At 44.6% G+C, this 72,089-nt stretch overlaps 2 protein-coding genes across 3 annotated transcripts in view; both read right to left on the reverse strand.

Annotated features, from left to right (window-relative positions):
• The window catches only part of RBBP7 (RB binding protein 7, chromatin remodeling factor), a 16,456-nt gene extending 168 nt beyond the window's left edge, over positions 1–16,288 (reverse strand). The window contains exons 1-12 of one of the 2 annotated variants that reach the window (XM_056556811.1): positions 16,073–16,288; positions 14,400–14,544; positions 7,142–7,287; positions 6,532–6,705; positions 3,872–3,987; positions 3,278–3,438; positions 2,119–2,245; positions 1,806–1,883; positions 1,612–1,688; positions 476–533; positions 245–355; positions 1–118 (exon numbers count right to left, since the gene is read on the reverse strand). The exon at positions 1–118 is cut by the window's left edge and continues 168 nt beyond it. In XM_056556811.1, coding sequence (XP_056412786.1) covers positions 50–118; positions 245–355; positions 476–533; positions 1,612–1,688; positions 1,806–1,883; positions 2,119–2,245; positions 3,278–3,438; positions 3,872–3,987; positions 6,532–6,705; positions 7,142–7,287; positions 14,400–14,544; positions 16,073–16,088 — 1,278 coding nt within the window. In that variant the 5' untranslated portion in view covers positions 16,089–16,288 and the 3' untranslated portion in view covers positions 1–49. The remainder of the gene's footprint in view (positions 119–244; positions 356–475; positions 534–1,611; positions 1,689–1,805; positions 1,884–2,118; positions 2,246–3,277; positions 3,439–3,871; positions 3,988–6,531; positions 6,706–7,141; positions 7,288–14,399; positions 14,545–16,072) is intronic. The other variant, XM_056556812.1, reaches the window with a different exon arrangement.
• A 19,174-nt stretch (positions 16,289–35,462) lies between these two features.
• On the reverse strand, positions 35,463–38,725 carry LOC130357825 (protein spinster homolog 1-like). The gene is made up of 2 exons (XM_056560558.1): positions 38,594–38,725; positions 35,463–37,040 (listed from the first exon to the last, which is right to left on the reverse strand). Exon 2 carries the CDS (start codon positions 37,013–37,015, stop codon positions 35,501–35,503), a length of 1,515 nt encoding a protein of 504 aa, XP_056416533.1. The 5' UTR covers positions 37,016–37,040; positions 38,594–38,725; the 3' UTR covers positions 35,463–35,500.
• Positions 38,726–72,089: the final 33,364 nt, after the last annotated feature.

The raw sequence follows: 72,089 nt of genomic DNA on the forward strand, positions 1-72,089 counted from the left end.
GCAATGGTAAACAAAAGAAAAAAATAAAAATAAATGGAAAAACACCCAACTAAGATCCCTGTGCTTCCAATTCAGAAGGTTGTATGTCTGGCTCTTCATCATTATAAATATTCTCAGCCTGAAAAACACAGCACAGAAACAAAAAAAAAAATCCAGTCAGTACTGCAGCATTGTTTTAGTTTGCTTGTGGTGAAATATAATGAATTTTGTAACTTGTAGTGCCATGAGCACCTCATGAACTTACCATCTGCCAAACCTGCATAATGTTGTCTTCAGACACTGAACAGATGACCCAGGGCTCATTTGGGTTCCAGCTAAAATCTGATATCTTTGCCGTGTGTCCTCCATGGATGAACTATTGGGGACAACATTTTGGGCTCATTTATTAGGAAATTATAGTGGTATAAAATAACCTCACAGCATTTTCATTCTCAAGCCTATATATTCAAATAAATGTTAAACATTAAAGCCATACCAATAGTTCTGGGGGTCCGTCCTCAGCATCTTCAGCAGACTGCTCCTCACCAATTTTACTAGATTGGAAAAATAAAATACAATAAATTTATAAAATGCTTCCGTATTTTAATACTTAAAAAAAAACTAAAGTTGTTTTGGATCACTATTTATAGACTTCTAGCTATTCAGCTCACCATGTTAAAAAAAAAAAAAAAAAAAAAAAAAACTCAAAGCTCTAAAGTTTTTGTTGGTAGCATTTTGTAGAAGTGATTTTCTCATTACCTTTTAATCCATTGTTTTGGTTATAAAAATACCCACCCACTAAAAACAGCACCAATTACAATGGTCTCTTTATGATGCACCGTTCGCAAATTATGGCCCAAAATGATATATTAAATTAAAGTTAGCTCCTATGGTACACTGTAGGGGGGCTATGAGTCCCTAGCCCTGAGGTGCACGGGTAAATATTTATAAAGTCTACCTAAAAGCACATAAGCCCCCTACATGCTGCGTGGTCCTGAGCCTAATTTAAAGCCATGTGCTTATGGGCAAGACCGATTATTAATGGGGGGGGGGGGGGGGGGAAGAGATATCCAAGGATGAGTGGGGCTCAATGGAGTGGTGGTTTACACCTTTTATTGTGTGGGTATAATATTATTTAATATATATATATATATATATATATATATATATATATATATATATATATATATATATATATATATATATATATACACACATATACATACTTTTTCTTTTTACTGGTTTGGACAATTCTGCACAGAGCCCAAATGTTTACTGTTTACATTAGAAAAATGTGCATAGTGGCACAGTGAAACTAGGATGCATCAATAACCTATACAAACCAACACACTGGCCCAGATTTAACTTCGGAAAACTAGAGATTTTGCCCACAGCAACCAATCTCACCTTAGCTTTCACTTTACCAGAGCTGGTTAACATAGGAAAGCTAAGCTGTGATTGGTCACTGTGGGCAAAGTCTACAGTTATGCCTCAGTTTGATAAATATTGGCCACTCTCTTCTAGGGTGGTACTGGTTTGTTACCTTTATAACACATACATTTATAACCTTATTTAACTGAATTGTACATATAGCAACTCACTTTCTCTCCTCCATCAATACTTTACACATACCTCAAATCCCAAACATTTAGTCTGCGATCAGTTCCACTTGAAGCTAGGATGGTTTCATTATGGGGTGACCAGTGAACCTAGTGTAATAACAGTAAGTAAATCCACAGAGATGATCAGATTTAAATCAAGTAACCAGATGTCATACATGTCAACATGGACAACTTTCACAGCACAAACTGATTCTGTACACTTACCTGAAATATCTCATCCTTATGGGATTCAAAGGAATGAAGTTTAAGCTTTAGGTTTCGGAGATCCCACAGTGCAACAGTCTATAAAATAAAAAGATGCATGAGCACAGACCTACAGTAAGTGTGTAACAGATGTACATTATGAGCTGTGGACAGCTGTAATGTTTTGCAATGTAAAGTGGGGGGTGTATAGTGTTTTTTTTTATTTTTTTTTTTTTTTAAGAGGGACACTTTGTTCCAGCCATGTTGTCACTCATCTCAGCTATGCATTAGGTGGCCGGTTTAGACCAAGCCTATATAAAAAGCCAATATAAACCTTGTCAGCAGATCCAGTAGCCAGGATAAATTCGCTATATGGATTAAAGGACAAACAGTTGACTTCAGCAGTGTGTGCATCCACAGAATGACTTGGTTTAGATGTTGTATTTGACCGGGTGTCCCATCTGTTAGATAAAATGACAAGAAAATAAGTATCCAAAACTATATGAAGAAAATTACCTTGTGAAAGATTAGTATAAATAAATATCTATCTACAGCCAGTTCTACAATCATAACCACCTTTGGTACTATTTCAAAGAGGTGACGACACTCATGCCCAGTTATGGGTTAACAGATGACAACGTAACTTTGTGCTAAATTTCCTAAAACAGGTTTAAAATCTGACAATATGCCAGTCTTGAAAATACCCCCTTAGGCTATGTTCACATGGCAAAATAATGCTGCTGGAAATATCACTGCATTGGCCCTCATTTACTATTGCAAACCCGACATGTTTTGTCGGGTTGTGTGCCAGATTCTGTCGCATTGCAACAGAAATTCTGTTTGCACCAGATTTTGCGCCAGAATTGAAAAAACACTGACTAAGTCCATTTTGCTAAGAAACCCCCCCAAAAAGGGGAGTGGCTGCTGGGAAGAGGGGGTGTGGTCTCCAAAAAGGGGCATGTTCCCAACATTTTCACAAAAACAAACTACATATTTACTGAAGTTTCCACAGAAAATGTGGTGGATTTGAGCAGAGGAAAACCAGACAGATCAGAACATGTGTAAAAAAAAAAAGCAAAGTTTAGCGAAAGTGGAAAATGTAGGGAAACCTTAGTAAATACCATGAAATACAAATTGTAGGGAATTAAAGGTATTCCTGGCCAAAACTTTTTTTTATATATCAACTGGCTCCGGAAAGTTAAACAGATTTGTAAATTACTTTGATTAAAAAATCTTAATCCTTCCAATAGTTATTAGCTTCTGAAGTTGAGTTGTTGTTTTCTGTCTAACTGCTTTCTGATGACTCACGTCCCAGGAGCTGTGCAGTTCCTATACATTGCGGGTCTTTGGGAGGAGGAAGACTTAAGCCAAAAATTTAAATTGGGTGGCTTTAGAAAGGGGATTAATGAGTGAGCAACACATTTTAATACAGTTGAAGGGAACAATGTTTAAATACTGACTAAAAATATTGCTAAATCGAGCTACCCACTTACATCATAAGCTTTTGATCATCAGCAACAGAGCCAAACAAAGACTCATGTAATAGATGCCATGCTACATCCTCCACCACTGCTGAATGGCCAGTAAAGATTGCTTTAGCATCAACTACTTTTCCTTCTTTGGGTCCAGCACTTATATCCCACAAACAAACAGTCTGCAAGGAAAAATATATATACGTGTTATGAAGTTTTTTGTTTTTTTTTAACTAATTATGTCTAAGGCCCCTTTCACACTACCGACATGGCCCATGAATAACGGCCGTCTACTTTCTTTTTTTGAGTTTGACAAGTCATAACGGGCAACAACAAGGGTCTGTCGGGTGCCACCATTTTCATAGAGAATAGGAGAAAAAAAAAATGTAAAAATAACGACTGCGCAAGCACTATATTTTCTCCCACCATCTTCGCGATCTTAAGATAACGGATTCATACTGCCGGTGACTAACAGCAGTGTGAAAGTAGCCTTACAGAAGTACTAGAAAAATGTATGTCAATCAGCTCTTGTAGACTACATAGCGCCAAACTATTTGTTGCACTACTAGATCCTATATGACTGTAGCGTATACCGATACAAGATATCTGGCTTACATGATCATCAGATGCACTCAGCAGGTGTCCACTCAGGTTAGAATTCCAAGACAGGCCATAGCCCTCTTTTTGATGACCTCTCAATCTAAGATCAGGATTACATTCTCCACTGGGGTCTAAGAAAAAAATTAAAATAAAGTCAATGAAGCTTTCATATACAAATCAACTCTGCAAGGGCCTTGGCGGTTTAAGCGGTTTCATAGTCTGCAAAGTGAACTTGTAAGGTGATGTATGCTACTGTAACAGGAGCCATAATAAAGGGATAGATGATTATTAGTATTATAATATTGGAAGAATTTGAGTAAAATGCAGAGTAAATCCTGGAAGGACTTGTAGGAGAGACACTGGGGGAGATTTATCAAAACCTGTGTAGAGGAAGAGTGGTGCAGTTGCCCATAGCAACCTGATTGCTTTTAAATTTTTAAAGAGACCTGTGAAATGAAAGCAGCAATCTCATTGGTTGCAATAGGCAATTGCACCACTTCCTCTGCATAGTTTGATAAACCACCCCTGTTGACACCCAATTGACAGGCTTCTCTTCTCTATACACATTCTAATAAAGTGATGGCTTTAATCAGGAGTCTGTCTCTCCAAAGAAAATGAAACAAGCTAAGGAACATTTCTAAAATAACTGGCGATAAACCGTCAACATTTAACCCCATTTCTTAAATACATAATGAGTTTCAGAATCATGCCTCTCAGGGGGTCATGGTAGGGGGTTGTTTCTACTCTGAGTGAATTCTTCTGATAGCTGAGAAGTAATTGCTGTACTTGGTGACGAATAGAAACCAAAGAATGCACCAGGCCATGTGATCATAAAACATGTTCTATCAGCTGCAGTGTTGTGTGAACAATGGGGGAGATCAAAAGATGTGCAGAGGAAAAGTTGACCAGTTGCCCATAGTAACCAAGTTTTTTTTATTTTCAGAAGCCTTTTTAAAAATAAACCTCATTTGTCACTGTAGGCAACTGGACAACTTGTCCTCTGCACAGATTTTAAGCAGAGTTCTCCCCCCCCCCCCAGTCAGTCAGACTTCCTGTGAACTACAGGATAATATTACCACATACCAGAACCCCTACTAGCTCACAGATCCCTCCACATCCAGATTGGTATACGTCTATCTTTATGGGACCATGGCAGGACTGTAGCTTAGGGGGTGCATTAGAATTAAGGTTTAAATCCTACCAAGGACAACATCTGCAAAGTAGCTGGTTTAAGGTCTCCCACACTCCAAAAACATACTGATAAGTGAATTTACCCAAAGGAGACAAGAACTGAGTTGGGTGATTTAAAACCACTGTGGATCATGTTGGAGCTATATAGATGTTATTCACCTCTCCTGAAGTGGTGTTCAAACATAACTTTTTTCTGTGTTTGCTGTGATTTCCAACATTGTGGCAAAATTTGTGATACTGTACTGCAAATTACTGTAAAATGAGATTTACACACATTTTACTGCACTTCGGCTGTGTTGGAGCTTTTTTTTTTCCAAAAACAGCCAGAATATAGTAATATATTAAAAAAATATAGTAAAAATTCAGTGTCTTGACAGCCTAAAGACTTTAAACTAGGGATCGACCGATATCGGTTTTTTAGAGCCGATACCGATAATCGGTGGAGGTTAGGGTCGATAACTTATACCGATATTCCGGTATAAGTTAGCGGCTATTTATCCCCCCTCAACACCGCTGCAGAGCATTGATTTAAAGCGGGCGCTTTAAATCAATGCACTGCGGTGGCTTTTGCAGTGCCATAGGCTGCCACCACCACCACCCGCTTCTCTCCCCCTACCTGTCAGGGTGGTCCAGGCCATCCATCCTCCTTTCCTGTAGTGTCCGGCGGCATTCCGGGTGGACGGTGCACCGGTCCGGCCTGTCCTTCTCCGGCGGTCATCTTCTCCACTCCGGGCAGGCTCTGGCCTAGTAACACTGCATAGACGCCGCGACGCACCTGTCACGGCGTAGCAGCGTCTATGCAGCGTACTAGGCCGGAGCGGAGAAGAGGACCCCCGGAGAAGAAGGACAGCCCAGACCGGTGCACCCTCCACCCGGAATGCCGCCGGACACTACAGGATGGATGGCCCCGACCACCCCCATTACGGGTAAGTTTAATTTTTTATTAATTGACTGAGGGTGGGGGAGGGGCCCGACCGGTATAGCGGTATGGGCAAAAATCCATACCGGTATACCGCCCAGCACTACAGGGGGCGGTCGCGGTGCGGGGCATTATCGGCAAGATAATTGCCGATACCGATAATGCCCAAAATCGTGAATATCGGCCATACCGATGATCGGTCGATCCCTACTTTAAACCTTCATAAAACCACAAAATTGTGATTACACATCAAAGCACTTTCTACTCATGACAATAAGGAGTCAAACCTACTTTGAATAAGAAAATACATTACTGCATGTAGTGTGAACTGATAACTTATGGATTCACCTAGGCGATCTTTAGCACCAGCAGCCCAAAGAAATAACAGGTGCAATGATAATCCTCTTACTTTGGGTGGGGAGGTTTAACGGGAAGTACTGGCTGCATTATACAACCAGTTCATTTTGGAAGTAAATCCTTCAGTGGAGTATACTCCATGCATATGCTGCACAATATAAGCAAATAAAAAATAAATAAGCTTTTTACCAGGCAATATTAGACTTACCAGGCTTAGATGGGTGCTTAGTATAATCAAATACCAGCACATCAGATGATGGTGTTTTGGTAGCAATAATACATGGATTCTGAGGCATGTATCTGGCCCGATTCACTTCACCTTCATGGTTGATTTTAATTTCAGTTTCAATCTTTCCACTTACAGAACCAAACCCACCAAATTCTGAAAAACACAAACAATTTGAAATAATGAGGAACAAAACACTAAGATCCCGTGCTAAGGTCAGGTATGCCCTGGAAATAGAGGGCAAGTCATGTATTCAGAACACACACATTCAGCTGTAAATAGGACCTGTTATACTGTTCATAAATTTACTAAAAGTCTACTCAGATGTTTAACCTCGCTATGAAGCCTGTTCATAAACACAGTTAATTTGGCTTATTACTGATAAAAGTACAGCTTAATTTTAAGCATATTTATAAACACTGCATTTTATGTTCCAAGTGTAACAGATTTTCAATTTGTAAAGCTACTCCACTCTGAATTTAACATTTTACCAAAAAAGTCCCCCCAAAAACGCAAGAAATTTTAAATCTCTAGTCAGTGTTATTTAGCTACTGTCATTCATACATGTGTCAATTGTAAAAGGATGTCTTACCACCTTTCTCACTGTCATAGTGTGAAGCGTCAAATTGTGCATCGTCATTTGGAATCTGGACTCTAGCCACCACAAGGTGATTCTGTTCATCTGAAGTGTGGGTCCCCAGCACCAACCAATGCAAGGCGTAATCTTTACCTTCTGGTCTAAGGAAGAGACAGAATGAAGAAACATTCAGGCTTTTTGTATTGACAAGATTGCAAGTTCTAGGACACAGTGGTGCACATTTTGGCAATTTGCTACGGTAAATCCATGTTGCCATTACAACTGCCATTGCTTTTCCATGGCTGCCATTTTTACTTATCCTATGAAACAAAATAGCCCTCCTGCATATAGAGCATGCAGAATGTTAGCAATGTCTTATATTCACGCCTTACACCAAAGCCTGCTAAAGGAACAGGAATTTCTTGGGCCAGCAATGTAAAATAATATTTTCTGTACAACAAGGGCTTAGCAACAAAAAGGAACGTTTTTATTACCCGTCTACAGTATGCTGCCTTGTGCTGATCAGTTCAAAGACAAGATGCAGCCACACCTAGGAAAGAAGAAGGATGATGTGTTGTCTTGGGAGATAGGGAGGAGCTGCAGACAACACCACACAGAAAATTAAGGACTACACAACTTCCTGTCAGGGAAGAAAAATGCAAGAGCATGCTGAAGTCAAAACAATCTGTAAGAACACTAAGTTAACAAGTAATATATCTTGGGGTTATAGTCTTAACCATGGACGTGTATATACGTCCATGTGCCGTTAAGAAGGTATGGCATGGGCTCCCGACTAGAGCCCGCACCATGCCGGCCCCCAGCTGATTCTTGTAGCCGAGGGCCAGCGTTAATAGTCTACATGCAGCGATCGCCGCGGGTGGCTATTAACCCTTTAAATTACCGCTGTCAAAGCTGACAGTGGCGTCTAAAGGTACCTTTAACTGCTTCCTGGTGGTCTAGTGGGGTGGATCACGCGCCCCCCCCCCCCCGGCAGGTCCTTGGCTGCTATTAAGCAACAGGGGCCTGCCGCGCATGATCCGGGCATCGCTCCGATGCTCGCGGTTATGTATAGGACGTAAATGTACATCCTGGTGTGTTAAGTACCAGGACATACATTTACGTCCGGCGTCGTTAAGGGGTTAAAAGTTCAAATCACCCCCTTTTCTCAAATTACATATAAAAAAAGTATATAAATATAAAAACAAACATATGCGGTATTGCCGAGTGTAAATGTCCGAACTATAAATATATAATTAAACCGCAAGGTCAATGGCATTCACGTAAAAAAGCATTCAAAAGTTGAAAATTGTATATTTTTGGTCACTTTGTACACCCAAAAGAGAAATAAAATAAAAAGTGATCAAGAAGTCCGATCAAAACAATCAAGGTACCGATAAAAACTTCAGGAATAAAAATCACTTTACACAATATTTTTTTAATTTTCTTGTAGAAAACTGAAGGATCAAAGCCACATTGTGCTGATGAAACTGAAGTCAAAGGCAGGGCCTTAAAACCAAGTGTCAAATACTTTTCAATGGGCGCATCGTCTAATTTCTTGGCCATCACAAGTAACTACAGGTGTGGTCTCCCGAGGTGTAAATGCTGTCCCCATATTACACCTAAATGTAAGGACTTCAGTTCACATTTCACCAAAACACCGTTCCCCATCAAGACAAACCTGGATTGTGGATCCCAATATGTCATCTATTTACTCTAGTGTCCATGTGGCCTACAGTATGTGGGGAGGATGATCCGGTGTTTCCGTGAAAAACTTAACCCCTTAAGGACACAGGACATCCGGGGGACGTCCCCGCACCCTGGGCTTTAAGGACCAAGGACGTCCTGGTGTTTCTCCGGTCTCTGCCGCACGCCAGGCAGAGATCGGAACGGCATCCCTGCTGAAATCCTTCAGCAGGCATGCCGTGCAAATGCTGAGGGGGGTCCTGGGACCCCCGCATGTCGGCACGCAAGCGATCTTTGGTGATTTGGGTCACTTGTGACCCGATGACCTGGAAATAAATGGTGATCGGCGGTGTACAGTACACCGCCAATCACCTGCCATTGCTGGGGAGCGGTGACAATACTGTCACCGCCCCATCAATGATGCTATTGGCCAGCGATCGTCCGGCCAATAGTAGCGAGGCAGAGAAGGGGTTAACGGTCCCTTCCCGCTGCTGCACCCGCTCTCTTCGTTCAGTCAGCGGGTTCAGCAGTGAGAAGAAGCTGTGGATCCTCGCAGGAAACTCGTTTGGGACCTTGTGCACCCATTGCTGGATAAGGATTTCCACGTGTACGTGGATAACTTTTACACCAGCATCCCTCTCTTAACATCCCTTTCTGCCAGATCCACGTCCGTTTGTGGGACCGTGCGGAAGAACCAGAGAGGCCTCCCTCTAAATTTTGTCAAGACGCTTATCCCCAAGGGCGAGTCCCGTGCCCTGACCCATGATAACCTGTTGAAGTATAAGGATAAGAGGGATGTCCTTTTGCTCACCACTATTCATGGGAACGGCAGCTCACCTGTCCCTGTGCGAGGTACCACAACACCGGTCCTCAAGCCCTCTGGGGGTGTTTTTAAAAAAATGGGTCATAGGTCACCGAGTCACTATCAACAAGGACTTTTTTAGGTTACCTCAAATGCGCAGCTCTCTCTCCACCTGAGCGGGTGCGCATTTGAGGCAACAGGTTAGGGACGGCCACACACATCACATTCCCAGAATGATGATTCAGAGCATAGGGTTTGGGGAGGGCATTTTATTTTTATTTTTTTTAGTTTTGGCTATGCTCTGAGTCATCATTCTGGGAACATATCCCGTTTTATTATTTTATGATTTATAGTTTTCTTGCCCACTGTACCCCATATTACGGGCCTCTGTACTAGGGATCGACCGATATCAGTTTTTTAGGGCCGATACAGATAATCGTTGGAGGTTAGGGCTGATGGCCGATAACTTATACCGATATTCCGGTATAAGTTATCGGCTATTTATCCCCCCGTGACACCGCTGCAGATCACATTTAAAGCGGGCGCTTTAAATCAATGCACTGCAATGGCTTTTGCGGTGCCATAGGCGGCCGCCGCCACCCGCTTCTCTCCTCCTGCCTGTCCGGGGGTCCTGAGCTTACGGTCACGGTGCGGGGCATTATCGGCAAGGTAATTGCAGATACTGATAATGCCCAAAATCGTGATTATCGGCTGATATCGGCCAAACCAATAATCGGTCGATCCCTACCCTGTACCCCACCTGTCTACCCCAGTTACGGCCCGTTGTCCCCCCATAGTGTTCCCCTATTTTAGGGCTCAGTGCTCCCCATTAACGCTCCTTGAGGAAAGGGGGGGCCCACATCCTGGCTGCTATAATAAGCTCAAGGCCCCTGACTGACCTCCCACTGGTGTCCCACTGACCTGGTGTGCACCCGCAGAGCGAAAATCATCAAAAATTAAGGTATGTCCTTATTCCAAAGAAATTTATTTACAAAATTTTTTTTTTCTGCTATTAACCCTTGTAAATTTGTAAAATTTTGGCGAAAACCCACATTTTTGTGAAGAATATTTTTTTTTTTTACATATGCAAAAGTCGTGAAACCCCTGTGGGGTATTAAGGCTCACTTTATTCCTTGTTACGTTCCTCAAGGGGTCCAGTTTCCAAAATAGTATGCCATGTGTTTTAGGGGCTTCCTAAATGCGACATGCCCCCCTAGCAAAATTTGCTCTCAAAAAGCCAAATATGACTCCTCTTCTGAGCATTGTAGTTTGTCCGTAGTGCACTTGAGGTCCACTTATGGGGTACCTCCATACTCAGAAGAGATGGGGGGTATTTTCTGCTATTAACCCTTGCAAAAATGTGAAATTTAAGGGGAAACACATTTTAGTGGAAAAAATTAAAAAAAAAATTCCACATGCAAAAGTCATGAAACACCTGTGGGGTATTAAGGCTCACTTAATTCCTTCTTGCGTTCCCCGAGGGGTCTAGTTTCCAATATGGTATGGCATGTGTTTTTTTTTTTGCTGTTCTGGCACCAAAGAGGCTTCCTAAATGCGACATTCCCCCCCAAAAACCATTTCAGAAAAACGTACTCTCCAAAATCCCCTTGTCGCTCCTTCGCTACTGAGCCCTCTACTGCGCCCGCCGAACACATTATATAGACATATAAGATATGTGCTTACTCGAGAGAAATTGGGTTACAAATATAAGTATAAATTTTCTCCTTTTACCCCTTGTAAAAATTTTAAAAAAATGGGTCTACAAGAACATGTGTAAAAAATGAAGATTGTGAATTTTCTCCTTCATTTTGCTGCTATTCCTGTGAAACACCTAAAGTAGAGATGAGCGAACTTACAGTAAATTCAATTAGTCACGAACTTCTCGGCTCGGCAGTTGATGACTTTTCCTGCATAAATTAGTTCAGCTTTCAGGTGCTCCGGTGGGCTGGAAAAGGTGGATACAGTCCTAGGAAAGAGTCTCCTAGGACTGTATCCACCTTTTCCAGCCCACGGGAGCACCTGAAAGCTGAACTCATTTATGCAGGAAAAGCTATCAACTGCCGAGCCGAGAAATTCGTGACGAATTGAATTTAATGTAAGTTCGCTCATCCCTAACCTAAAGGGTTAAAACGCTGACTGTCATTTTGAATACTTTGGGGGGGGGGGGGGGGGGTGCAGTTTTGATAATCGGGTCATTTGTGGGTTATTTCTAAGATGAAGACCCTTCAAATCCACTTCAAACCTGAACTGGCCCCTGAAAAATAGTGAGTTTGAAAATTTTTAAAAATTGGAAAATTGCTGCTGAACTTTGAAGCCCTCTGGTGTCTTCCAAAAGTAAAAACTCAAATTTTATGATGCAAACATAAAGTAGACATTGTATATGTGAATAAAAAATTTTTTATTTGGAATATCCATTTTCCTTACAAGCAGAAAGCTTCAAAGTTAGAAAAATGCTAAATTTTCAAATTTTTCTTCAAACTTTGGGATTTCTCACCAAGAAAGGAAGCAAGTTACCACAAAATGTTACCACTGTTAAAGTAGAATACGGTATGTCCCGAAAAAACAATCTCGGAATCAGAATGATAACTAAAAGCATTCCAGAGTTATTAATGTTTAAAGTGACAGTGGTCAGATGTGCAAAAAACGCTCTGGTCCTAAGGTGTAAAAGGGCCTGGTCCTTAAGGGGTTAAACACTGCAACACCACAGTGCATGGCTTTACACTACACAGTGCGTCACGCCATATGTATGAGCACCACTCTGGTAACTAGCCTGGTACAAGCTACCCTCATTGAGCACATTGCCAAGGATGTCTCTCAACGGTTCAACACACTTAGAAGACGAGAGAATTTTTTGGATTCATACCTTAAACACCCTAGTTCCGTATGGTCTTAACAAGATGATTGAGTCATTTTTAATCATCACGTTTATTATATATCAGGGCTTCCCCTATGGTTTTATGTGATCCCTGATTGTTTCCTTTTATTCTCTCTCTATATAATTATATTTATGGACTTTGAGGTATCCTATGTGTTTTATACATATATTCACTCATCTTATTTATTTGGAGTATTATTAATTTATGGTAACATCTATTTTCTTAGTACTTATGATCACTGTAAGCACTCATTATTACTGTCCACTCAATCACACCTTCCCGTTCATTGGTGGATAACAATCCAGTCAGAAAGTGCATGATACATTGCTACCTGCGCAGATCTGTCTTAAATGTTCCCCTGCTCCTCTGTGCATTTACCCTTATTATACAGGCTGGTGATGCCGGTGCACGATCGCACAGCTACACCTCTGTGCGCTCGGCACACCAGTGACAGGATCGCTGACGCGAGAGCCCGCCCTCATGCCTGTGAATGGCTCACTCCTGTCACGTGGTTTCCCTACCCTGGCAACACGTCCCTGACGCAAGCTCCAGCACTGTCAGCATCCTCCGCTGTGTATCGACCGGATGTCAGATGCTACATCGCTGCCCCTTCTGAAATACTTTTACTTTTTACCCATATTTGTGCTGCTCTTACAATGCGGTGGTGTCTTTGTATATAATACATGTCTGTTATATATATCTTGTACATTTGATGTGATTTTGTCGAATGGCCCCAGCCCCTTTTTATACTGGCACCAATTTTCGTTGTATTTAAACCCAGCAAGTACCTGTATTATTCATACTGATCTGAGGAAGGGGGTGGCTCCCCCAAAACACATCATCCCTGTATTTTATTGTTTTCTTATGATTAATAAACCATTCCGGTGTTTTCACAATACTTCTGGTCTGGCATCCACGTCATTTTGGAATTAGCAGCGCCACTTTTTTCCTCCTCCGCATTTGAATTTTCTAAATTGTATGTTTGGTAGAGATGTTGACATGTTGTTAGTGTGCTGCCATTTATAGAGTCTCCTTGTGCACTAATGTGTTACCAGGTTTAAAGAACAGCCACTATGAGGGCAAAAAGCATGGTGGCATGGAGCTCCTGAATCTAGTGTCCAGCTCAGGCAGACCATGTTCCCAACTAATCGATAATGAAAGTTGCTAGCCATTTCCATTATCAATAATATCAACCAAATCATTTAAGCTCTATTTTTGTGCAATACAAAAAGCACACCAAGAGCCACACTGCTGGGGCGGAATAAATAAAATTCACTTGTTACATAATATTTTTATTTTCTTATAGAAAACAGAAGGATCAAGGCCACATTGTGCTGATGAAACTAAAGTCAAAGGCAGGGCCTTAAAACCAAGTTTCAAATACTTTTCAATGTCACATCTCATCAGTTTAGATGCCAATATTGGTTTGGTAAACTAGGGGCTTAAAATAAATAAAAAATAGGTGCCATTACAATAGTGTTGCATCCACGTGAGAGGGAACTGGAAAACAGGATAGAAAATAAACAAAATATTTTTTTACATTTAGGGTCTGTCACCCACTTTGCTATGTCTCCCTGTGTATGCACTAGAGATGAGCGAATTTACAGTAAATACAATTCGTCACGAACTTCGCGGCTCGGCAGTTGATGACTTATCCTGCATAAATTAGTTCAGCTTTCAGGTGCTACTGTGGGCTGGAAAAGGTGGATACAATCCTAGGAGACTCTTTCCTAGGACTGTATCCACCTTTTCCAGCCCACTGGAGCACCTGAAAGCTGAACTAATTTATGCAGGAAAAGTCATCAACTGCCGAGCCGAGAAGTTCGTGACGATTCGAATTTACTGTAAAATCGCTCATCTCTAGTATGCACAATATAATAAAAACACGTACATTAACATGATTTATTTTTACCTAGTAACATCGGGAAGCCACTGTACAGTAAGACTTGGCCACTCCAGGGCATGTGTCATTACCAGGTCATACAGGAATGGAGTATTTTTCTTCCAGATTTTGTACTCCTCATTGATCACACGCTCTTCCACAGTATCTTCAAACACTAGAAAATCAAATTAAACAAATTGATGATGAAAGGGCCTCAAAAGGAAGAATAAGGATGATTTGAAGAATCTGCAGGTATCCCTGTGTAATAGGGCCAGCTGGAAAAAAAAAATTATATATTTTCAGCTGCACATATCCCTGTCCAGTAGGGTCTAGCGATCCTTCGTGTAGTCATCCCCACAGTGTTACAAAAAGTGTAAGGGTCTAAGATATTGTCACCCGTTTACACAGTGGCTCAGATCAGGCTAGTAGCGCCCTAAAATGAAATGCAGCATAATGTAACACATTGATAATGTGGTGACAATGACATATCGGGCAGAGAATTAAAAAAGTCAGCTCGACTATTGAGTTGATGTGTTGGAAGCAGAAGAGAAAATAATTCAGACTGTTTAAGACCAGAGTGTCAGGGTGGGTGGTGGGCATCACCCCCCAAGCTGGAGATCAGCCCCTCAACTGTATTCCATCAAAGCCCATGGTGGAAAAAAAGTAATCACAAAGTAGAAGTCATCAGCCATAGCACCCACCCTGTCTACCTGGCATAGGGTGAGGCCCCTACAGCCTCCTCATACACAGGTATATAACACACACTGTAACTGGGTTTCCAGTAGATATACCCATGCGTACACAGTACAAGGCTGGTAATAGTCCCCAGCAATGGATACACAAAGTCTAGGTAGCATACACGAGACAGACAGATATATATAAGCAATTAGGCAGCAGCAACTCCATAAAGTGCAAAAAGGTGAATTTTATTCACACAACGTGAGGCGACATTTCGGTTTGCTCACCAAACCATTTTCAAGGCTTGAGCAAACCGAAGTGTCGCCTCACATTGTGTGAATAAAATTCACCTTTTTGCACTTTATGGAGTTGCAGCAGCCTATTTGCTACTATTCTATGGATCCCTGAACCTGGGCCCTACGCTGACGGCACCCGTGCACTTTAACTGGGGATGTGCTGCTCTCCTTTTGCATATATTAAGGCTACTCAAGTTTAATATATATCTCTCACACACACACACACAGTATACACATGGTCCAGGTATACAGTATACACATGGTCCAGGTACATACATTATACACAATGCAGGTAGACAGATATAACACACAGACCAGGTATACAGTACACACATGGTCCAGGTACACAGGTATATACAGTATACACAATGCAGGTATACAGATATACACACAGACCAGGTATACAGTACACATGGTCTAGGTACACAGTATACACATGGTCTAGGTATACAATATACATTCGCTCCGGGTACACACGTGTATATAGACATGGTCTGAGGATATAGTATATACACGATGCCCACACTCCATACAGAATGAGGCAGCACTGCGGGAAAATGAATGGCGCCATCTACCAGACCATAAAGCCTGGCGCTAGCTGGCACAGCAGGCCTCGGGAGAGGGACCCGTGCACACGGAGCGGCTTTCACAACACAAGGCGCGGTTCTCCCGGCTACATGGCGAGTCAGAGTGATAAAGGTGCCAGCACCCCAGCCAGGCCCTGCTTACTTTCTTTATTCGCCATCTTTCCGTCTTTTCCAGACGGCCAATAGCAGAAACCCAGGGGACCGCTCCGTGCCTCCCTGCCGGTCACCGGACACGCTTCCCGCGCGAAAAGGAAAGAAAGCCTGAGGTGACGCAGCCGGATGATCCCCGCCAAAGTTACACAGCTACTTGTAACAGCAGCACGCCGCCTGTAGCCCCGCCCCCAGACACGCTACAACGTGCGCCGCCATACTGGGACGAGCAACCAATCAGCGCACGGGAGACTGCGGCGTCTACGCGAGAGTGGACGGGGCGGCCATCTTTAACACTGGCAAGAAAAGACAACGATTCAGATAATACAGCTGTATGGAGTTCATACTGGTGTGCTTGTATTTTCCAGTATTAGGCCTGTATATGTATTTTGGTCAGTGTTTTACATCAGTATAAGGAATAAAACACACAGTAAAAAAAATGGAAAAGTGGAAAATGTTGTACCTTTTCTGTGTTTTAGACCTCATCATGGTTTTGGCATATTTACACATAAACAAGTGTTTCTCAACCAGGATGCCTCCAGCTGTTGCAAAACTACAACTCCCAGCATGCCCGGACAGCCTTCGGCTGTCCGGGCATGCTGGTAGTTGTAGTTTTGCAACAGCTGAGGCACCCTTGTTGGGAAGCACTTGTTTATTTTGTACAGATATACTTGCATGCAGCACAGTGAAGGCATACTGACACGATGGGAAAGATTTAGCAAAGGATTTAGATTGTTTTTCCCCATCTAAAATTGTCGCACAGAAAGTCGCAGTCTAAATATGTGCAACTTTTGCTTTAGAGGATTTTTAGAACATGATGCATTCTAGTCTAGTTTAGATGGAAAAATGCATTGGTGCTGAATTTATCAATAGCGACATTTCAGTGTAAAGTGCATTGGCAGAAAGTACGCCAAAATGTCAGACCAGACTGGAGCAGGTTTAAATACAATCTAAACCATAGATCTCAAAGTCTCTGGACAGAATTTATGAAGAGCCGTGAAACTTTTCATAAATTAAGCGCACAATAGACCAGCCTAACGCTCTGTAGGAAATAGACAACTTTGATAAATCCCCCCCCCCCCCCCCCCCAGATAAGTATCTCTGCCGGACCTGTGCCATACCATATTTATTTCAATGAACCGAGTCAGCTAGTGACTCCAGTTCGGTCATTTTTAGACAGTATCCATTTTTGTGCAGGACTCAAAATTATGGATTGCTGTTGTTTCAGTCCGGCAATAAAAACGGATACAGTCCAAAAGTGACCCGACTGGGGTCACTAGCTGACTTGGTTCATTGAAATGAATGGAGAACGGCAGCAGACGGTTTTCCAATTTTTCCTCCGGATTCGGCTGCCCCAAACGTGATGTGAATGCAGAATTAACTGAATATGTCATTTACAAAAAATTGGAATTATTCCTTACCATTAATTCTGTGTCCATTAATCCTTCATGACAGCACCGTGATGGAGGATGCTCCCTCATCGCTGTAAGGACAGGAAAGACCAAACACTGACAAGCTGACAGTTGGATGATACTTTCTTTTATTACAGAGGAAGAGACTACAGGGTTTTTCTATACGGTTATACAATGCTGTGTCCAGGAAGTGAGGTCAATTGGGTGGGAAAAGCAGCTAATTGGTTAAATCTCCTTCTACGTACTTCTTATCCTTGCCACATTCCAATCCAGGATGCCACATTCCAATCCAGGATGCCATCTTTGAGGCTCGATGGAGGGAGGGAGCCAACAGGTGGTGGAGGAGGAAGCAGTTCAGCGCAGCAAGAATATACAGTTTAGGAAAAAATAGACATTTTCATAATAATAATAATAATAATAATATATATATATATATATATATATATGAGTCCACTACAGTCCCCCCTTAATATGACTATTTTACCTATCCCTTAACATGTGTCTAACTAATCTGTCCTTATGTGCCCAGGAACGCTTTTTATTTTGTACGTTAGATGAGCCATGGCTATTCCATCGCCCCCTTGTTGCAGTCTCTGTACATGAGGAAGTCAGATGCTTTCCCAAAGAGCCTACAAGTTTGTAGTTGACCGGTAAACTTTGTAATGGAGAGTAAGACTTATCATAGTCATCAGGAGTATCTGTATTGAGTAAGGCAGGTCAACTGATCTCTACTGTCTTTTCACAGAGTTTCTTTAAGCAGGGTAATACACAACAGATAACTGTGGCCAGGATTATCAAGATAATGACTATAGTGATCCCTATCTGGGTTAGGACGCTCTTCCATCTGCTAACCCACCCAAAGTGCTGATCCCAAGGATCATTTATTTCTTAATAACCTTTTTTTTATAAATCTTTCCCATTTGGACCAGTATTATCAGGAATATAGGTACAGCAGGTCTCCCCTATCATTTTACAGACCCCACCCTTCTCTGCCAGGATCATATTGAGGGCCATTCTATTTTGGAAGGTCATGGTGGAGGTGGGTCCTAATCGGTCCGCTAGGCCTTGGAGTGTATCCATAGTATAGTTGACAAATCTCTGTTGGTTGTAATAGATATAATTGATCCAGTCCACATTTTTGTTAATAGTTACCAGGGGCATTATGAATTATTAAAATCCTGGCTTTACTTGGTCCTGGGCTTTTAATTCATTGGGCACCCTCCTCGGGACTCCTATGGCATCTGTGTTTACATGGGGATCGAAACTACCTGCAGTGGTAGATCTCTTCCTTCTGGCTGAATGACTCTCTGGTCTTTCTTGTTCCTCTCCATCAGGATTAATATGTATGGGCATGAGCACCTTGGCCAGGGCACACTCTCCTACCCAGTCACCTTCTAGAATAGTTCTTATTTTCTGGTCCCCACAGATCCAATAGATATCCCCTAAATAGCCTTTTGTAAAGTTGCCCCGGAATCTGCCTTTACCGTTCCTACTCACATAGCAAGTGTAATCCCTTTTGTAAATTGTGATACCCTCCCTTGGGTTGAGGGTCTTTGTGGTTCTGGGGTACTAATTTTTTCAATTCTCACAGGAGGTGTGATTGGTAGTTGTGTTGGTGAATAAGCTAATAAAATATTTCAGGCTATCTTTCGGAATTGATAGGGGGACTGTACCTAGATGGGGTCTGGCCCCAGCACATATAGCAGTTGGAGTGATTGTGTGTATCTGCTGTATATTTCATCTACTCTACCCACATATTCAGGTCAGAATACCCAGTCTTTATTGCCATTGTGTCCTCAAAGGTGGGATTGTCTATGGACAACATACTTTCAAAGGGTTGGATATGGGGGGGCTAATGGGTTTGGGGTTTTGGCTGTAGGCTCTTGTGAGTTTAATCTTTTCCACTCATTTGAATTATGCATGTCCCTCGGGTGGAATTTCCCTCATAGTGCACCCCGGTATCCCCACATATAATCTCCCAATATGTAAGTTCCTCCATCCCCGGGCTAGGGGTTCTCAATGGTCAGTGTAAGGGTCAGCCTATTCCCTTGTCTCGCTTTAGGGTTACAGTGAACGGTCTTCAATATATGCATTCTAGTGAAAAGGGATCTCCCTTTCTTGTCTCTATTATTTTCAGCACTAGCTGGTCTATATCCCCAGCATACAGGAGCTACCCCAGTAGGTGTCTGTTACTCAGATGTATATTGACTCGGGATTGTCAGTGTAGGTAAGGCATTGCATCAGCCTCACAGGCAACTATACTGCAGTAATTAAACATATAGGTGACTGTTTCTGTATTGGATGAGTTATACCAAAAGGGGATCTTACCCCCCATTACAGGATGTCCTCCCTCCTGAGTTATGGCAACCTGTCCAGTGCAAATCTGGGAGCCAATAAGCACCTATTGGGTGTTAGCCATCCCCAGCACCCCAAGGGTTACAAAAAGGATATGGAACTTCAAGACTGGGCTGGTGCAGTCTGTGGATCCACTTCAACTGGTGCTGTTGTCTTCTTACAATGGGAGGCGTGGATCCAAGTGCTCTTGCCGTCTAGCTTGACAGACGTGGTCATCAAGACCTGGTATGGGCCGTCGTGTCTGGGTTCAAGGGAGTGTTTTCTCATAAACTTCTTCACAGGGACCCTGTCGCCTGGGAGCAGACTATGCGTCCCTGTGTCAGCCTCTGGATCTGCAATAGAGGAAAATACTCGGGAATGTATTTTAGTTAACTCGCATGCCAGTGAAGTCACATATTTAGTCAAAACATCAGATTGGAGTTGGAGTTGTTGGGGGAAGTAGCAACCGATTCAAGGGGCAGAACCAAACAGGTTTTCATAGGGGAGTGTTTCCCCCTTGGTGTGTACCTACCTTTATACAGGGCAATGGGCAAACTATCAGGCTGCGGCATTCCAGTTTTTGGGCCATTTTCAACATCCTGCTTTTCAGGGTTCCTTTTAGTTTTTACACCTTCCCCCTGCTCTGAGGATGATAGGGTCTGTGAAAAACCAAGTCCACTCCCAGTGCCTCCTACACTTCTTTGGTCACATTGGCAGTAAAGACTGGTCCTTGGTCACTTTCAATCACCTCTGGGACCCTGAATCTGCACACCACCTCACTTAGTAGTTTCTTTACTGTTGTTTTTGCCATCATATTGGTCACTGGATAGGCTTCTGGTCAACCTGTGAACATGTAAACTATCACCAAGGCATATTCAAACTGTCACTCTTAGGCATCTGGATGTGTCGATCTGAATCCTTTGGAATGGGTACAAGGGCTTTGTCAGGTGTACCTTCTCAGTCCGTCTGGGGTTACATCATGCACAGATGGTACAGGACTTGCAGTATCTGTTGATGAAGGAAGAGATGCTGGGTGCCACATAATACCTCTGTATTAGTGCATTCATCAATGTTTTGGATAGGTGGGCCAGGCCATGTGCCCACTGAACCACTGATGGGTACAAGCAGACTGGTAGACAAGGTCTCCTGCCTACTTCATATAGGCCATACTCGTTGGGTTTTGCTCCTTCCTTTTTCCACTATTCAATCTCATCATAACTGGCTCCTGTAGATATTTCTTATTCACCGGGTGGTTTCGGGGTTGGACTGCCATAACTGGTGTGACTTCCACCCGACTCTCAACTCTCGATGTACCTGAGACTGCCTGTTTGGCCGCCTAATTGGTCAGGTGATTACCCCTTACTTCTGCTGAGTTCAATTCTCCATAGGCCTTCACCTTGAGTATGGCCACTCGGGATGTCAAGGGGAGTGCATCCATTAATCCACTGATGGCCTCTTGGTGTTTCACAGGTGTTCCAGCAGTAGTCAGGAAGCCACGGGCCTTCTAGATGACCCCAAAATCATAGGCTATTCCGAAGGCGTAATGGGAGTCAGTGTAGATGTTGGCTTTTTTGTCCTGGGCCAGTTTGCACCCTGAAGTCAGGGCTTGGAGTTCTGCTTGTTGAGCTGACTTAGCCAATGGCAACTCCTGGGCTTGGAGAATCGTGTTTTCCATGGTGACTGCATATCCAGTGTGATAACATCCTTGGCTGTCAGCATATCTGGAGCCATCTACAAAGATGGTGAGGTCCAGTTTCCAGCGGCTTATCTGTGTGTGATGTGATGTGTGTGATGTTTCTCGTTTCATTACCTCAAAGCAGTCGTGTTCATAAGTTGAGGTGTCCTCATAATTTGTGTCAGCACCCCCCTCGGGAGTTGGGAGGAAGGTGGAAGGGTTGAGCACGTTGCATCACTAGAGAGTAACGTCAGGGATGAGGAGTGAACACTGGAGACGTCTGGCAGACGAGAGGTGCTTGGGTTGGGTCTGGTTGAGGATAGCAGCAATGTCATGGGGGCCAAAAGGACCATATGATGACCGAGTACTAGGTCCGAAGTCTTGTCCAAGAGGGCTTGGGCCGCAAAGACGGCTCTGAGGCAAGATGAGCCACCTCTGGCCAATGGGTCCAAACGTGCAGAGAAGTATCCGATGGGCCTGAGCTTGTTGCCATAAGATTGAGTGAGGACTCCAGTGGCATGGCCTTGACACAAACAACTTGTCAAAGTCTGGGATTCCTAGTGCAGGTGCGGAGTAAATGACTTGTTTGTGAAGAACAAAGTTGGACTGGGCTTCTGCGGAGAGACTGTAAGGATCTGTCTTCAAAGCATCATACAGAGGTTGAATCAGTAGAGAGGCTTCTGGGATCTATGCTTTGCAGTAGGAGATGAGCCTCAGGAATGCGTGGAGTGCTTTTGGCTCCTAAGGCAGAGGAATCTCCTGTATGGCTGTGACACGTTCGTGGGTGAGGTGCCTGGTTCCCTTAGAGATACATTGTCCGAGGAACAGAACCGAAGTGGAGCACCACTGGAGCTTGGGTTTGGAAGCTTTGCAGCCTTAGCTGGCAAGGAAGCAGAGTAGGCTCTGCACAGAGTAGCAGGTCATGAACATACTGGAGAAGCACAACAGTCGGGGTTTCAAGCTGCCAGGAGTTCAGGATGAGTGCCATGGCCTTGGCAAATTGGCTGGGGCAGTTCTGGGCACCCTGAGGCATCACTGTCCTTGTGTACTGTTGACCCTCGTGGGTGAAGGCGAAGAGGTAGTGGCAGGAAGGGTGTAGTGGAATGCTGAAGAAGGCATTTGCCAAGTCCATTACTGTGAAGTAAATAGCTGACGGTGGTATTCTGGACAGCAGGGTATGTGGGTTAGACACAATGGGGGTGTCCAAGTTTGTAGCTTCATTGACAGCTCTGAGGTCCTGGACCATAGGGTACTTATCTGGTTGCCCCTTCTGGGTTTTCTTCTTCACTGGGAACAGAGACGTGTTGCATGGTGAGGTGCAGGGGATTAGAGTGGTTATCCAGGAAAAAACTTTTTTTTTATATATCAACTGGCCCCAGAAAGTTAAACAGATTTGTAAATTACTTCTATTAAAAAATCTTAAAGCGCAACTGTCATGGAAATTATACCCCCCAGACTAATAACATGATAGTATAGATGATGATACGTGTAATGCAGCTGTACTTTTGGCTGCTGTTTATCACTCTTTATCAGCCAGAAAATAGTTTTATCGTGGGGTCAGCAATAGTCAGATAGGCGTGGCCGGGGATCGTAATGCCCCACCTCCGCCACACCTTACCCCTGTAAGTGAGCGCTGGACCACTGTGTGGTTGACACACAGGTCCCCACCCCCCGATGTCCATGATGTGAGGGCTGGCGTTACTCCACTGAGCCTATACATATAATGTGCACCTTTATGATATATGATATACAGTGACCATACTCCTCTTCTTTCTTCTCATGGTGCCGGGGACGCGCTGCTTCTGCTTTCACTATAGACAGTGAGCTCGCTCCCTGCCTCTAGCACTGCGCAGGCGCACTGAGCTGGCGGCAGGCAACGGGAGCGAGCTCTCTGCCTGTAGTGAAAGCAGAAGCAGCGCGTCTCCGGCACCATGAGAAGAAAGAAGAGGAGTACGGGCACTGTATTTCATATAAGATAAAGGTGCACATTATATGTATAGCCTCAGTGGAGTCACGCCAGCCCGCACATCATGGACATTGGGGGGTGGGGACCTGTGTGTCAATCACATAGTGGTCCAGCGCTCACTTACAGGGGATAGGCGTGGCGGAGGTGGGGCATTACGATTCCCAGCCACGCCTATCTGACTGTTGCTGACCCCACGATAAAACTATTTTGTGGCTGATAAAGAGTGATAAACAGCAGCCAAAAGTACAGCTGCATTACACATATCATCATCTATACTATCATGTTATTAGTCTGGGGGGTATAATTTCCATGACAGTTGCGCTTTAATCCTTTCAGTACTTATGAGCTTCTGAAGTTAAGGTTGTTCTTTTCTGTCTATGTGGTCTCTGATGACACATATTTCGGGAACCGCCCAGTTTAGAAGAGGTTTGCTATGGGGATTTGCTTCTAAACTGGGCGGTTCCCGAGACACGTGTCATCAGAGAGCACTTAGACAAAAAAGAACAACCTTAACTTCAGAAGCTCATTAGTACTGAAAGGATTAAGATTTTTTAATAGAAGTAATTTACAAATCTGTTTAACTTTCTGGAGCCAGTTGATATATAAAAAAAAAATTATATATTAATAATTACCGTATATACTCGAGTATAAGCCGAGTTTTTCAGCACGATTTTTCGTGCTGAAAACACCCCCCTCGGCTTATACTCGAGTGAACTCCCCCACCCGCAGTGGTCTTCAACCTGCGGACCTCCAGAGGTTTCAAAACTACAACTCCCAGCAAGCCCGGGCAGCCATCGGCTGTCCGGGCTTGCTGGGAGTTGTAGTTTTGAAACCTCCGGAGGTCCGCAGGTTGAAGACCACTGCGGCCTTCAACATCATCCAGCCCCCTCTCACCCCCTTTAGTTCTGAGTACTCACCTCCGCTCGGCGCTGGTCCGGTCCTGCAGGACTGTCCGGTGAGGAGGTGGTCCGGTGGGATAGTGTTCCGGGCTGCTATCTTCACCGGGGAGGCCTCTTCTAAGCGCTTCGGGCCCGGCCTCAGAATAGTCACGTTGCCGTGACAACGACGCAGAGGTGCGTTCATTGCCAACGTAATTCTGCGTCATTGTCAAGGCAACGCCTCTATTCCGGGCCGGAAGCACGGAGAAGAGGCGCCCCCGGTGAAGATAGCAGCCCGGACCACCTCCTCACCGGACCACCTCCTCACCGGACAGCCCTGCAGGACCGGACCAGCGCCGAGCGGAGGTGAGTACTCAGAACTAAAGGGGGTGAGAGGGGGCTGGATGATGTTGAAGGCCGCAGTGGTCTTCAACCTGCGGACCTCCGGAGGTTTCAAAACTACAACTCCCAGCAAGCCCGGACAGCCGATGGCTGCCCGGGCTTGCTGGGAGTTGTAGTTTTGAAACCTCTGGAGGTCCGCAGGTTGAAGACCACTGAGGGCGAATGATGAGAAGAGGATGATGAAGGGGGGGGGGGTGTGGGGATGATGAAGGGGGGTGGGGATGATGAAGGGGGGGGGGTGTGGGATGATTACAAGGGGATGATGAAGGGGGGATGTGTGGGATGATAAGGGGATGATGAAGGGGGGATGTGCGGGATGATAAGGGGATGATGAAGGGGGGATGTGTGGGATGATGACAAGGGGATGATGAAGGGGGGATGTGTGGGATGATAAGGGGATGATGAAGGGGGGATGTGTGGGATGATGACAAGGGGATGATGATGATGAGGATGTTAATGACGGGTCTTGATGATGACAGGGGGGGATGATGTATTTCCCACCCTAGGCTTATACTCGAGTCAATAACTTTTCCCGGGATTTTGGGTTGAAATTAGGGGTCTCGGCTTATACTCGGGTCGGCTTATACTCGAGTATATACGGTATATGTTTATTTTATAGAAATGTATAGTACTTACCTTGTTCAGCGTCGCAGGACCTTCGGTCATGTGACCATGCTAGTAACCTCTATGGTATGGTGCAGGACCTTAGGAGGTCCTTGGGTCACATGTTACCCACAAATCTCTGTAATGGTGATTGACATCTGTATGGACCAATTAGCTTTAGTCCAGCCCCTGCCCATATAAGGGAGCTGCGTCCAATTATCGCTCTCTTGGGTTGCTGCTCTCGTGGATGCCGGACTTACAGGACAGTGTGCTATGCAACTTTCAAAGACACGCTAGGCCTCAAAACCTACGGCCTCAGCAGAACCAAAAATCGTGAGTTTGACTCTAATTCCTGCTAATGCTAGCGTGACTACTGGAACGCAACTAATTCCCCTAAATCCAGTGGAGCAGCGCAATACCTTAAAAGACTCTTAATGCTAAAGTCCCAACCATCGTCAATCTCCAAAAGAAACGGTTGTTATGCTAAGAGACTGTTATGTTAATGAAGTGTACAGAAAATCTTCAGTAAAAGCTAACACAGTTTACAGAAACTCTCCGGTTGTGGACAATCCATTATTATTATCTACCTCATTATCTGCGCCATTTTATGCTAGGGACGTTAGGGACCCACTCTAAATAGGTGGCCTTGACGTGGCGAGTGGGCTTGTACTTTTTGATCAAAAATGTATATACTAACAACCTGTTAGTTTTGATATTATGCTGAGAAGCAATCAGATCATTATACAAGATTGTAGATGTGCACCATGTCTGTTTTTCTACCCGAATTCACACTGTGATTTCTGACTGGGAGAGCATGGTAAGTGAGCCATTACACCTTGTTCACACTGGTGTGGTGCTGTGCGGTGTCCGTTACTGCCGTGGCGCCATGTCTGCGGGGGGGGGGGGGGGGGGGGGGTGCGGCCCATAGACTGGTTTTGAGTGGCATTGGGGCCGCTCTGCCGGTGGGTCGTTCCCCCCCTGTGGGCATTGGTGTCGCGGCGGTGGTGGTCGCCGCTCGGTGCTGCGCCATTTTATGCTAGGGACGTTAGGGACCCACTCTAAATAGGTGGCCTTGACGTGGCTAGTGGGCTTGTACTTTTTGATCAAAAATGTATATACTAACAACCTGTTAGTTTTGATATTATGCTGAGAAGCAATCAGATCATTATACAAGATTGTAGATGTGCACCATGTCTGTTTTTCTACCCGAATTCACACTGTGATTTCTATCCCCTCTTTTTTTTTGTTTGAACATGTTGTCTGCACTCTTCCCCACTCCCTCAGCCCAACCCTATATAAGTAGTAGTTAGCTACACATGGGTCATTTCTTTCCTAGCAGCCTCCCAGTCTGACTGGGAGAGCATGGTAAGTGAGCCATTACACCTTGTTCACACTGGTGTGGTGCTGTGCGGTGTCCGTTACTGCCGTGGCGCCATGTCTGCGGGGGGGGGGGGGGGTGCGGCCCATAGACTGGTTTTGAGTGGCATTGGGGCCGCTCTGCCGGTGGGTCGTTCCCCCCCTGTGGGCATTGGTGTCGCGGCGGTGGTGGTCGCCGCTCGGTGCTGCGCCATTTTATGCTAGGGACGTTAGGGACCCACTCTAAATAGGTGGCCTTGACGTGGCGAGTGGGCTTGTACTTTTTGATCAAAAATGTATATACTAACAACCTGTTAGTTTTGATATTATGCTGAGAAGCAATCAGATCATTATACAAGATTGTAGATGTGCACCATGTCTGTTTTTCTACCCGAATTCACACTGTGATTTCTATCCCCTCTTTTTTTTTTGTTTGAACATGTTGTCTGCACTCTTCCCCACCCCCTCAGCCCAACCTTATATAAGTAGTAGTTAGCTACACATGGGTCATTTCTTTCCTAGCAGCCTCCCAGTCTGACTGGGAGAGCATGGTAAGTGAGCCATTACACCTTGTTCACACTGGTGTGGTGCTGTGCGGTGTCCGTTACTGCCGTGGCGCCATGTCTGCGGGGGGGGGGGGGGGGGGTGCGGCCCATAGACTGGTTTTGAGTGGCATTGGGGCCGCTCTGCCGGTGGGTCGTTCCCCCCCTGTGGGCATTGGTGTCGCGGCGGTGGTGGTCGCCGCTCGGTGCTGCGCCATTTTATGCTAGGGACGTTAGGGACCCACTCTAAATAGGTGGCCTTGACGTGGCGAGTGGGCTTGTACTTTTTGATCAAAAATGTATATACTAACAACCTGTTAGTTTTGATATTATGCTGAGAAGCAATCAGATCATTATACAAGATTGTAGATGTGCACCATGTCTGTTTTTCTACCCGAATTCAAACCTATTATCATCTACCTCCCTATCGTTCCTGGGAAGGGCGGCGGTAGGAGAAGCTTTATAGCGGAGCCCTCACCCTGGCGTCACAAATAGCAAGGGTTAACAAGCACCCTTTGATTACTGCACAGCTACACTCCCTATACCCTACACCCCCCAGGCTATCACAATATCTTCTGGTCCAGTTGACCACAGACACTCTGGGATCCTATCGAGGAGAGCAGGTGAGATATTAGATGTGGTGGGCATCTGCAGGGACATTAGGATGGGCAGGGAACACAGAATGGGATCTTCATCGCATAGGGGAGAGGAGATTGTGATGCTTCCGTCCTCTGTAAAGGTGATAGTTGCTTGAAGTCTTGACAGCACATCAGCTCCTAGGAGATTCAGAGGGCAGGTAAGGGGGACAACAAATCTGGCCAAGATGTCCGGGAAAGGCCCTACCTGGAGTGAGCGAGTGAGTGGGCTAGACCTGGGGATCCCGTCAACACCCACGCAGGATACATCATTGTCAGATAGGAAAGAAGTATCTGGCAAGTCTGATTTGCAGATCACACTTCTGGCTGATGAAGGTGGTTGGATGTCCCTCGATGGGCAAGGTAACTTTGGCCAATGGACCATCCGGGTTGACACAGGCTTGCCAATTTCCAAGCGTAGGAGGTCTAGGTGTTCTTGGGTAGGCCTTTGAGGTGGTGGCATCATTGGGTCTCTGACATAGTAGGAGTCAGTTGAAGGAGGTCTGGCAGGCTGTCTCCATTGCGGATTGGAGTATTGTTGCCCCATTGGTTGATTTATACGGGGCCATTGTTGGTTTCCCTGTGGGCCAGCTCACCTGGGTGCTCTGCATTCTCTTTTGAAGTGGCCGGGCGGGTCACAGTTGAAGCAGGTCTGGGTGTCGCCTATTTATCCGTAGGCTGGAGGCACAGTCATAATGAGGGGAGGAGTCTTCTTTGGGGTCTCTTGAGGCTGGGATTCGATCTCCTTCGCCACTAGGAGGAGGGATTCCAGCAGTGGCCTGTATTCGGGGCATGCCTATATTAGCCCCTTCTTCATGGGTACCCTTAGTCCCATTACAAAAGCTGAGGATAACCTCTGCATGTGTGACTTGATCAAGGTTGAGAATCCAAGATCCTGGAAGCGCAGGTGATACTTCTCCACAGATTCTAATTTGTCTTGTGTTATGTCCTGAAAGGTGGTGGCCTGATCAGCTAGCCAGTCCAGGGCTCATGCTTACAGTTGTTCGCAGAATTCCATGCCAGATTCCCCATGACTGGTCACTGGCCAGTCGGGCATCCTGTAAATGTTTCTCCGTGATAGGCCAAAAGGCATTTCCGGGCTTCACTTCTGTGAGTCCCTTCAGGTCTCTCCATGTGTCTGAAAACATCTTCTGGATTTGCACCATCCAGCGGTAGAACGGCATCGGTTGCTTCTCGGGATCCAGCAGGCTGGCCACCATGGTGGAGGCCTGAGTGGGCTTGAAGGTTACATATTAGATGGGAACATCAGGTGGAGGCCCCAAAAAATTGTGTCCATAGGCAGGGGGCACAAAAGGGTGGGGTCCGGAAAGGTCCTGGGCCCCTTCCTCTGTTGGGTTCTAGTTGGCCTGGGCGGGGCACTAGTGGCTGTGGTGGTTGTTCAGGTTTCATTGTGGAATTAAAGTGGTTGGATGGGGACCAAGTATTTTTAATGGACGGGGAGTGTCCAGGTGAGTGGGGGCTTTGGTGGAATGGGCTGGAGGTGTTGTGCTCCAGGTGACCATTAGGTCTTCCCTACCCTGGCTACTTCCGTCCACTGTGGAAGGTGGTTCCTGGTATGAATGTTTACTTATAGGGGCGGCATGACTGCTGCCCCTAAATCTACTATAAAGACAGCGTTACTATTAAATCTTACTATGTACACATTTCTACTGAGGAAGGGGTCGGAGGTCCATATTTCCCAGCACCCCGAAACGCGTTTAGGAGTCTGGCACTGTTCACACAGTCAGTACTAGTGTCCATCTGCAAACTTATATGTTCGGGCAACAGAGGAGTTAATACAGCTACATTTCGCCCTGCCTGGCCGCAACCACACTTTCAACCATCTCGCACAGCCTATACTTCTCACCACTCAAGCTTCCACGTGGGACACCATCCCCGGACCATCCACCGCTCCCGAACGTACCATCACCGCCAGACCCATTGTCGCTCCCGAGCTGACTGACACTCTTGCCGGAGTGTCAGGACAGTGCCATCTACGGCAAGCCGGGTAGCAAGTGTGGTCTTCAGTGCAGAATACTGCTGCATGCTCCTCTGACACCGGAGCCAACGGTACGGAACATCTGTCTGCGCCCCCCTGCCATCGGGGCTGCTAGGGAGACGGGAGAACCAGCGTCCCCCTTCCCCATATTGGGGCATGCGAGGAGCATAAGGCTGCGATCTAAAAATCCATCAAGCCGCCAGAAGCAGTGGTGAGAGATACTTTGTATCATTCATTTTTTGATCATTGACTTTATGTTAAAAGCACATTGACTTTATGTTACAAGCATACTCTGCCACAAAGCCGAATATCCATTCATCTCATTTTTGTTTGCGGATTCCATCTTTTGTTTGCAGATTTATGGACCATATTCCACATTTATTGGAACACTAGCACATTATTTTTATATCTTAGATATCCCACTAGGGCCCAGTGGGATTATCACTAGACAGTGCCAGTTTAATGTGTCACTTTGTCATTGCTTTATTTATTTATATTTTATAATTTAAATTAAAATAATTTTTGACTAACGCTGCCATATTCCATTTTTACCCACATCATTATGCACCATTGGTGAGGTCCTAGAGGTATAAGCTATATCAGGGGCGGACATATCGCCTGTGCAGCCGGTTCAGCTGCACAGGGGCCCAGCGTGAGAGGGGGCCCGCTGCCCTCTCCAGGTCCAGCCCCAGAGGCGAGCATTAGGCCACATATCACCGCATACTCCCCGACCACAGCAAGTTTGACAGCACCCGGATGGACGCTGCGTTCAACCACCCCTGCAACCACCCCTACATCATGATTGCCCCCCCCCCTAGCAGCAGTAGGTCACTAGCAGCTCTCATGGACACCAGTAAGGGGCCCGAGCCCCCGCTGCACCCCCCGCCCCCCGGAGCCATCTACTCCGGTATCCTTTTTTGAAATAAATCTTCAGCCTGCAGCCCTGTCACCACGCAGGGGCCGCGCTATGCAGACTGGGAAGAGCAGACAGGAAGCTCCTCCCCCTCTCTCACTCCCCTGTATGCTGGACCTTGTGGAGCAGGACCACTGTGTGTATACAGGCCCGGACACCACCAGTATGGAAGACTTACCTGCCCAGTGCCCACTGCTGATGCTGCCCTTTTAAAGTAAGTAACTTGCTTGGGGGAGAGGGGGAAAGTTGTAGGAGACCGTGGGAGGTAGGTCAGTGTTTCCCAACCAGGGGGCCTCCAGCTGTTGCAAAACTACAACTCCCAGCATTCCTTTGGCTTTATGAGCATACTGGGAGTTGTAGTTTTGCAACAGCTGGAGGCCCCCAGGTTGGGAAACACTGATCTATCTATCTATCAATCTATTATATATCTGTCTCCTATCTATCTATCTATCTATCTATGTATCCATCCATCCATCCATCTATCTATATCCACCTATTTATGCATCTATCTATCTTACTCATATCTATCTATCTCATATCTATCTATCCATCTATCTCATATCTATCTATCTCATATCTATCTATCTCATATCTATCTATCCTCATATCTATCTATCCATCTATCTCATATCTATCTATCTATCTATCTATCTCATATCTATCTATCTATATCTATCTCATATCTATCTATCCATCTATCTATATCCATCTATTTATGTATCTATCTATCTTTCTATTTATCTATCTATATCATATCTATCTCAGATAGATGAGAGATAGATGAAAGATAGATAGATATGAGAGATAGATAGATAGATAGATGATATATAGATAGATATGAGATAGATAGAAAGATAGATTAATAGATGATAGATAGATGATAGATATGATATAGATAGATAGATGATAGATAGATATGATATAGATAGATAGATAGGAGATAGATGGATAGATAGATGATTGATAGATAGATAGATAGAGCAGTGTTTCCCAACCAGGGGGTCTCCAGCTGTTGCAAAACTACAACTCCCAGTATGCTCATAAAGCCAAAGACATGCTGGGAGTTGTCGTTTTGGAATAGCTAGAGGCCCCCTGGTTGGGATACACTGATCTATCTATCTCATATCTATCTATGTATCTATCTATCTATCTATATATCTATCTCATATCTATCATCTATCTATCTATCTATCTATCTATCTATCTATCTCATATCTATCATCTATCTATATATCATCTATCTATCTATCTACAAAACTAAAGATCCAGCGGCACTCCCAGATAAGGGGCAAAAACAAAGTGTTTTATCCCCCATGTGTGTGTGACGTTTCGATAGCATCCCGCCATCTTCATCATACGTACAGTTGTACATTCTGTAGTCTCTGTGACATCACTGTGCTTCATAATAAACTGTGACATCACTGTGCTTCATAATAAACTGTGACATCACTGTGCTTCATAATAAACTGTGACATCACTGTGCTTCATAATAAACTGTGACATCACTGTGCTTCATAATAAACTGTGACATCACCGTGCTTCATAATAAACTGTGACATCACTGTGCTTCATAATAAACTGTGACATCACCGTGCTTCATCATAAACTGTGACATCACTGTGCTTCATCATAAACTGTGACATCACTGTGCTTCATCATAAACTGTGACATCACTGTGCTTCATCATAAACTGTGACATCACTGTGCTTCATCATAAACTGTGACATCACTGTGCTTCATCATAAACTGTGACATCACTGTGCTTCATCATAAACTGTGACATCACTGTGCTTCATCATAAACTGTGACATCACTGTGCTTCATCATAAACTGTGACATCACTGTGCTTCATCATAAACTGTGACATCACTGTGCTTCATCATAAACTGTGACATCACTGTGCTTCATCATAAACTGTGACATCACTGTGCTTCATCATAAACTGTGACATCACTGTGCTTCATCATAAACTGTGACATCACCGTGCTTCATAATAAACTGTGACATCACCGTGCTTCATAATAAACTGTGACATCACCGTGCTTCATAATAAACTGTGACATCACTGTGCTTCATACTGTAATTTGATGTCACTGTGTATAAAAACCCTGTAGTGACATCACAGTTTATTATTCTTGAATGCTGACTTCACTGTGTATATTTTCCCGGTACAATGACATCACTGTATAGTTACCCTCTACTGTGACAACACTGCGTTTATTAACCCTGTAGTGGCAAAACTGTTTATTATCCCTGTACAGAGACATTACTGTTTATATTAACTCTGAACTGTGATGTCACTGTGCATATTTACCCTGTATTGTCACTCGCAGTGCAAGGTAAATATGTACAGTGGCATTAGGGTATACAGGCATAATATATACAGTGATGTCACAGTGCAGTGTAAGTATCAACAGTGATGTTGCAGTATAGAGATAACACACAGTGATGTTATAGTTCAGAGATAATATACACAGTGATGTCACAGTACAGGGATAATACACACAGTGATGTCACAGTACAGGGATAATACACACAGTGATGTCACAGTACAGGGATAATATACACAGTGATGTCACAGTACAGGGATAATATACACAGTGATGTCACAGTACAGGGATAATACACAGTGATGTCACAGTACAGGGATAATACACAGTGATGTCACAGTACAGGGATAATACACACAGTGATGTCACAGTACTGAGATAATACACACAGTGATGTCACAGTACAGAGATAATACACACAGTGATGTCACAGTACAGAGATAATACACACAGTGATGTCACAGTACAGGGAGGGATAATATACACAGTGTTGTCATAGTACAGGGATAATACACAGTGACGTCACAGTACAGGGATAATACACAGTGATGTCACAGTACAGGGATAATACAGAGTGATGTGACAGTACAGAGATAATACACACAGTGATGTCACAGTACAAGAATAATACACAGTGATGTCACAGTACAGGAATAATACACAGTGATGTCACAGTACAGGAATAATACACAGTGATGTCACAGTACAGGGATAATATACAGAGTGATGTCACAGTACAGGGATAATATACACAGTGATGTCACAGTACAGGGATAATACACACAATGATGTCACAGTACAGGGATAATACACACAATGATGTCACAGTACAGGGATAATATACACAGTGATGTCACAGTACAGGGATAATATACACAGTGATGTCACAGTACAGGCATAATACACAGTGATGTCACAGTACAGGGATAATACACAGTGATGTCACAGTACAGGGATAATATACACAGTGATGTCACAGTACAGGGATAATACACAGTGATGTCACAGTACAGGGATAATACACAGTGATGTCACAGTACAGGGATAATACACAGAGTGATGGCACAGTACAGAGATAATACACAGTGACGTCACAGTACAGGGATAATACACAGTGATGGCACAGTACAGAGTTAATACACAGTGATGTCACATTACAGGGATAATACACAGAGTGATGGCACAGTACAGAGATAATACACAGTGATGTCACAGTACAGGGATAATACACAGTGATGTCACAGTATAACCATCTCACAGCCGAACCACCATGTAATTTCAGCAGAAAATAAAGCAGGGCCTCATGTTCAAGTTTCGCCTAAGGCCTCACAAAGTCTAGAGCCGCCTCTGGTCGGCCCTACCATGGGACCCGGTGGGACCATAAGTCCCAGGTGGCACTTTTTAGGGGCGGCATTTTGCTGCCCCCTTTTTTTTTTGTGCCTAATAGGTTCATGGTAGGGTTGGCGCCGCCGCTGCTCACTGTTCTAAAGCAGCTGCGGGGTATAATAGCGCAGCGGGCACTTTAGACAGTGAGTCTGCCTCCGGCCGACCGGGGTCTGATGAGGGACGTCGCACAAGTGACGTCAGTGACGTCACTCGTCAGGCCACTACCTATTGTGGGGAATCTGTGCTACCTAATGTGGGCAAACTATGCTACCTAATGTGGGGAAACTATGTTACCTAATGTGGGGAAACTATGTTACCTGATGTGGGGAATCTGTGCTACCTAATGTGGGGAAACTATGCTACCTAATGTGGGGAAACTATGTTACCTAATGTGGGGAATCTGTGCTACCTAATGTGGGGAAACTATGCTACCTAATGTGGGGAAACTATGTTACCTAATGTGGGGAATCTGTGCTACCTATTGTGGGGAAACTATGCTACCTAATGTGGGGAAACTATGCTACCTAATGTGGGCAAACTATGCTACCTAATGTGGGGAATCTGCTACCTAATGTAGGGAATCTATGCTACCTAATGTGGGGAAACTATGCTACCTAATGTGAGGAAACTATGCTACCTAATGTGGGGAATCTATGCTACCTAATGTTGGGAATCTATGCTACCTAATGTGGGGGGCTTGAATGAGCTGCGGCATATGGGAGGCCTTAATAAATAATTAGAAACTTATACAGCAAGTGACATATGGGGGTCCACCTGAGTAAGTGACACATGGAGGGGGGGTACTGAACAATTGATGATTTGGGGGGGGGGGCACAGGCACATTCTTTGCACAAGGGCCCTCTGCTGTCTGTGTCCGCCCCTGGGTAGAGAATAAGGTGTAAAGTGGAACATAGAACAAATGCAGTTATTTTTTTCTTAATTTTTTTTTTAATGAAGTAAACGAGATAAAGGTAAGCAATGACTTTTCCTCAGTCTGATGCGCGGTCCTCATCGGCAGGAAGCAGTGAGGAGGAGGAGGATGACGGAGGTTCTGATTCCATCTCTGCTTCTTTTTCGTCCCTCTCTATATATAGGGCCGTGGCCATGAAGAAGGCCCCTCCGATGACTGCCATTATGGTGCAGGTCATGAGGGCATACTCCAGGCTGCGGTATTTCAGAAGAGGGGATTTGGCATATCCTCGTTCATAGGTGTTAGATATCAAGCCGATGAGGTACGGGCTGCCGGCGTCACCTAGGAGGTGATAGATTGTCATCTGCACGGCCAGGGCTGAAGATCTCCTCCACGGAGTTACTACTTTTAGTATAATGTCAGATATGAGGGTGAAATTTACTGACAGAAGCGTCTCTCCGATGAAGATGAAGATGTTGGTGGCAACGAGGCTGATGTTGCCAAAAGTCAATGCCAACAGAAGAAAAGGGGCGGAGAGCATCATCGCGCATCCACACACAAGCGGGTCCGCCCGTGGGTTGGATTTGCGATATCTTTTACTTATCTCCGTCCCTGCTACAACTCCCAGAATGCCGGAAACGACTGTAACCACACCAAATATTAGGATGTCGTGATAGTCACACGGTTCAGCACGGCAAGGGTCCTTCTCTTGTAGGAGTGTTCGTGCGTGGGTCAGGTATGACGGACCCCATACACCTATGGCTCCCACTATGAAGGATACAGCCGTCGATCCCATGGTGGTTAACATGAAGCTTCGATTTTTAAATAGTTTTTTCAGATCTGTCGCCCATTTGGCAAACTTCTGGGATTTGTTGTTCTTCTTCCCGTTTGTAGTCGTTCTTGGAAGCTCCTTTGTGACCAAAATCAACAAAGCCACAGCTATGAGGCCCAGGCCAGGGGTGACCCGAAACGCCCAGTGCCAATCGCCCCTTGCTGCATCAGTCACTTTGGGCCCAATGATGTATCCTAGTCCGCAGCCTACAGGTATGACGGAGTAAAACACGTTCAGCATGCGGGTCCGCTGGTCACTTGTAAAAAGGTCTGCAATGATGGAGGGGGCGATGGTGCAGAAAGTCGCCTCTCCGGCCCCAACCAGTCCACTCGTCAGCAGGAAGAGCAGGAAATACCCGTCAGGGATGAATGACAGGGTAAGTGTCATGCTCAGCCAAACGATGACTCCTGTGCAAACAGTATATTTCTTATTACAGTGGTCGCCCAAATATCCGGCAATTGGTGCGACCAGCACGTAGCTTCCAATGAACAATGTATTCAATAAGCCGGACAGACTAGCATTGGTGTCATATGCTTTCTGTATATAAGGCAGTACCCCCGCCACGCTGGAGCGATTTGCATAGATGAGCAAATTAACAAAGGCGAGGATCACTACGGTGATGATGGAACGTGCGGTGGACATCACGCTTAGAGATGGCAGGTTCTGCCTCTCAGGGATATCGCCCTTTTCTACATCCATATCACTATGGTCCTCCATTGCTTCTTCCTCCTCCTTCAGCAATGGGTCTTGTGGAGAGGCCATGGTCACAGGTCAGAGCCTGAAAACACTAGAGAGAGAGAGATAAGTGAACACATTAGACAACTAGTCATCATTCCTGTCATTATACAATAGATCCTTCATACAGAGCAGAAATGTCCAGCACAGAACCACAAGATAACACTAAGACCATGGCAGCCTCAGAAGAAGACGCTTCTCTATAAGTGTTTTATATGGAGACGTCTTCCCTGAGGTTACCAATGTCTGATAACCCTGAACCTGTCCGGTCCTAGTAATATCTGATAACCCTGAACCTGTCCGGTCCTAGTAATATCTGATAACCCTGAACCTGTCCGGTCCTAGTAATATCTGATAACCCTGAACCTGTCCGGTCCTAGTAATATCTGATAACCCTGAACCTGTCCGGTCCTAGTAATATCTGATAACCCTGAACCTGTCCGGTCCTAGTAATATCTGATAACCCTGAACCTGTCCGGTCCTAGTAATATCTGATAACCCTGAACCTGTCCGGTCCTAGTAATATCTGATAACTCTGAACCTGTCCGGTCCTAGTAATATCTGATAACCCTGAACCTGTCCGGTCCTAGTAATATCTGATAACCCTGAACCTGTCCGGTCCTAGTAATATCTGATAACCCTGAACCTGTCCGGTCCTAGTAATATCTGATAACCCTGAATCTGTCCTGTCCTAGTAATATCTGATAACCCTGAACCTGTCCGGTCCTAGTAATATCTGATAACCCTGAACCTGTCTGGTCCTAGTAATATCTGACAACCCTGATTCTGTCCGGTCCTAGTAATATCTGATAACCCTGAACCTGTCCGGTCCTAGTAATATCTGATAACCCTGAACCTGTCCGGTCCTAGTAATATCTGATAACCCTGAACCTGTCCGGTCCTAGTAATATCTAATAACCCTGAACCTGTCCGGTCCTAGTAATATCTGATAAACCTGAACCTCTCCGGTCATAGTAATATCTGATAACCCTGAATCTGTCCTAGTAATGGCGGATTATAAGGGCTTGGCTGTATGGTCACTGGGCCATGTGAACTTCATACTGTAGATACAATTGGGCTATCCTGCTATATACATTTAATAATAATGAACCTACCCCACCTCATTGGGATCTATCCGTCCCCTATATGACTTTCTGCCACTAGTTGATTTGAAAATTTTCCCTTTCGGAGTACCCAGAGTATTTCTATTGTTAGTACACACAGAATTCTGTTATATACTATTATATTTCTGCCCTAATCTTTCTGTTATTCTTTTACTACTCCACCAAATCTTTCACATAGACTTATATCTTTTAGAACTTCATGAATTAGGACTCTTTTTCTTGGGGGCTTTTTTGGGCATAATTGCATTTTAGCAGTTTTGCAAGAAAAAGCTCTGGTCATGATACTATCTGTGCGTTTTATTATGTTTAATGCCTAAGCCAAGTATTGTCACAATGCTATGAGGAATATAACTTTTGTTATTTCTTTTGGAAATTAATTTCTTGTTTTTTTTTTTGCTAAAAAAAAAAAAGCAACAGCAATAAAAAAAACTGTCAAACAAAAAGCCCTGTGTATGTATGAATAGAAGAGACTGAGACTTACCTTGTGGTTCTCTCTTCAGACAAGGAACGGTCAAAATCTTGAATTCTCTATCGCAAATAGAAACTCTCTAACAAACACTTTGCACCACAGGTTGTGAATGCAAAACACACTGAAGAGACTGCAGCCGGCGCGCACCTCCTTGTACAGCTTACGGTGACATCATCACAAGCATGTGTGACATCACAGGGTTCTAAACCACCTTCAGGTATGTGTATATCTGTATAGTAAATGTGAGTAGCCATATTAGTCCAGTGATGCAGATTGTAATACCTTTTTTTATTGGACTAACAGAATTTTGTAGAGACAAACTTTTGGGATTCCTCCCTGATAATTTATAAAGTCCTTTGATCATTAGTCCTTGACTATTGGACTTGATAAAGGGAGGAATCCTGAAAGCTTGTCTCTACAAAATTCTGTTAGTCCAATAAAAAAGGTATTACAAGAGACTGCAACATATTTTTTGATTTGTGTATATATATATATATATATATATATATATATATATATATCTATAATTCCAAGGAAAATGCTGTGGCACTAAAGGTATGGTGAAAAAATGAAAACTATTTATTCATCCCAAATGTGCAAAGAGCAGCGTTTCAATGGTCTCACACATCAAGCCACTTGATAATGATGGTGTGAGACCATTGAAACGTTGCTTTTTGCACATTTGGGATGAATAAATAGTTTTCATTTTTTCACCATACCTTGAGAGCCACAGCATTTTCCTTGGAACTACGTATGCAGAATCCTGGACCCGGATCCTAGCTGGAGGCACCTACTCACGCTTTAGGAGTGCTGCTTTCTTCTTTGACATATATATATATATATATATATTAATATACACCTAGAAATACATCAAGTACATAAAAACATCTTTTGGAAAAATATTTCTCCAGGCCTGCCGAGTATATCCCCGTACTTCACAGTGTCTTCTTAGTTTATATATTTTAATGATTTGACCTTTTAACCCCACTAGGACCAAGGGCATCCTGTGACTTAAAAGGGTATTCCAGGCCAAAACTTTTTTTTATATATCAACTGGCTTCAGAAAGTTAAACAGATTTGTAAATTACTTCTATTAAAAAATCTTAATCCTTTCAGTACTTATGACCTTCTGAAGTTAAGGTTGTTTTTTTCTGTCTAAGTCCTCTCTGATGACACCTGTCTCGGGCAACGCCCAGTTTAGAAGCAAATCCATATAGCAAACCTCTTCTAAACTGGGTGTTTCCCGAGACAGGTGTCATCAGAGAGCACTTAGACAGAAAATAACAACCTTAACTTCAGAAGCTCATAAGTACTGAAAGGGTTAAGATTTTTTAATAGAAGTAATTTACAAATCTGTTTAACTTTCTGGAGCCAGTTGATATATATAAAAAAGTTTTTGCCTGGAATACCCCTTTAAGTTTGAACCGATTATTATTGATATATATGTCATGAATGCATCAACGGTCAGATGGTCGGACGACCAAATGATGACCACATCGTCTACATACCTCCCATACCATGCGAGGCATGTGGAAAATGGATTGGTGTCAGAAAAAATAAACTGCTCCTCCCACCAAAAAACAAAAAGGTGAGCCCGAGCTGGTGATGACTTTGCTCCCATTGAAGCACCCGTGCGCTGCAGATAAAAATTGTTACCAAACATAAAATAATTGTGTTTTAACACAAAATCTACCACCTCAATAATGAAATGTCTCAAATCCACAGAATATTTAGAAAATCTCATCAGTATATCCGAGATAGCTGATAATGCCAGGTTTTGCGGAATACTGGAATAGAGCGATTCAATGTGGCAAGTAAACCACGACAGAGAATCGCTCCATGTGAATTTAGTTCTTCTGACCAGGAGTTTACTGAAAATTCAGATTGTTCAGATACCACGGACACTAGCGGGGACTCAGAACCGCAATCTGTGAACACTCACAAGAATCGCAATGCGAGAATACAGTCAAAAAACGAGGAAGGCGCGGTGGCAGAAAACATAGGAAGAAGAGCTTCGGAGCGTAACAAGGACAAACGGAAAAAGTAATAAAAGAGGATTTTCAAGTCATTAACATTTCTGCACAAATCATTACAGATGAAGAAACCTCGGTCCTGTGGAAAGGACTGGGTTTCTCTCCTACACATCATTTTGATGTTTATCGGACAATTTTGGATATTAATAAATTTGTGAGAACTTTAACAGTTAAGAAACATTTTTTTGTGGAAAATGCTGATGAACCATCGGACCCACCTCAACTTTCTATAAACCCTGATTTACCACTAATGCATACGTTAGCAGAACAAATTGCTTTTAGAGATCTCTGTCTCCTTGAAAATAGTGGGATATCAATGTCACGATTCGGCTGGCAGGAGGTGGATCCTCTGTGCCAGAGAGGGATTGGCGTGGACCGTGCTGGTGGACCGGTTCTAAGTTGCTACTGGTATTCACCAGAGCCCGCCGCAAAGCGGGATGGTCTTGCAGCGGCGGTAGCAACCAGGTCGTATCCACCAGCAACGGCTCAACCTCTCTGACTGCTGAAGATAGGCGCGGTACAAGGGAGGAGACAAGAGCAAGGTCGGACGTAGCAGAAGGTCAGGGCAGGCAGCAAGGATCGTAGTCAGGGGCAACGGCAGGAGGTCTGGAACACAGGCTAGGAACACACAAGGGAACGCTTTCACTGGCACAATGGCAACAAGATCCGGCGAGGGAGTGCAGGGGAAGTGAGGTATAAGTAGGGAGTGCACAGGTGAGAATACTGATTAGGCCTGCTGCGCCAATCAGTGGCGCAGCGGCCCTTTAAATGGCAAAGACCCGGCGCGCGCGCCCTAAGGAGCGGGGCCGCGCGCGCCGGGACAACACAGACGGGGAACGGGTCAGGTACGGGAGCCGAGATGCGCATCGCGAGCGGGCGCGTCCCGCATCGCGAATCGCATCCCGGCTGGGAGTAATATCGCAGCGCACCCGGTCAGCAGGTCTGACCGGGGCGCTGCGAATGAGAGAACGCTGCGAGCGCTCCGGGGAGGAGCGGGGACCCGGAGCGCTCGGCGTAACAGTACCCCCCCCCCCCCCTTGGGTCTCCCCCTCTTTTTGGAGCCTGAGAACCTGAGGACAAGACTTTTGTCCAGGATGTTGTCTTCAGGTTCCCAGGATCTCTCCTCAGGGCCGCAATTCTCCTAGTCGACCTAGAAGAATCTTTTACCTCTGACCGTCTTGGATGCTAGAATCTCCTTCACAGAAAAGACGTCAGAAGATCCGGAAACTGGAGTGGGAGAAACAACTTTGGGAGAGAAGCGGTTAAGGATGAGTGGTTTAAGGAGAGAGACATGGAAGGCATTGGGAATACGGAGAGAAGGAGGAAGAAGGAGTTTGTAAGAGACAGGGTTGATCTGGCACTTGATTTTGAAAGGACCAAGATAGCGTGGTCCCAGTTTATAACTGGGGACACGAAAGCGGACATATTTAGCGGAGAGCCATACCTTGTCTCCGGGAGCAAAAATGGGGGGAGTTCTTCTTTTTTTATCAGCAAATCTTTTCATCCGGGATGAAGCCTGTAAAAGAGAATTTTGGGTCTCTTTCCATATGGTGGAAAGATTACGAGTCACTTCATCCACAGCGGGCAAACCAGAGGGCAAGGGAGTAGGGAGGGGAGGAAGAGGGTGACGGCCGTACACCACGAAAAATGGAGATTTAGCAGAAGATTCGGAGACTCTGAAGTTGTATGAGAATTCGGCCCATGGTAGAAGATCTGCCCAGTCATCCTGGCGGGAGGAAACAAAATGCCGTAAATAGTCACCCAGGACCTGATTAACTCTTTCTACTTGCCCATTGGATTGGGGATGATAAGAAGAAGAGAAGTTTAATTTGATCTTGAGCTGTTTACAGAGGGCCCTCCAGAATTTAGACACGAATTGGATGCCTCTATCTGAGACGATATGCGTGGGCAAACCGTGAAGGCGAAAAATGTGTACAAAAAATTGCTTTGCCAACTGAGGCGCTGAAGGAAGACCAGGAAGAGGAATAAAATGTGCCATCTTGGAAAATCGATCAACGACCACCCAAACAACTGTGTTGCCACGGGATGAGGGCAAGTCCGTAATAAAGTCCATACCAATCTGTGACCAAGGCTGTTCAGGAACAGGCAGAGGATGCAGGAGACCAGCAGGCTTCTGGCGAGGAGTCTTATCCCGGGCACAGACCGTACAGGCCCGCACGAAATCAACAACATCAGTCTCCAGAGTCGGCCACCAATAAAATCGAGAGATGAGTTGCAAGGATTTTTTGATGCCCACATGGCCTGCGAGGTGGGAGGAGTGTACCCATTTGAGAATCCCGAGACGCTGGCGTGGAGAAACGAAGGTCTTCCCTGGAGGAGTTTGCCTGATGGAAGCTGGAGAAGTGGAGATCAGACAGTCCGGAGGAATGATGTGTTGCGGAGAGACCTCTACTTCAGAGGCATCAGAAGAACGAGAGAGGGCATCGGCCCTAATGTTCTTGTCAGCAGGGCGAAAATGGATTTCAAAGTTAAAACGGGCAAAGAACAACGACCACCTAGCCTGGCGAAGGTTCAGTCGTTGGGCAGACTGGAGATAGGAGAGATTCTTGTGATCAGTGTATATGATAACTGGAAATTTTGATCCCTCCAGCAGGTGCCTCCATTCCTTAAGCGCCAATTTAATGGCCAGTAGTTCTCGATCCCCGATGGAATAGTTTCTCTCCGCCGGGGAGAAGGTCCTAGAAAAAAACCCACAAGTAACAGCATGCCCGGAAGAATTTTTTTGTAGAAGGACAGCTCCAGCTCCCACTGAGGAGGCATCTACCTCCAATAGGAAGGGTTTAGATGGGTCAGGTCTGGAGAGCACGGGAGCGGAAGAAAAGGCAGACTTGAGATGTTTAAATGCGTCTTCCGCTTGGGGGGACCAGGACTTGGGATTGGCATTTTTCTTGGTTAAAGCCACGATAGGAGCCACAATAGTGGAAAAGTGTGGAATAAACTGTCTATAATAATTGGCGAACCCCAAAAAACGTTGGATAGCACGGAGTCCGGAGGGGCGTGGCCAATCTAAGACGGCAGAGAGTTTATCTGGGTCCATTTGTAGTCCCTGGCCAGAGACCAAGTATCCTAGGAAAGGAAGAGATTGACATTCAAAGAGACATTTCTCCATTTTGGCATAAAGTTGATTGTCACGAAGTCTCTGAAGAACCATGCGGACATGCTGGCGGTGTTCTTCTAAGTTGGCAGAAAAAATCAGAATATCGTCCAGATAAACCACAACACAGGAATATAGGAGATCACGAAAAATTTCATTAACAAAGTCTTGGAAGACGGCAGGGGCGTTGCATAGGCCAAAGGGCATGACCAGATACTCAAAGTGTCCATCTCTGGTGTTAAATGCGGTCTTCCATTCGTCCCCCTCCCTGATGCGGATGAGATTATAAGCACCTCTTAAGTCCAGTTTGGTAAAGATGTGGGCACCTTGTAAGCGATCAAAGAGTTCCGAGATAAGAGGTAAGGGGTAGCGGTTTTTTACCATGATTTTATTAAGTTCGCGGTAGTCAATGCAAGGGCGTAGGGAGCCATCTTTTTTGGACACAAAAAAAAATCCAGCTCCGGCAGGAGAGGAGGACTTGCGGATAAACCCCTTTTTTAAATTCTCCTGGATGTACTCCGACATGGCAAGAGTCTCAGGAGCAGACAGAGGATAGATTCTGCCCCGGGGTGGGGTAGTACCCGGGAGGAGGTCAATAGGACAGTCATAAGGCCTGTGAGGAGGCAAAGTCTCAGCTTGCTTTTTGCAAAAAACGTCAGAATAGTCCATATAAGCCTTAGGAAGACCGGATACAGGGGGAACCACAGGGTCACGGCAAGGAGTACTGGGAACCGATTTAAGACAGTCCTTGTGACAAGAAGTACCCCAGTTCTTGATTTCTCCTGTGGACCAATCAAGGGTTGGGGAATGGCGTTGAAGCCACGGTAATCCAAGAAGAATTTCAGAAGTGCAGTTGGAGAGGACCAAAAATTCAATTTTTTCGTGATGAGGTCCGATGCACATTAGGAGAGGTTCCGTGCGGTAACGCACGGTACAGTCCAATCTTTCATTGTTAACAGAATTGATGTAGAGGGGTCTGGCGAGACTGGTCACCGGGATGTTAAACCTGTTGATGAGAGAGGCCAAAATAAAATTTCCTGCAGATCCGGAATCCAAGAAGGCCATAGTAGAGAAGGAGAAGGTAGAGGAAGATATCCGCACAGGCACAGTAAGGCGTGGAGAAGCAGAGTAGACATCAAGAACTGTCTCATCTTTGTGAGATAAGAGGTAAGGGGTAGCGGTTTTTTACCGTGATTTTATTAAGTTCGCGGTAGTCAATGCAAGGGCGTAGGGAGCCATCTTTTTTGGACACAAAAAAAAATCCAGCTCCGGCAGGAGAGGAGGACTTGCGGATAAACCCCTTTTTTAAATTCTCCTGGATGTACTCCGACATGGCAAGAGTCTCAGGAGCAGACAGAGGATAGATTCTGCCCCGGGGTGGGGTAGTACCCGGGAGGAGGTCAATAGGACAGTCATAAGGCCTGTGAGGAGGCAAAGTCTCAGCTTGCTTTTTGCAAAAAACGTCAGAATAGTCCATATAAGCCTTAGGAAGACCGGATACAGGGGGAACCACAGGGTCACGGCAAGGAGTACTGGGAACCGATTTAAGACAGTCCTTGTGACAAGAAGTACCCCAGTTCTTGATTTCTCCTGTGGACCAATCAAGGGTTGGGGAATGGCGTTGAAGCCACGGTAATCCAAGAAGAATTTCAGAAGTGCAGTTGGAGAGGACCAAAAATTCAATTTTTTCGTGATGAGGTCCGATGCACATTAGGAGAGGTTCCGTGCGGTAACGCACGGTACAGTCCAATCTTTCATTGTTAACAGAATTGATGTAGAGGGGTCTGGCGAGACTGGTCACCGGGATGTTAAACCTGTTGATGAGAGAGGCCAAAATAAAATTTCCTGCAGATCCGGAATCCAAGAAGGCCATAGTAGAGAAGGAGAAGGTAGAGGAAGATATCCGCACAGGCACAGTAAGGCGTGGAGAAGCAGAGTAGACATCAAGAACTGTCTCATCTTTGTGCGGAGTCAGCATACGTCTTTCCAGGCGGGGAGGACGGATAGGACAATCTTTCAAGAAGTGTTCGGTACCGGCACAGTACAGGCATAGGTTCTCCATGCGGCGTCGTGTCCTCTCTTGAGGTGTCAAGCGAGACCGGTCAACTTGCATAGCCTCCACGGCGGGAGGCACAGGAACGGATTGCAGAGGACCAGAGGAGAGAGGAGCCGGGGAGAGAAACCGCCTCGTGCGAACAAAGTCCATATCCTGGCGGAGCTCCTGACGCCTTTCGGAAAAACGCATGTCAATGCGGGTGGCAAGATGAATAAGTTCATGCAGGTTAGCAGGAATTTCTCGTGCGGCCAGCACATCTTTAATGTTGCTGGATAGGCCTTTTTTAAAGGTCGCGCAGAGGGCCTCATTATTCCAGGATAATTCGGAGGCAAGAGTACGGAATTGAATGGCGTACTCGCCAACAGAAGAATTACCCTGGACCAGGTTCAGCAGGGCAGTCTCAGCAGAAGAGGCTCGGGCAGGTTCCTCAAAGACACTTCGGATCTCCGTGAAGAAGGAGTGTACAGAGGCAGTGACAGGGTCATTGCGGTCCCAGAGCGGTGTGGCCCATGACAGAGCTTTCCCAGACAGAAGGCTGACTACGAAAGCCACCTTAGACCTTTCAGTTGGAAACTGGTCCGACATCATCTCCAAGTGCAGGGAACATTGCGAAAGAAAGCCACGGCAAAACTTAGAGTCCCCATCAAATGTATCCAGCAAGGATAATCGTAAGCCGGAAGCGGCCACTCGCTGCGGAGGAGGTGCAGGAGCTGGCAGAGGAGATTGTTGCTGGAGCTGTGGTAATAGCTGCTGTAGCATCACGGTCAGTTGAGACAGCTGGTGACCTTGTTGCGCTATCTGTTGCGACTGCTGGGCGACCACCGTGGTGAGGTCGGCGACAACTGGCAGTGGGACTTCAGCGGGATCCATGGCCGGATCTACTGTCACGATTCGGCTGGCAGGAGGTGGATCCTCTGTGCCAGAGAGGGATTGGCGTGGACCGTGCTGGTGGACCGGTTCTAAGTTGCTACTGGTATTCACCAGAGCCCGCCGCAAAGCAGGATGGTCTTGCAGCGGCGGTAGCAACCAGGTCGTATCCACCAGCAATGGCTCAACCTCTCTGACTGCTGAAGATAGGCGCGGTACAAGGGAGGAGACAAGAGCAAGGTCGGACGTAGCAGAAGGTCAGGGCAGGCAGCAAGGATCGTAGTCAGGGGCAACGGCAGGAGGTCTGGAACACAGGCTAGGAACACACAAGGGAACGCTTTCACTGGCACAATGGCAACAAGATCCGGCGAGGGAGTGCAGGGGAAGTGAGGTATAAGTAGGGAGTGCACAGGTGAGAATACTGATTAGGCCTGCTGCGCCAATCAGTGGCGCAGCGGCCCTTTAAATGGCAGAGACCCGGCACGCGCGCGCCCTAAGGAGCGGGGCCGCGCGCGCCGGGACAACACAGACGGGGAACGGGTCAGGTACGGGAGCCGAGATGTGCATCGCGAGCGGGCGCGTCCCGCATCGCGAATCGCATCCCGGCTGGGAGTAATATCGCAGCGCACCCGGTCAGCAGGTCTGACCGGGGCGCTGCGAATGAGAGAACGCTGCGAGCGCTCCGGGGAGGAGCGGGGACCGGAGCGCTCGGCGTAACAATCAATTTGTGATGAAGTGAATACTGCACATACCTTCTCCACTAAAAACCTAAATTTTTACCCCATACAGACCAGACCAGCAATTTTTGATTGGTTCCAGGACCTTATCATGAAAGATTTGGTTAATCTACAATCAAAAGTAATGTCCTAATTTGAATAAAAAGGAGGCTGCTGCCATAAAGAAATTAAAGAAAAACAAAAATTTGACGATCCGATCCGCCGATAAAGGCGGCTCGGTAGTATGTATGGACACGGGACTGTATATCAATTTAAATGAAAATCTACTATCTGATGATAAAACTTACCTTAAACTTTGTGGGGATCCCACTGAACCTTTTAAAAAAGAACTGTTGACTCTGTTGGAAGAGGGGAAAGCCAGATCTATTTTGACCCAAAAAGAAATGGATTATATTTTCGTGCCTGCTCCAATTAATCCTATCTTCCACTCGCTACCCAAGCTGCATAAGGACCGATTCCCGCCGCCGATGCGTCCGATTGTGGCGGGGATCGGATCCCTTAACGAGCACCTATGCGAGTGGTTGGACTCAGTACTGCAACCTCTGGTTATGCAATGCCCAAGTTATATCAAGGACACTAAGCACTGGCTAAAAATCATGGATGAATTCACATGGAGCGATTCTCTGTCGTGGCTTACTTGCGACATTGAATCGCTCTATTCCAGTATTCCGCAAAACCTGGCATTATCAGCTATCTCGGATATACTGATGAGATTTTCTGTGGATTTGAGACATTACATTATTGAGGTGGTAGATTTTGTGTTAAAACACAATTATTTTATGTTTGGTAACAATTTTTATTTGCAGCGCACGGGTGCTTCAATGGGAGCAAAGTCATCACCAGCTCGGGCTAAGCTTTTTGTTTTTTGGTGGGAGGAGCAGTATATTTTTTCTGACACCAATCCATTTTCCACATGCCTCGCATGGTATGGGAGGTATGTAGACGATGTGGTCATCATTTGGTTGTCCGACCATCTGACCGTTGATGCATTCATGACATATATCAATAATAATCGGTTCAATCTTACGTTTACCCAGGGGCGGACACAGACAACAGAGGGCCCCTGTGCAAAGAATATGCCTGGGCCCCCCCCCCCCCCACCCAGGTAATATGTTTGCTAGGTAAGCAGGTAGTACGTTTGCAAGTAGTAAATTAGGTAAGTAGAACATTCTCTAAGTAGGTAGGCAAGTAGTAAGTTTGCAAGTTATTTAGGCAGGTAGTAAGTTCAGTTGGTAGGAAGGCAAGTAAAAGGTTTGCCGCTAGGTAGGTAGGTTACCGTATATACTCGAGTATAAGCCGACCCGAATATAAGCCGAGGCCCCTAATTTCACAACAAAATCCCAGGAAAAGTTATTGGCTCGAGTATAAGCCTAGGGTGGGAAATACATCATCCCCCCCTGTCATCATCCAGACCCCCGTCATTAACACCCTCATCATCATCACCCTGTCATCATCACCCTGTCATCATCCCCCTTTATCATCCCCCCTTCATCATCACCGCCTGTCATCATCCCCCCTTCATCATCCCACACCCCCCCTTCATCATCCCCTTGTCATCATCCCACACCCCCCTTCATCATCCCTTTGTCATCATCCCCACCCCCCTTCATCATCCCCTTGTCATCATCCCACACACCCCCTTCATCATCCCTTTGTCATCATCCCCTTGTCATCATCCTCACCCCCCTTCATCATCCCCTTGTCATCATCCTCTTGTCATCATCCCACACCCCCCCTTCATCATCCCCCTGTCATCATCCCACACACACCCCCTTCATCATCCCCTTGTCATAATCCCACACCCCCCCCCCCTTCATCATCCCCTTGTCATCATCACCACATGTCATCATCATCACTGCTTGTCAATGTCTGATACAGTGGTCTTCAACCTGCGGACCTCCAGATGTTTCAAAACTACAACTCCCAGCAAGCCCGGGCAGCCATCGGCTGTCCGGGCTTGCTGGGAGTTGTAGTTTTGAAACCTCTGGAGGTCCGCAGGTTGAAGACCACTGCGGCCTTCGACATCATCCAGCCCCCTCTCACCCCCTTTAGTTCTGTACTCACCTCCGCTCGGCGCTGGTCCGGTGCTGCAGGACCGACCGGTGGGGAGGTCGTCCGGTGGGATAGTGGTTCTGGGCTGCCATCTTCACCGGGGGGCCTCTTCTCCGCGCTTCGGGCCCGGAATAGAGGCGTTGCCTTGACTATGACTCAGAGGGACATTGGTAATGAACGTACCTCTGCGTCGTCGTCAAGGCAACGTGACTATTCCAGGACCGAAGCGCGGAGAAGAGGCCCCTCCGATGAAGATGGCAGCCCAGAACCACTATCCCACCGGACGACCTCCTCACCGGACAGTCCTGCAGCACCAGACCAGCGCCGAGCGGAGATGAGTACAGAACTAAAGGGGGTGAGAGGGGCTGGATGATGTCGAAGGCCGCAGTGGTCTTCAACCTGCGGACCTCCAGAGGTTTCAAAACTACAACTCCCAGCAAGCCCGGACAGCCGATGGCTGAAACCTCTGGAGGTCCGCAGGTTGAAGACCACTGAGGGCGGAGAGTTCACTCGAGTATAAGCCGAGGGGGGTGCTTTCAGCACGAAAAATCGTGCTGAAAAACTCGGCTTATACTCGAGTATATACGGTATACGTTTGTTAGGTAGGCAGGAAAAGCATTTGCTAGATAGGTAATATATTTGTTTGGTAGGTGGGTGGCCACATTACATTTGGTAGGTAGGCCCTTAGTCCAGTGTTTTCCAAACAGGCTTTGGCTGTTTGAGCATGCTGGGAGTTGTAGTTTTGCAACAGCTGGAGGCACTCAGGTTGGGAAACACTGGACTAAGGGCCCAACTACCCACCAAAATGCCAAAATGCCCGGACAGTCTTAAGCTGGGAGTTAGAGTTTTTCAACAGCTGGAGGCACCCAGGTTGGAAAACAATGGACTAAGGACCTACCTACCAAACCTGAGTGTCTCCAGCTGTTGCAGAACTATAACTCCCAGCATGCCTGGACAGCTAAAGACTGTCAGGGGAATGCTGGGAGTTGTAGTTTTGCAACAGCTGGAAGTCCCCAGGTTGGAAAATACTGACTAAGGCAGTGTTTTCAAAACAGTGTCTCTTCAGGTGGTCCAAAACTACAAATCCCAGCATTCCCGGACAGTCTCTAGCTGTCAAGGCATGCTGGAAGTTATAGTTTTGCAACAGCTGGAGGCACACTTATTTGTAAACACTGGTGTAACACTGGAGGCACACTGATTTGTAAAACTGGTGCTGAAACAATGATGACACTGAGCGCACCGTGATTCACTGACCTGCAGGAAAAGCAGAAGGCGGCGAACAGAGAACGGGACACCAATATTGGAGCAACGGGGGAGCATAGACAGTTGAGTTAGTTTCTTTTGGAATAATTTTCATCCCTGGCACAGTGGATAAAACTAAAATAAAATACTAAAAAAGCCAGCAAGTAGAAGTAAAACGTCCGTCTTTATTCAGGGTTCTTCCTTAAAAGCCTTCACGGTAGCAGACAAACCGTGAACATATCAAAAATATGAAATATTGCACAAACAGAGGCATGGCATGGCTGACGCGTTTCTGATCTATCGATCCTTACTCATAGCCTGTAGATCCTCAAATGAGGCACCCTTATATACTCCAGGGCATATTTCCCATTCCCACAGAAGGGGAGGGACAGGTCCACATCACATGTGCGTGTGATTAAAACAAAAACATGGGACCAAACACAGATAAATTATTCGGAGACATATCAGTAATGTAATATTAAATCTGTTTTGCTATTCAGACCATGGGGTTGAATGCAATTCAAAAGATAAATCCACATGATTTCCCTATTGTGGAGGGATCGAATATGGTCACCTCCCCTTTTATTTAGGGTCACCTTCTCAATGCCTGAGAACCTGAGGGAAGTGGTGTCTGAATTATGATATATTAGAAAATGTTTAGATATGCTAGAAATGTTCGAGCTTAAAGGGCCAGCAGCATGTCTAATGTGCTCTTGCATGCGTTTTTTAAGGGACCTTTTGGTGGAACCCACATATGTTAAGTGACATTGTGTGCACATGATTTTATATAAAACAAAAGTGCTATCACAGTTTATAAAGTTGTGAATGACATGGCATTTGCCATCCACCGTACCTTCTATTTTCTGGCATTTTTCGGCAAAGGGACATACCACACACCGCGATTTACCGCACTTGTGGAAGCTCTTGGTGCTAATTCACTGGGTGGTAACACGAGCCGTGTCCACCATACTGGGAACAAGGAGATTGGATAGAGTAGGTGCCCGCCTCGGGGAAAATCTCACACCTGACTTTATAATCTCCCCTACCGTGGGATCTGTTGATAGCAAAGGTAAGTGTTTAATTACAATGCGTTTGATGTCATTAAATTCTGGACTGTACGTGGTGACAAATGTAGGACAATCTTGTGACTCAGTTGGTTGCTTACTTGTAAAAAGGGATTTTCGATCCATAGGATCCACTCTCGACCAAGCTTTTTTCAAGAGCCATCCAGGGTAACCTCGAGCCGCCAGGCGTGTGCATGCTGCATCAGCTTCCCTGCGGTACACCTCGGCGGAAGAACTGTTCCGCTTAATTCGTATAAATTCACCTACTGGTATGGCTCTTACTGTTTGTTTGGAATGGCATGAATTCGCCCTTCGGATGGTATTGCCTGATATATTTTTTCTGTAAGGATCAACCTCAATTTTATTTGTATCAGGGTTGCCACGTAATATGACATCCAAAAAGGGGGTATCACTTTTACACCATGTGTGGGTAAACGTAAGATTGAACCGATTATTATTGACATATGTCATGAATGCATCAACGGTCAGATGGTCAGACGACCAAATGATGAACACATCGGATACATACCTCCCATACCATGCGAGGCATGTGGAAAATGGATTGGTGTCAGAAAAAATATACTGCTCCTCCCACCAAAAAACAAAAAGCTTAGCCCGAGCTGGTGATGACTTTGCTCCCATTGAAGCACCCGTGCGCTGCAAATAAAAATTGTTACCAAACATAAAATAATTGTGTTTTAACACAAAATCTACCACCTCAATAATGTAATGTCTCAAATCCACAGAATATTTAGAAAATCTCATCAGTATATCCGAGATAGCTGATAATGCCAGGTTTTGCGAAATACTGGAATAGAGCGATTCAATGTCGCAAGTAAGCCACGACAGAGAATCGCTCCATGTGAATTCATCCATGATTTTTAGCAAGTGCTTAGTGTCCTTGATATAACTTGGGCATTGCATAACCAGAGGTTGCAGTACTGAGTCCAACCACTCGCATAGGTGCTCGTTAAGGGATCCAATCCCCGCCACGATCGGACGCATCGGCGGCGGGAATCGGTCCTTATGCAGCTTGGGTAGCGAGTGGAAGATAGGAATAATTGGAGCAGGCACGAAAATATAATCCACTTCTTTTTGGGTCAAAATAGATCTGGCTTTCCCCTCTTCCAACAGAATCAACAGTTCTTTTTTAAAAGGTTCAGTGGGATCCCCACAAAGTTTAAGGTAAGTTTTATCATCAGATAGTAGATTTTCATTTAAATTGATATACAGTCCCGTGTCCATACATACTACCAAGCCACCTTTATCGGCGGATCGGATCGTCAAATTTTTGTTTTTCTTTAATTTCTTTATGGCAGCAGCCTCCTTTTTATTCAAATTAGGACATTACTTTCGATTGTAGATTAACCAATTCTTTCATGATAAGGTCCTGGAACCAATCAAAAATTGCTGGTCTGGTCTGTATGGGGTAAAAATGTTGGTTTTTAGTGGAGAAGGTGTGTGCAGTATTCACTTCATCACAAATTGATATCCCACTATTTTCAAGGAGACAGAGATCTCTAAAAGCAATTTGTTCTGCTAACGTATGCATTAGTGGTAAATCAGGGTTTATAGAAAGTTGAGGTGGGTCCGATGGTTCATCAGCATTTTCCACAAAAAAATGTTTCTTAACTGTTAAAGTTCTCACAAATTTATTTATATCCAAAATTGTCCGATAAACATCAAAATGATGTGTAGGAGAGAAACCCAGTCCTTTCCACAGGACCGAGGTTTCTTCATCTGTAATGATTTGTGCAGAAATGTTAATGACTTGAAAATCCTCTTTTATTACTTTTTCCGTTTGTCCTTGTTACGCTCCGAAGCTCTTCTTCCTATGTTTTCTGCCACCGCGCTTTCCTCGTTTTTTGACTGTCTTCTCACATTGCGATTCTTGTGAGTGTTCACTTATTGCGGTTCTGAGTCCCCGCTAGTGTCCGTGGTATCTGAACAATCTGAATTTTCAGTAAACTCCTGGTCAGAAGAACTAAATTCACATGGAGCGATTCTCTGTCGTGGCTTACTTGCGACATTGAATCGCTCTATTCCAGTATTCTGAAAAACCTGGCATCATCAGCTATCTCGGATATACTGATGAGATTTTCTAAATATTCTGTGGATTTGAGACATTACATTATTGAGGTGGTAGATTTTGTGTTAAAACACAATTATTTTATGTTTGGTAACAATTTTTATTTGCAGCGCACGGGTGCTTCAATGGGAGCAAAGTCATCACCAGCTCGGGCTAAGCTTTTTGTTTTTTGGTGGGAGGAGCAGTTTATTTTTTCTGACACCAATCCATTTTCCACATGCCTCGCATGGTATGGGAGGTATGTATCCGATGTGGTCATCATTTGGTCGTCTGACCATCTGACCGTTGATGCATTCATGACATATATCAATAATAATTGGTTCAATCTTAAAGGGGTATTCCAGGCAAAAACTTTTTTATATATATCAACTGGCTCCAGAAAGTTAAACAGATTTGTAAATTACTTCTATTAACCTTAACTTCAGAAGCTCATAAGTACTGAAAGGGTTAAGATTTTTTAATAGAAGTAATTTACAAATCTGTTTAACTTTCTGAAGCCAGTTGATATATGAAAAAAAGTTTTGGCCTCGAATACCCTTTTAAGTCACAGGATGCCCTTGGTCCTAGTGGGGTTAAAAGGTCAAAAGATTAAAATATATAAACTAAGAAGACACTGTGAAGTACGGGGATATACTCAGCAGGCCTGGAGAAATATTTTTCTAAAAGATGTTTTTATGTACTTGATGTATTTCTAGGTGTATATTAATATATATATATATATGCACAGCAGAGGTGAGTTATCATGTTAGGGTCCCATCCGATATGAGGCCACCTCCGCGTGGTGGATGGGGGGACACATTTTGATCAAAAAGTGCGCTGAGAGCCTCCATTTTTTGACCTAGAGTGCTGTTGCAACTTTCTTGTTTGTACATTTTGTATTTGCCACAGCAGCGGGCACCTGTGTATTAGGTTGTTGTGCTGGCTATTTTTCCTTTTGTTTTTACTTTGTAAATTGGGGGGGGGGGTGGCACCCTCTTTAGCCGTGCACCCCACCCCTCCCAGACTGGAGGTGGTTTAGTCAATGGCTGATCCAACATGTCACACAGTCAGAGGCTATATGCACAGCAGAGGTGAGTTATCATGTTAGGGTCCCATCCGATATGAGGCCACCTCCGCGTGGTGGATGGGGGGACACATTTTGATCAAAAAGTGCGCTGAGAGCCTCCATTTTTTGACCTAGAGTGCTGTTGCAACTTTCTTGTTTGTACATTATATATATATATATATATATATATATATATATATGTGTCAAAGAAGAAAGCAGCACTCCTAAAGCGTGAGTAGGTGCCTCCAGCTAGGGTCCGGGTCCAGGATCCTGCATACGTAGTTCCAAGGAAAATGCTGTGGCACTCAAGGTATGGTGAAAAAATGAAAACTATTTATTCATCCCAAATGTGCAAAGAGCGACGTTTCAATGGTCTCACACCATCATTATCAAGTGGCTTGATGTGTGAGACCATTGAAACGTTGCTCTTTGCACATTTGGGATGAATAAATAGTTTTCATTTTTTCACATACCGTATATACTCGAGTATAGGCCGAGTTTTTCAGCACGATTTTTCGTGCTGAAAACACCCCCCTCGGCTTATACTCGAGTGAACTCCCCCACCCGCAGTGGTCTTCAACCTGCGGACCTCCAGAGGTTTCAAAACTACAACTCCCAGCAAGTCCGGGCAGCCATCGGCTGTCCGGGCTTGCTGGGAGTTGTAGTTTTGAAACCTCCGGAGGTCCGCAGGTTGAAGACCACTGCGGCCTTCAACATCATCCAGCCCCCTCTCACCCCCTTTAGTTCTGAGTACTCACCTCCGCTCGGCGCTGGTCCGGTCCTGCAGGACTGTCCGGTGAGGAGGTGGTCCGGTGGGATAGTGGTTCCGGGCTGCTATCTTCACCGGGGAGGCCTCTTCTAAGCGCTTCGGGCCCGGCCTCAGAATAGTCACGTTGCCGTGACAACGACGCAGAGGTGCGTCATTTGCGTCATTGTCAAGGCAACGGCTCTATTCCGGGCCGGAAGCGCGGAGAAGAGGCGCCCCCGGTGAAGATAGCAGCCCGGACCACCTCCTCACCGGACCACCTCCTCACCGGACAGCCCTGCAGGACCGGACCAGCGCCGAGCGGAGGTGAGTACTCAGAACTAAAGGGGGTGAGAGGGGGCTGGATGATGTTGAAGGCCGCAGTGGTCTTCAACCTGCAGACCTCCGGAGGTTTCAAAACTACAACTCCCAGCAAGCCCGGACAGCCGATGGCTGCCCGGGCTTGCTGGGAGTTGTAGTTTTGAAACCTCTGGAGGTCCGCAGGTTGAAGGCCACTGAGGGCGAATGATGAGAAGAGGATGATGAAGGGGGGGTGTGGGGATGATGAAGGGGGGTGGGGATGATTACAAGGGGATGATGAAGGGGGGATGTGTGGGATGATAAGGGGATGATGAAGGGGGGATGTGCGGGATGATAAGGGGATGATGAAGGGGGGATGTGTGGGATGATAAGGGGATGATGAAGGGGGGATGTGCGGGATGATAAGGGGATGATGAAGGGGGGATATGTGGGATGATGACAAGGGGATGATGAAGGGGGATGTGTGGGATGATAAGGGGATGATGAAGGGGGGATGTGTGGGATGATGACAAGGGGATGATGATGAGGATGTTAATGACGGGTCTGGATGATGACAGGGGGGGATGAGGTATTTCCCACCCTAGGCTTATACTCGAGTCAATAACTTTTCCTGGGATTTTGGGTTGAAATTAGGGGTCTCGGCTTATACTCGGGTCGGCTTATACTCGAGTATATACGGTATATACACACACAAATCAAAAAATATGTTGCAGTCTCTTGTAATACCTTTTTTATTGGACTAACAGAATTTTGTAGAGACAAGCTTTCAGGATTCCTCCCTTTATCAAGTCCAATAGTCAAGGACTAATGATCAAAGGACTTTATAAATTATCAGGGAGGAATCCCAAAAGTTTGTCTCTACAAAATTCTGTTAGTCCAATAAAAAAGGTATTACAATCTGCATCACTGGACTAATATGGCTACTCACATTTACTATACAGATATACACATACCTGAAGATGGTTTAGAACCCTGTGATGTCACACATGCTTGTGATGATGTCACCGTAAGCTGTACAAGGAGGTGCGCGCCGGCTGCAGTCTCTTCAGTGTGTTTTGCATTCACAACCTGTGGTGCAAAGTGTTTGTTAGAGAGTTTCTATTTGCGATAGAGAATTCAAGATTTTGACCGTTCCTTGTCTGAAGAGAGAACCACAAGGTAAGTCTCAGTCTCTTCTATTCATACATACACAGGGCTTTTTGTTTGACAGTTTTTTTTATTGCTGTTGCTTTTTTTTTTTTAGCAAAAAAAAACATGAAATTAATTTCCAAAAGAAATAACAAAAGTTATATTTCTCATAGCATTGTGACAATACTTGGCTTAGGCATTAAACATAATAAAACGCACAGATAGTATCATGACCAGAGCTTTTTCTTGCAAAACTGCTAAAATGCAATTATGCCCAAAAAAGCCCCCAAGAAAAAGAGTCCTAATTCATGAACTTCTAAAAGATATAAGTCTATGAGAAAGATTTGGTGGTGTAGTAAAAGAATAACAGAAAGATTAGGGCAGAAATATAATAGTATATAATAGAATTCTGTGTGTACTAACAATAGAAATACTCTGGGTACTCCGAAAGGGAAAATTTTCAAATCAACTAGTGGCAGAAAGTCATAGAGGGGACGGATAGATCCCAATGAGGTGGGGTAGGTTCATTATTAGTAAATGTATATAGCAGGATAGCCCAATTGTATCTACAGTATGAAGTTCACATGGCCCAGTGACCATACAGCCAAGCCCTTATAATCCGCCATTACTGGGACAGATTCAGGGTTGTCAGATATTACTATGACCGGAGAGGTTCAGGTTTATCAGATATTACTAGGACCGGATAGGTTCAGGGTTATCAGATATTACTAGGACCGGACAGGTTCAGGGTTATCAGATATTACTAGGACCGGACAGGTTCAGGGTTACGAGATATTACTAGGACCGGACAGGTTCAGGGTTATCAGATATTACTAGGACCGGACAGGTTCAGGGATATCAGATATTACTAGGACCGGACAGGTTCAGGGATATCAGATATTACTATGACCGGAGAGGTTCAGGTTTATCAGATATTACTAGGACCGGACAGGTTCAGAGTTATCAGATATTACTAGGACCGGACAGGTTCAGGGTTATCAGATATTACTAGGACCGGACAGGTTCAGGGTTATCAGATATTACTAGGACCGGACAGGTTCAGGGTTATCAGATATTACTAGGACCGGACAGGTTCAGGGTTATCAGATATTACTAGGACCGGACAGGTTCAGGGTTATCAGATATTACTAGGACCGGACAGGTTCAAGGTTATCAGATATTACTAGGACTGGACAGGTTCAGGGTTATCAGATATTACTAGGACCGGACAGGTTTAGGGTTATCAGATATTACTAGACCGGACAGGTTCAGGGTTATCAGATATTACTAGGACCGGACAGGTTCAGGGTTATCAGACATTGGTAACCTCAGGGAAGACGTCTCCATATAAAACACTTATAGAGAAGCGTCTTCTTCTGAGGCTGCGATGGTCTTAGTGTTATCTTGTGGTTCTGTGCTGGACATTTCTGCTCTGTATGAAGGATCTATTGTATAATGACAGGAATGATGACTAGTTGTCTAATGTGTTCACTTATCTCTCTCTCTCTAGTGTTTTCAGGCTCTGACCTGTGACCATGGCCTCTCCACAAGACCCATTGCTGAAGGAGGAGGAAGAAGCAATGGAGGACCATAGTGATATGGATGTAGAAAAGGGCGATATCCCTGAGAGGCAGAACCTGCCATCTCTAAGCGTGATGTCCACCGCACGTTCCATCATCACCGTAGTGATCCTCGCCTTTGTTAATTTGCTCATCTATGCAAATCGCTCCAGCGTGGCGGGGGTGCTGCCTTATATACAGAAAGCATATGACACCAATGCTAGTCTGTCCGGCTTATTGAATACATTGTTCATTGGAAGCTACGTGCTGGTCGCACCAATTGCCGGATATTTGGGCGACCACTGTAATAAGAAATATACTGTTTGCGCAGGAGTCATCGTTTGGCTGAGCATGACACTTATCCTGTCATTCATCCCTGACGGGTATTTCCTGCTCTTCCTGCTGACGAGTGGACTGGTTGGAGCCGGAGAGGCGACTTTCTGCACCATCGCCCCCTCCATCATTGCAGACCTTTTTACAAGTGACCAGCGGACCCGCATGCTGAACGTGTTTTACTCCGTCATACCTGTAGGCTGCGGACTAGGATACATCATCGGGCCCAAAGTGACTGATGCAGCAAGGGGCGATTGGCACTGGGCGTTTCGAGTCACCCCTGGCCTGGGCCTCATAGCTGTGGCTTTGTTGATTTTGGTCACAAAGGAGCTTCCAAGAACGACTACAAACGGGAAGAAGAACAACAAATCCCAGAAGTTTGCCAAATGGGCGACAGATCTGAAAAAACTATTTAAAAATCGAAGCTTCATGTTAACCACCATGGGATCGACGGCTGTATCCTTCATAGTGGGAGCCATAGGTGTATGGGGTCCGTCATACCTGACCCACGCACGAACACTCCTACAAGAGAAGGACCCTTGCCGTGCTGAACCGTGTGACTATCACGACATCCTAATATTTGGTGTGGTTACAGTCGTTTCCGGCATTCTGGGAGTTGTAGCAGGGACGGAGATAAGTAAAAGATATCGCAAATCCAACCCACGGGCGGACCCGCTTGTGTGTGGATGCGCGATGATGCTCTCCGCCCCTTTTCTTCTGTTGGCATTGACTTTTGGCAACATCAGCCTCGTTGCCACCAACATCTTCATCTTCATCGGAGAGACGCTTCTGTCAGTAAATTTCACCCTCATATCTGACATTATACTAAAAGTAGTAACTCCGTGGAGGAGATCTTCAGCCCTGGCCGTGCAGATGACAATCTATCACCTCCTAGGTGACGCCGGCAGCCCGTACCTCATCGGCTTGATATCTGACACCTACGAACGAGGATATGCCAAATCCCCTCTTCTGAAATACCGCAGCCTGGAGTATGCCCTCATGACCTGCACCATAATGGCAGTCATCGGAGGGGCCTTCTTCATGGCCACGGCCCTATATATAGAGAGGGACGAAAAAGAAGCAGAGATGGAATCAGAACCTCCGTCATCCTCCTCCTCCTCACTGCTTCCTGCCGATGAGGACCGCGCTTCAGACTGAGGAAAAGTCATTGCTTACCTTTATCTCGTTTACTTCATAAAAAAAAAATTAAGAAAAAAAATAACTGCATTTGTTCTATGTTCCACTTTACCCATAGGCGTGCGCAGCCTATTGCATTAGGGTGTGCACCCTAAAGCACAAACTCACTCTGCGCACGCGTGTGTATATATATATATATATATATATATATATATATACACACACGCACATACATATACACACACACACACACGCACTCCTGCTTGCATAGTGTAGGAGGATTGGATCCAGGGCCAGTTTTAGGCTTAGCGTGGCCCTGGGCAAAATCAGAAGTGGGGTCCCAAAAGTCGTAATAGTGCACTAATCAGATTAGCACATTTTTGGTCACTTCAAATACCATAAAAAATATCTAAAAAGCAAAAAAAAAAAAATGGTAACGATAAAAACTACAAATCACAGCGCTAAAAATGACCCTCATGTATCCCCATATACAGAAAAATAAAAGTGCTATAGGGATCAGAATAGTACAATTTTATATTTGTGTATTCACATTAGGTTGGCAGCATAGTTCCCCCACATTAGGTTGGCAGTATAAATCTCCCATATTAGGATGGAAATATATTTCCCCCACATTAGGTTGGCAGTATAGTTCCCCCACATTAGGTGCAGTATAGTTCCCCCACATTAGGTTAGTAGTACAGTTCCCCCACACTAGGTGCAGTACAGTTCCCCCACATTAGGTTGGCAGTATAGTTCCCCCACATTAGGTTGGCAGTATAGTTCCCCCACATTAGGTTGGCAGTATAGTTCCCCCACATTAGGTTGGCAGTATAGTTCCCCCACATTAGGTTGGCAGTACAGTTCCCCCACATTAGGTGCAGTACAGTTCCCCCACATTAGGTGCAGTACAGTTCCCCCACATTAGGTGCAGTATAGTTCCCCCACATTAGGTGCAGTATAGTTCCCCCACATTAGGTGCAGTATAGTTCCCCCACATTAGGTGCAGTATAGTTCCCCCACATTAGGTGCAGTATAGTTCCCCCACATTAGGTGGAATATAGTTCCCCCACATTAGGTGGAATATAGTTCCCCCACATTAGGTGCAGTACAGTTCCCCCACATTAGGAGCAATATAGTTCCCCCACATTAGGTGCAGTATAGTTCCCCCCCATTAGGTGCAGTATAGTTCCCCCACATTAGGTGCAGTATAGTTCCCCCACATTAGGTACAGTATAGTTCCCCCACATTAGGTACAGTATAGTTCCCCCAAATTAGGTTGGCAGTATAGTTCCCCCACATTAGGTACAGTATAGTTCCTCCACATTAGGTTGGCAATATAGTTCCCCCACATTAGGTACAGTATAGTTCCTCCACATTAGGTGCAGTATAGTTCCCCCACATTAGGTGCAGTACAGTTCCCCCACATTAGGTGCAGTACAGTTCCCCCACATTAGGTGCAGTATAGTTATAATTGTAGGGAGGAGGACAAGTCTAGAATTTACCATGAGGCTTACGGGACTAATTCTACCGCTGATCTTATATTTGCCAAGGGGTTCAATGGGCGGAGCCAAAGGGTTGTCAAAATTAGGTTTTGCCTAGAGTGTCAAAAATCCATTCACCAGCCCTGACTAGACCTCCCACTTGTGTGTATGTTTGGTGGTCGGTGTTTATAGGGATGCATTTCATGTGGATTTGAAAAAAAAATTGTAAGTTGAATGGTAAAACTCATGTTTTTCTTTACTTGGCAAACAGAAGAACGCTTTTACTATAAGATGGGGGCACAGAGGGGGGAATATTCCAAATTACATTTTTTTTTGCACCAGATTGGTTGAAAAAGTCTGCAGCTGACCCAAAACTAGGACTCCCAGCATGTTGCACCATAATCTAAATTGTACTCCTATATAGTGCAAGATGTGTGGAGTTGTAGTTTTGGTCATCATAGATTGTATCAGGGCATGCTGGGAATTGTAGTTGGTAACTGCACCTCCCAGCATTGCATTCCTTGAAGGAATGCAATGCTGGGATTTGCAGTTACGAACTACAATTCCCAGCATGCCCTGATACAATATATGGTGACCAAAACTACAACTCCCATTATGTTGCACTATACTATAGTATAGGTTATATGGTGCTACATGCTGGGGGGAGCTGTAGTTTCGGTTCAGCTGCAGAGATATAGGCTGGAATCTGGATCAAGGAAATTTCTTGATCCAGATTCCAGCCTATATCTCTGCAGCTGAACCGAAACTACAGCTCCCCCCAGCATGTAGCACCATATAACCTATACTATAGTATAGTGCAACATAATGGGAGTTGTAGTTTTGGGTCAGCTGCAAAACATAAGCTGTATCAGGGCATGCTGGGCATTACAAATAGTAACTGCAACTCCCAGCATGCCCTGATACATTCTTGGTCTGCTCTGCAGCTGTCCCAAAATTAATGCATTGCTTCCCCAGGACTCAGGAGTATAGTGCAACATAATGGGAGTTGTAGTTTTGGGTCAGCTGCAAAACCATAGACTGTATCAGGCTGATGCAGCCTATGGTTTTGCCGCTGACCCAAAACTAATTTTGGGACAGCTGCAGAGCAGACCGAGATTGTATCAGGGCATGCTGGGAGTTGCAGTTAATACTAACTGTAATGCCCAGCATACCCTGATACTATCAGGACATGCTGGGCGTTACAGTAGTAACTGCAACTTCCAGCATGCAACTCCCAGTATGCCCTGACCACACCACACATGCCCAGGCTCACAGCTCAAGACTACATCCCCATCATGTATGATTGTGACTGTCTATTATATGTAGGCTCACAGCTCAGGACTACATTCCCATCATGTATGATTGTGACTGTCTATTATATGTAGCCTACATATAATAGACAATCACACATGATGGGGATATAGTCCTGAGCTGTGAGCCTACATAATGTAGGCTCACAGTTCAGAACTACATCGCCATCATGTATGGCAGCAGGTCAGAAGCCACTTACCGGCACTTGCTGCTGCTGCAGGCCTCTCTCTCCTTAGCCGCCCTCTCCAGCAGCCCAGATTCCAGAGCTGGGGGCCCGGGCTTCTCCTGTCCTTGCCCTGGCAGCGGGCCTCTCCTGTGCGGGCTCTCCAGAAACCGTGCGCACTGACGCCGGACCCATCAGCCCCCGCGCTCTGTAAGGTCAGTCAGCGTAGGGATAATGTGTGTAGTAGCGGTTGCGGCGCCGAGCGGGGGGTGGTGGGTGGGGGGAGTGGTGTGTTGGTGGGGGGTCGGGCTGGTGATGTCGGCGATGTCCGGTGGGGCTGGCGTTTAGTAGTGAGAAAAAAAAAAGTCCTGCAGCAGCGGGCCGCGGTGATTAGGATGTGCCTGTGCACACCCGGCACACCCCGTGCGCACGCCTATGACTTTACCCCTTATTCTCTACCCAAGGGCGGACACAGACAGCAGAGGGCCCTTGTGCAAAGAATGTGCCTGTGCCCCCCCTCCCAAAACATCAATTGTTCAGCACCCCCCCTCCATGTGTCACTTACTCAGGTGGACCCCCATATGTCACTTGCTGTATAAGTTTCTAATTATTTATTAAGGCCTCCCATATGCTGCAGCTCATTCAAGCCCCCCACATTAGGTAGCATAGATTCCCAACATTAGGTAGCATAGATTCCCCACATTAGGTAGCATAGTTTCCTCACATTAGGTAGCATAGTTTCCCCACATTAGGTAGCATAGTTTCCCCACATTAGGTAGCATAGTTTCCCCACAATAGGTAGCACAGATTCCCCACATTAGGTAACATAGTTTCCCCACATTAGGTAGCATGGTTTCCCCACATTAGGTAGCACAGATTCCCCACATTAGGTAACATAGTTTCCCCACATTAGGTAGCATAGTTTCCCCACATTAGGTAGCACAGATTCCCCACATCAGGTAACATAATTTCCCCACATTAGGTAACATAGTTTCCCCACATTAGGTAGCATAGTTTGCCCACATTAGGTAGCACAGATTCCCCACAATAGGTAACATCGTTTCCCCACATTAGGTAGCATAGTTTCCCCACATTAGGTAGCACAGATTCCCCACATTAGGTAACATAGTTTCCCCACATTAGGTAGCATAGCTTCCTCACATTAGGTAGCATACTTTCCCCACATTAGGTAGCATAGTTTCCCCACATTAGGTAGCACAGATTCCCCACATTAGGTAACATAGTTTCCCCACATTAGGTAGCATAGATTCCTCACATTAGGTAGCCATAGCCCCCCCAAACACACAGACAGACACAGACACACACAGAGACACACTTACCTGCCCTGCACAACGCTTCTCCTCTCCGGCAGCGGCCTGACGAGTGACGTCACTGACGTCCTCCTGAGCGGGTCTGCAGAAGTACGTCACTTGTGCGACGTCCCTCGTCAGACCCCGGTCGGCCGGAGGCAGACTCACTGTCTAAAGTGCCCGCTGCGCTATTATACCCCGCAGCTGCTTTAGAACAGTGAGCAGCGGCGGCGCCAACCCTACCATGAACCTACTAGGCACAAAAAAAAAAGGGGGCAGCAAAATGCCGCCCTGAAAAGTGCCACCTGGGACTTATGGTCCCACCGGGTCCCATGGTAGGGCCGACCAGAGGCGGCTCTAGACTTTGTGAGGCCTTAGGCGAAACTTGAACATGAGGCCCTGCTTTATTTTCTGCTGAAATTACATGGTGGTCCGGCTGTGAGATGGTTATACTGTGACATCACTGTGTATTATGCCTGTACTGTGACATCACTGTGTATTATCTCTGTACTGTGCCATCACTCTGTGTATTATCCCTGTAATGTGACATCACTGTGTATTAACTCTGTACTGTGCCATCACTGTGTATTATCCCTGTACTGTGACATCACTGTGTATTATCTCTGTACTGTGCCCTCACTCTGTGTATTATCCCTGTACTGTGACATCACTGTGTGTATTATCCCTGTACTGTGACATCACTGTGTATTATCCCTGTACTGTGACATCACTGTGTATTATCTCTGTACTGTGACATCACTGTGTATTGTCCCTGTACTGTGACATCACTGTGTGTATTATCCCTGTAATGTGACATCACTGTGTATTATCCCTGCACTGTGACATCACTCTGTATATTATCCCTGTACTGTGACATCACTCTGTATATTATCCCTGTACTGTGACATCACTGTGTGTATTATCCCTGTACTGTGACATCACTGTGTATTATCCCTGTACTGTGACATCACTGTGTATTATCTCTGTACTGTGACATCACTGTGTATTATTCCTGTACTGTGACATCACTCTGTATATTATCCCTGTACTGTGACATCACTCTGTATATTATCCCTGTACTGTCACATCACTGTGTATTATTCCTGTACTGTGACATCACTGTGTATTATTCCTGTACTGTGACATCACTGTGTATTATTCCTGTACTGTGACATCACTGTGTATTATTCCTGTACTGTGACATCACTGTGTGTATTATCTCTGTACTGTGACATCACTGTGTATTATCCCTGTACTGTGACGTCACTGTGTATTATCCCTGTACTGTGACTTCACTGTGTATTATCCCTGTACTATGACATCACTGTGTATATTATCCATCCCTGTACTGTGACATCACTGTGTGTATTATCTCTGTACTGTGACATCACTGTGTATTATCCCTGTACTGTGACATCGCTGTGTGTATTATCTCTGTACTGTGACATCACTGTGTATTATCCCTGTACTGTGACATCACTGTGTGTATTATCTCTGTACTGTGACATCACTGTGTGTATTATCCCTGTACTGTGACATCACTGTGTATTATCCCTGTACTGTGACATCACTGTGCATATTATCCCTGTACTGTGACATCACTGTGTATTATCCCTGTACTGTGACATCACTGTGTATTATGCCTGTACTGTGACATCACTGTGTATTATCCCTGTACTGTGACATCACTGTGTATATTATCCCTGTACTGTTACATCACTGTGTGTATTATCCCTGTACTGTGACATCACTGTGTATATTATCCCTGTACTGTGACATCACTGTGTATATTATCCCTGTACTGTTACATCACTGTGTGTATTATCCCTGTACTGTGACATCACTGTGTATATTATCCCTGTACTGTGACATCACTGCGTGTATTATCCCTGTACTGTGACATCACTGTGTATATTATCCCTGTACTGTGACATCACTGTGTGTATTATCCCTGTACTGTGACCTCACTGTGTGTATTATCCCTGTACTGTGACATCACTGTGTGTATTATCTCTGTACTGTGATATCACTGTGTGTATTATCCCTGTACTGTGACATCACTGTGTATTATCCCTGTACTGTGACATCACTCTGTATATTATCCCTGTACTGTGACATCACTCTGTATATTATCCCTGTACTGTGACATCACTGTGTATTATTCCTGTACTGTGACATCACTGTGTATTATTCCTGTACTGTGACATCACTGTGTATTATTCCTGTACTGTGACATCACTCTGTATATTATCCCTGTACTGTGACATCACTCTGTATATTATCCCTGTACTGTGACATCACTGTGTATTATTCCTGTACTGTGACATCACTGTGTATTATTCCTATACTGTGACATCACTGTGTATTATTCCTGTACTGTGACATCACTGTGTGTATTATCTCTGTACTGTCACATCACTGTGTATTATCCCTGTACTGTAACATCACTGTGTATTATCCCTGTACTGTGACGTCACTGTGTATTATCCCTGTACTATGACAACACTGTGTATATTATCCCTCCCTGTACTGTGACATCACTGTGTGTATTATCTCTGTACTGTGACATCACTGTGTGTATTATCTCTGTACTGTGACATCACTGTGTGTATTATCTCTGTACTGTGACATCACTGTGTGTATTATCTCTGTACTGTGACATCACTGTGTGTATTATCCCTGTACTATGACATCACTGTGTATTATCCCTGTACTGTGACATCACTGTGTATTATCCCTGTACTGTGACATCACTGTGTATATTATCCCTGTACTGTGACATCACTGTGTATATTATCCCTGTACTGTGACATCACTGTGTGTATTATCCCTGTACTGTGACATCACTGTGTGTATTATCCCTGTACTGTGACATCACTGTGTATATTATCTCTGAACTATAACATCACTGTGTGTTATCTCTATACTGCAACATCACTGTTGATACTTACACTGCACTGTGACATCACTGTATATATTAAGCCTGTATACCCTAATGCCACTGTACATATTTACCTTGCACTGCGAGTGACAATACAGGGTAAATATGCACAGTGACATCACAGTTCAGAGTTAATATAAACAGTAATGTCTCTGTACAGGGACAATAAACAGTTTTGCCACTACAGGGTTAATAAACGCAGTGTTGTCACAGTAGAGGATAACTATACAGTGATGTCATTGTACCGGGAAAATATACACAGTGAAGTCAGCATTCAAGAATAATAAACTGTGATGTCACTACAGGGTTGTTATAAACAGTGACATCAAATTACAGGATGAAGCACAGTGATGTCACAGTTTATTATGAAGCACAGTGATGTCACAGTTTATGATGAAGCACAGTGATGTCACAGTTTATGATGAAGCACAGTGATGTCACAGTTTATGATGAAGCACAGTGATGTCACAGTTTATGATGAAGCACAGTGATGTCACAGTTTATGATGAAGCACGGTGATGTCACAGTTTATGATGAAGCACGGTGATGTCACAGTTTATGATGAAGCACGGTGATGTCACAGTTTATGATGAAGCACGGTGATGTCACAGTTTATGATGAAGCACGGTGATGTCACAGTTTATTATGAAGCACGGTGATGTCACAGTTTATTATGAAGCACGGTGATGTCACAGTTTATTATGAAGCACGGTGATGTCACAGTTTATGATGAAGCACGGTGATGTCACAGTTTATTATGAAGCACGGTGATGTCACAGTTTATGATGAAGCACGGTGATGTCACAGTTTATGATGAAGCACGGTGATGTCACAGTTTATTATGAAGCACGGTGATGTCACAGTTTATTATGAAGCACGGTGATGTCACAGTTTATTATGAAGCACGGTGATGTCACAGTTTGTTATGAAGCAAGGTGATGTCACAGTTTATTATGAAGCACGGTGATGTCACAGTTTATTATGAAGCACGGTGATGTCAGTTTATTATGAAGCACGGTGATGTCACAGTTTATTATGAAGCACGGTGATGTCACAGTTTATTATGAAGCACGGTGATGTCACAGATTATTATGAAGCACAGTGATGTCACAGTTTATGATGAAGCACAGTGATGTCACAGTTTATGATGAAGCACAGTGATGTCACAGTTTATGATGAAGCACAGTGATGTCACAGTTTATGATGAAGCACAGTGATGTCAGTTTATGATGAAGCACAGTGATGTCACAGTTTATGATGAAGCACAGTGATGTCACAGTTTATGATGAAGCACAGTGATGTCACAGTTTATTATGAAGCAGAGTGATGTCACAGTTTATTATGAAGCACAGTGATGTCACAGTTTATTATGAAGCACAGTGATGTCACAGTTTATTATGAAGCACAGTGATGTCACAGTTTATTATGAAGCACAGTGATGTCACAGTTTATTATGAAGCACAGTGATGTCACAGTTTATTATGAAGCACGGTGATGTCACAGTTTATTATGAAGCACGGTGATGTCACAGTTTATTATGAAGCACGGTGATGTCACAGTTTATGATGAAGCACGGTGATGTCACAGTTTATTATGAAGCACGGTGATGTCACAGTTTATGATGAAGCACGGTGATGTCACAGTTTATTATGAAGCACGGTGATGTCACAGTTTATTATGAAGCACGGTGATGTCACAGTTTATTATGAAGCACGGTGATGTCACAGTTTATTATGAAGCACGGTGATGTCACAGTTTATTATGAAGCACGGTGATGTCACAGTTTATTATGAAGCACGGTGATGTCACAGTTTATTATGAAGCACGGTGATGTCACAGTTTATTATGAAGCACGGTGATGTCACAGTTTATTATGAAGCACGGTGATGTCACAGTTTATGATGAAGCACAGTGATGTCACAGTTTATGATGAAGCACAGTGATGTCACAGTTTATGATGAAGCACAGTGATGTCACAGTTTATGATGAAGCACAGTGATGTCACAGTTTATGATGAAGCACAGTGATGTCACAGTTTATGATGAAGCACAGTGATGTCACAGTTTATTATGAAGCACAGTGATGTCACAGTTTATTATGAAGCACAGTGATGTCACAGTTTATTATGAAGCACAGTGATGTCACAGTTTATTATGAAGCACAGTGATGTCACAGTTTATTATGAAGCACAGTGATGTCACAGTTTATTATGAAGCACAGTGATGTCACAGTTTATTATGAAGCACGGTGATGTCACAGTTTATTAAGAAGCACGGTGATGTCACAGTTTATTATGAAGCACGGTGATGTCACAGTTCTTTATGAAGCACGGTGATGTCACAGTTCATTATGAAGCACGGTGATGTCACAGTTCATGATGAAGCACGGTGATGTCACAGTTTATTATGAAGCACGGTGATGTCACAGTTTATTATGAAGCACGGTGATGTCACAGTTTATTATGAAGCACGGTGATGTCACAGTTTATTATGAAGCACGGTGATGTCACAGTTTATTATGAAGCACGGTGATGTCACAGTTTATTATGAAGCACGGTGATGTCACAGTTTATTATGAAGCACGGTGATGTCACAGTTTATTATGAAGCACGGTGATGTCACAGTTTATTATGAAGCACGGTGATGTCACAGTTTATTATGAAGCACGGTGATGTCACAGTTTATTATGAAGCACGGTGATGTCACAGTTTATTATGAAGCACGGTGATGTCACAGTTTATTATGAAGCACGGTGATGTCACAGTTTATTATGAAGCACGGTGATGTCACAGTTTATTATGAAGCACGGTGATGTCACAGTTTATTATGAAGCACGGTGATGTCACAGTTTATGATGAAGCACAGTGATGTCACAGTTTATGATGAAGCACAGTGATGTCACAGTTTATTATGAAGCACAGTGATGTCACAGTTTATTATGAAGCACAGTGACGTCACAGTTTATTATGAAGCACAGTGATGTCACAGTTTATTATGAAGCACAGTGATGTCACAGTTTATTATGAAGCACAGTGATGTCACAGTTTATTATGAAGCACAGTGATGTCACAGTTTATTATGAAGCACAGTGATGTCACAGTTCTTTATGAAGCACAGTGATGTCACAGTTTATTATGAAGCACAGTGATGTCACAGTTCTTTATGAAGCACAGTGATGTCACAGTTTATTATGAAGCACAGTGATGTCACAGTTTATTATGAAGCACAGTGATGTCAGTTTATTATGAAGCACAGTGATGTCACAGTTTATTATGAAGCACAGTGATGTCACAGTTTATTATGAAGCACAGTGATGTCACAGTTTATTATGAAGCACAGTGATGTCACAGTTTATTATGAAGCACAGTGATGTCACAGTTTATTATGAAGCACAGTGATGTCACAGTTTATGATGAAGCACAGTGATGTCACAGTTTATGATGAAGCACAGTGATGTCACAGTTTATTATGAAGCACAGTGATGTCACAGTTTATTATGAAGCACAGTGATGTCACAGTTTATTATGAAGCACAGTGATGTCACAGAGACTACAGAATGTACAACTGTACGTATGATGAAGATGGCGGGATGCTATCGAAACGTCACACATACATGGGGGAATAAAACACTTTGTTTTTGCACCTTATCTGGGAGTGCCGCTGGATCTTTAGTTTTGTAGATAGATAGATACATGATAGATAGATAGATAGATATGAGATAGATAGATAGATAGATAGATATGAGAGATAGATAGATAGATAGATAGATAGATATGAGATAGATAGATAGATAGATAGATAGATATGAGAGATAGATAGATATGAGATAGATAAATATGAGATAGATAGATAGATAGATAGATAGATAGATATGAGATAGATAGATAGATAGATAGTGTATCCCAACCAGGGGGCATCTAGCTATTCCAAAACGACAACTCCCAGCATGTATTTGGCTTTATGAGCATACTGGGAGTTGTAGTTTTGCAACAGCTGGAGGCCCCCTGGTTGGGAAACACTGCTCTATCTATCTATCAATCATCTATCTATCCATCTATCTCCTATCTATCTATCTATATCATATCTATCATCTATCTATATCATATCTATCTATCATCTATCTATCTATATCATATCTATCATCTATCTATCTATCATCTATCTATCTATATCATATCTATCTATCATCTATCTATCTATATCATATCTATCATCTATCTATCTATATCATATTTATCTATCATATATCTATCTATCTATCATCTATTAATCTATCTTTCTATCTATCTCATATCTATCTATATATCATCTATCTATCTCTCATATCTATCTCTCATCTATCTCTCATCTATCTGAGATAGATATGAGATAGATAGATAAATAGAAAGATAGATAGATACATAAATAGATGGATATAGATAGATGGATAGATAGATAGATATATATGATATAGATAGATAGATATGAGATAGATAGATATGAGGATAGATAGATTTGAGATAGATAGATAGATAGATAGATAGATATGAGATAGATAGATAGATAGATATGAGATAGATAGATATGAGATAGATAGATATGAGATAGATAGATAGATAGATGGATAGATATGAGATAGATAGATAGATAGATAGATAGATAGATAGATAGATATGAGATAGATAGATATGAGATAGATATGGGATAGATAAATATGAGATAGATAGATATGAGATAGATAGATATGAGATAGATAGATAGATAGATAGATATGAGATAGATAGATATGAGATAGATAGAT

This window comes from Hyla sarda, chromosome 2 (genome assembly GCF_029499605.1).
Source record: "Hyla sarda isolate aHylSar1 chromosome 2, aHylSar1.hap1, whole genome shotgun sequence".
Taxonomy (NCBI): domain Eukaryota; kingdom Metazoa; phylum Chordata; class Amphibia; order Anura; family Hylidae; genus Hyla; species Hyla sarda.

Excerpts from the sequence above, each read along its gene's own strand:
- LOC130357825 (XM_056560558.1), bottom strand. The coding sequence starts at position 37,015 with ATGGCCTCTCCACAAGACCCATTGCTGAAGGAGGAGGAAGAAGCAATG.